Source organism: Cebidichthys violaceus, unplaced genomic scaffold (assembly GCF_023349555.1).
Source record: "Cebidichthys violaceus isolate CVI_PGR_0920_01 unplaced genomic scaffold, fCebVio1.0.p SCAF_45, whole genome shotgun sequence".
Taxonomy (NCBI): domain Eukaryota; kingdom Metazoa; phylum Chordata; class Actinopteri; order Perciformes; family Stichaeidae; genus Cebidichthys; species Cebidichthys violaceus.
Window position 1 is genome coordinate 659,564 of NW_027176650.1, and position 63,938 is coordinate 723,501.

The window sequence follows — 63,938 nt, forward strand, 5'->3', positions numbered from 1 at the left end:
TGAAATATCTGATCACAAGGAAAATAAGAGACAAGTAAAATGTAAGTGCATTTCTTTTTTTGACACTGAATTATTGTGTATATTTTAAAAAGATACTGAAGTTTTGATAAATAGCTCTAGATTTTTATAAAAACGTTTTCAGCTTGACGTTATTCAAACTATATGTTGATAATGGAAAATTATGCCAAACCTGAATACGTTTTTTTAAATTCTTGCTTTCAACAGTATGATTATAGTTAGGGAAAGATAATTTAATAAACTATGGTTAAGTTATGGTTACGGTTATGACACTAAAACACCTAGTTAAGGTTAGGGAAAGGTTGTGGTCTGTGACAGGATATGAACTCCTGTCTCTTGTGTCTGATGCGCTTCTCACTATTATTAAAAAACACTTTGAATGACTCATGAATAAAGATACAAATGTAAACAGATCATATGTACTGGATTCTCAACAATGTTTAAATTAATTTCTTCGCACAGACAGAGATTTTAAAATGAATCACAGCTCTCACATGTTTTGGCTCCCCTAAACACAACTGCTTATGTTCTGTCCATGCTGAGTTCTGCAGGAAGATAATTACTTACACAGTCAGAACATTGTGAAACCAACATGGTCTGAATGTTTCGTGTAAATCATGTTTAAACCTTATGTAAAGCTGTCTAAATGCAGCTTTACGTCGACACTCCGCCCACCGACACACGACCTCTGAACAGATGGTAAAGATGAGTTCTCACTGAAACGACTGGTGGAAACTTCCCCTTCTCACAAAGTGGAAGCATCATGTGGAAGAAATAGTCTCAGTGTCTGAAACCCTAGAAAACTTTTGTCATGTTTGTCAAGAAGTGAACTGAAAAGAAGGAATCTTGAATGGAAACCAATGAAAAAGGTCCAGAACTGGTTATTTTGCTTCAGTGTGAACTATGAGAACATCACCCGAACAATCCGAAAGATCAAAGAATCAGGGTTGTCACAATAAAAACATAAGTTTAGAAGTCGAAACTCTGACATATCAATCTAACAGACATTTCCTAATTAGCATGTTTTTAGTTCTGAAGGTGTTTTAAACATCACAACCTTTTTCTAATCTTAAACTTAACCAACTGTGAGTCTCCAGTGTTCAAGTCCTGAACTTTGTAACCCCGACCGGGCAAAAGACAAGCATAGTGCGTCCTTTACTTTACCATTGGACATAATGCACGCAGTAATTCGTTTTTTATTCAAAACATAACGACTAGGAGACATTTGTTAAGACTCTGTTGGTGCTAAATAATTGCAAAACATCCATCATGAGATATTTCCGTCTGACTTTCTGCTTTCAGTAGAATAAAAGTCAGAAGAACAACAAAGTCATTAGGGGTAAATCCTCTGGAGACCATGAATATCTGAAACAAATGTAATCTAATCGGTTTTACAACGGTTGATGAAAGAGTTCAGTCTGGACCAAAGTGGTGGATCAACCAACCAACGACGGAGATGGTCTCGCTTCAGAAACCAACCGTCGCGATCGTGTTTTAGTCTGAACCTCCTGAACGTTCACCTGAAGCGGTTGTGAATCGGTGAAGTTCCAGAATAAAATGTAGAAACCAGTGACTCACTGTGGGTGAGGAAGAGGAGCATCATCAGGACCAGACTGTGAGTCCGTTGGCTCCCCTCCCCCACCCCCACAAACTCTGGACTCTGAGGTCCCAGACTCAAAGCTCTTCGTCCGGCTGCATGAAGGTCTGTAACCAGCCTGTAAATCCCCCCCCCCCCCCCCTTCATCACTGAGATGAACTGACAACATAAACCCTCACTGGACAGGGAAATAATGAATGGACGGACAGATGCGCGCTCGTCACTCATTACTTTGACGTATGCCGGGCGGTGGGACTAACCCTCCGGTGGCCTCTCGGTAGAGGGTTAAGGTCTACGTGTGTTGCAGCAGATGTTGGCGTTAACAGAGATTTGTTGGACGGTGTTTAAAGAAGCTGATCGAGAAACTGAAGCTGATGTTTGTTTGGAGGGAAATCCTCCAACCGAGACAACACGGAGGAAACGAGATCCGTTTACCTCTCAAAGGGAAACGATGGGAATGTCATCAGGTTCAGGTTTCAAGTGTTGGACTACTTAAGATTGTGACCAGATGAAAAGTCATTAAGGTCAGAAGGATTCATCCTCAAGGGACCAGGAATATCTGTACCATTGAGATGTTTCATGCAATGATTATCAACTAGAAAACATTAAAGGAAGCACAATTGTCTAAATTTGTGTTATTTGAATAACTTGACCTGGAGCTGAAACCGTTTCATCGAGTCCAGTTTTGTAAAGTCAAGAATGAACTTCGGGTGTCAACCTTCATGAAAACTGTTTTTAGTAGGAGGACAGTTCATTTGCTCAAAGTTAATACATGTTTGTTTCTTTCATTATTGTTTTTTAGGAGACTCGGGACCGGAAGCCTCTAAAGGTCCTGCTGCCAGAGACTGCTGAGGACCAGAGACATCCTTGATTGATTGATTGATTGATGTGTTGATTTGAGTGTCCTGCACCAAATGGGCTTACAAGACACAAGTCCGACATGAACCAGTTTAAGTCAAATATCCGCTGGGACATCTGGAGTCTTCTGGACTCATCAGGACCTGCTTGTGGACGCTACAGTGCGTCTAACTGGGACTGAGGTGTTGTTTAATGGTAAATGTCAGTTAGTTTCGTGTGATTTGAATTTTCTCTTAAATGGGTGCTGATAAAATGAGTGTCACCATCTGTTTTAATTCCTGAATTAAGATTTGTCTTCGTCTGGGGGACCTTTATGGATTTTTAGGATGCTACAGACCATCTACATTTCGGGATGGAAGGCTTCTAGCTGTCCCGTGTGTTGAAGCACTGACACTGAATAGAACAGACCCTTCTTCTCTCTTTGACTGACTCTAAATGACATTTGTTCTGTGCACACAAAAAAATGGCAAACTAATCCCTCTTCCTTCCTGAAACGACCAAATCCCTCCCGGACCAAAAAGACTCTCGCCTCCCACGTCAGGCCGCCGTCATCGCCTCTGCTCATTGGCTCTGGTGCCGTCCGGCTGGATGATCCAACCCAGAGTCTTTGGAGGACTCGTGCCACAGAGGCCAAATCCTCTTACATTAAAAAAAACAGCACACAGCCAGCTGAGCAACCCACCAATGGCTGCGACCCATCCATAATATGAATTGCACAATTATCCACCCCCCTCTCCATATTCCATGTTTGTGGATTATATGGTGCCCGGCGCAGAGTATTAGGAGCGTGTATTATGTGTTTGTCTTTGCCCTGTGCTGGTTTTTTTGTCCATGGGGGGAGGGGTTATGTAAGCTTCAGGTTGTCAACAGGCTAGGATTTCGTCGTGTTCAGGACTGACCCGGCGGCTCATCTGATGCCTACATGGGGCTCAGGGACCCGGCTCGCCAACGCGGCACGCAACGCCAAAAAAGACCTGGACGAGCAAAACCCGTCTGTTGGTCCGTCTGTGACGTCAGATGTAATCTGACAGACGTCAGGGACTCCATCACAGCGCTGTTTAAAATGAACGAGTGGCTTCAATAAAAACACGTTTTCTGTCCACTTAAACACAATGTGAACCACTGTTGTGCATAAAAGATGTAAAATATGAATGTGTTGTGGTGGTGAACTATAAATGAGACTAAAACAAACTTGTTTTATCTTCAAACTTTACTTTGAAAAGCAGATTACAGCTTTAGAGTTTGGATGTTTTGTTTTCTCACATTAAGGTTCATTAAAATTCACGAGGCAATAATTTCAAAACAACCGTTTCAGTGATGTAACATTAGTTTTGTGCAGAAAACTAATGTTTGCCTTTTCATCAGCTGTGTCTGAGACCTTTCTCTTTCTTCTTATATATATATATATATATATATATATATATATATATATATATATTTATTATATAACTTTATGTATTTATTATATAAAGAACGTCTGCTATGCCTGGTGTTTTCTCCCGGCTTGTTTTTGATGTATTATAATAATAATAATAACTTTATTCATAGCACCTTTGACAGACAAAGCAGACAAATCAAGACAATAATAAAAGAACAGGAAGCTCAGCAGTGAATGAACAAACCACGACACCAAAATAAAATAAAACATTAGAGGAAACGGAAAAAAGTCAATATGATAAAAATAAAATAAATAAATAAAATAATTTAGTAAAATCAACAAATAAAAATAAAACAGTAACAACCACAAGTCCATGTTGACTTATTATAATCTATGTCCCGAACTTAAATATTGTTAAACATTTAGTTTAACCAAACAAACCGCCATATTCTACCAAACTTAACCAAGTTTTGCTTTTGCTTGTCGTCTTGAGGAGAGAACTAACAAAACATGAATTCAGACTTTAAACAAATCTGCATCATCATGTCGTTATTTCTGTTAAATCATGTTATTGAGTCTTCATACAGCTGTAGTGAACCAGTGAACACTCCTGAGACGTCCACATCAATACTAAACACAAGTACTGGTTATTTCTTTCATTGGTTGATGGAGGAAATAAATGGCTTAGTTGATAACGGTTTCCATGGAGATAAGCCACTCCTCCTCTCCAGCGCATCGAGAGCGGCTGAAGCGAACGATCCCGTCTGTTTACTGCAGACGTACTGATTCATTATTAACAGTTGTAAATGTGGTGATTTCATCTCACACAGAGAAATGGAAGCTGGTTCTTTTCTTACAACAGTAAAAAGTTTCGGAGCTGAAATATTGTTGAATAATATAGTTTTCTTTCAACAGGGATGTGATCAGAACGTCTAAAAGGTGCATTAAGATTTAATGTAACTGATGAGAAATCTATGAAGAAAAGATGGAAGCTGATTTAGTTCTTGACATGATGAGAAGAAGAAGAAGTTTTATCGGATATAAACTGTCCTAAAACAAAAGGTGAATGGCTTGTGTTGTTTTCTTCTTAAATGTGAACCTGTGAGGGAATAAAACACTCAGAACAAGAAGAACCTCTGAAGAGAAACGCGACTCAAAGGACTTCTCTGTGTTTCATGAACTCAGGTTTTAAAGCGACACTAACAAAGTGCTCCGCTGTCACCGTGTGACGCTCTGAACCGGTGGGATTAGCAGAATATCCTAATCTGCTCTCTTTCACTTTGAGAAAATGGTATTACATAATGACAATTCCAACTTAGTGGAGCGCTAAAGAGGCTAAAATATGAGACAGAATGAACCAAAAAGAGCCGTTCGTGTTTCATCTGTCAGAGAACAAGCTGTTGGATTCTTTCACCTCATGAGTTTATTAATCGTCTCTCATCTTTAGAGGACATTTTATTAAACAAAGAAGAGAAAACATCACAGATTCTCAGAAAAAGGTCGAGTTGTAAAGGAAAAGAAGGATTATTATCAGGGATTTTAATAATCAGCAGCTCTTAGTGAAACAAGTAGAAGCTTCATATATTATTGTTCAATTCTGTAGAGGAGAAATAATCTGTAAAGGAACACTGTCAGTGTTCTTTTATTATTCATTCATTAACAAACTATTTTATTTTGGTTTCCAAGAATCAAAATAAAATAAATCAGTTTGATTCTTAAATTATACTCCATCGTTTGGAGGGGTTGTAGTTTTTTCAATGTTGTTTGTTGTTTCAATCAACCGTATTAAAAAGTTTTTACGTTCTGAAAATGAACAGTTTTAGCTTTTCTGCTGTTCTGTTGCTTAAAACATTAAAACTACTCGTCTACTGAACTTCATATTAACTTTACATGAATGCTTTAAATTACTTTGTTTTAACGACACACAGGTGTGTTTTAGCGACAGACAGGTGTGTTTTAACGACACACAGGTGTGTTTTAGTGACAGACAGGTGTGTTTTAGTGACACAGGTGTGTTTTAGCGACACACAGGTGTGTTTTAATGACACACAGGTGTGTTTTAACGACACACAGGTGTGTTTTAGTGACACAGGTGTGTTTTAGTGACACAGGTGTGTTTTAGCGACACACAGGTGTGTTTTAGCGACACACAGGTGTGTTTTAGTCACACGGGTGTGTTTTAACGACACACAGGTGTGTTTTAGTGACACAGGTGTGTTTTAGCGACACACAGGTGTGTTTTAACGACACACAGGTGTGTTTTAGCGACAGACAAGTGTGTTTTAACGACACACAGGTGTGATTTAGTGACAGACAGGTGTGTTTTAGTGACAGACAGGTGTGTTTTAGTGACAGGTGTGCAGAGTGAAACCCAATAAGGGGAGAGATGAAGAACCTCTGGTGGAGAGACAGGAGACCAACGAAGACTCATTTTTCTATAAATTGAAAACGTTATTTTTTTGCAGACATTTACTTGATTCTGATTTTACTGCCTCATGTTTGAGGATTGTTGATAATAAAAGATTATTGAGGCTGAGACGTGAAGTTTCAATAAGTTGATCAAACAATGAGGGTAACTTCATATTAGATGTTTCATTAATACATCTGACAATCTGAAAATAATATAAACTTACTTTCTGTTGTGAAAAATAATTTTACTCAAGTAATGTACTACAGTTTTGAGGTACTTGTACTTTACATTTGTTTTGTAAACACAGATTTAAGTCTTCAAGCAGAGTTTGTAAGATTTGATGCTTTTCAGATCTTAAAGTCTCTTTATGTTTGTTTTAAAAAAAGAATCTCAACTTTTTTAAATTATAATAATTGTGTTTTAAGTGTTTTTTCATTGTATTTATTCATAATTATTTTCATAATTTTAAACAACTTGATTTAAGTTAAAAACTAAAATATTGTGTCTGCAACAACAGATGTTTTCATACAGTTCTTTTGATACTTAAAGTACATTTATCTGATGATATTTCCACAGTTGTACTTCATTAGTTGTATTACAGTGTGGTACTGAAGTACATCTGAATAATAATCATTAAACAGGAAATGGAAGTTTTTCATTTGATCCGTGATTTCTTCTTCTGTTCTGATAAATGTGAGAATAATAACTGACTGTGATTCAGTGTGTAGGGAGGTGCTGCCCTCTGCTGGTGTTTTATATTAAACAACCAGACTGACCATCATCATCCTCATGCTGGGAATCATGAGGAAGCAACGGGACCACATGTTCTGTGATGTTTCCACTGTGTTTAATATCATTCATATAAAAGGGTCTTTATGTTGGTGCATGATGGGAGAAATGATCATGAGCCTTTACTAAAACATCTAAATCCATGTTTTATTACATTTTGTTTAACATGCAGTTAAACAAAATGTTTGAGTGATTGAATTACAAATACAAAGTGAAATGTTTTGTCTCTATTCGTCTTTACTTTAATGTAAAAGTCATGTAACTCTGAATTATAATTAAACTGATGAAAGATGATTACAAACAAATCAAAATGATTTCGCATCAATATAAGTGGTTCATTTATTGTTTTAATTAAAACCTCTTGCACCCGAGATCACCCACCGGGGGGGCGGACGCGTTCATCCAAACATTCATCCACTCATAACGTGCACTCATCTGTAAGGAATATAATGACGTCATAGCTGCTCAAACTGCAGCTCCTCCTACAAAGTCATCTCAGCTGTTTGTACAAACTCCAAACACAACATGTGACAAAGCTACGTCTAATACCAAGAACCACGATCCACACAGCGCCCCCTAGGCAGACCCACTCGACACATTTATGACAATAACTCTTTGAAAATTCATTCCATGCTAACAGCCGTTAGCTCAAAAGATCGGTAGCAACCAGACGGTCGCAGCCATATTCATCACATCCTGTGACGACACAGCCTCGCAGAGTTACGTACAAAACAAAGCCATCATCATAATCCGCATTATCGATCACATCATAAAGCAGCTCCTTACTTTGAGATGTTCTGCAGCAGAAGATGAATGAATCCGTTCATGTTTACTGTCTATGTTCGCAGTAGGCGGTCCTCTGTTTGAGTGACAGGTCCCGGGTCATCGTGAGCTGCTAGCGGAAGGGGCGGGGTTAAACGTCTCAGCAAATCAGATTTTAGAAGTTTGACGGTCGGGTAGTTTTTTTATTCTGATTGGCTAACGATTCTGTCAATCAAAGTCAGTTAGGTTGTCTCACCAGAGCAGGATGTGACGTGTCTATGGAAGGTTCATTGGGTCAAATCGGCCCTTCACTCAGTCTGTAAGGCAAGGCAAGGCAAGTTTATTTGTAGAGCACATTTCAACAACAAGGCAATTCAAAGTGCTTCACATAAAACCATTAAAAGCATCAAAACATAATGCAAAAGAAAAGGAGATTTAAAAACAATTAAAACAGTCATTAAAACACTAAAAAGCTAAAAACAGAATAATAGTTGCAGTGCAGATTAAAAAATAAAGTACAGTAGTAAAATGCAGAAATTGATTAATATCCTTGAATGTGATTCAATCAAAGGCAGCAAACAGAGAAGTCTTCAGTCTGGATCTAAAGGAGCTGAGGGTCTCTGCAGACCTCCAGCTTTCTGGGACTTTGTTCCAGATATGTGGAGCAGAAGAACTGAACGCTGCTTCTCCATGTTTAGTTCTGACTCTGAGAACAGGAAGTAGACCGGTCCCAGACCACCTAACGGGTCGGGATGGTTCATAAGGTAGCAGCAGATCAGAGATGTATTTTGGCCCTAAACCATTCAGTGCTTTATAAACCAACAGCAGGATTTTAAAGTCAATTCTTTGTTGGACAGGAAGCCAGTGAAGACCTCAGAACTGGAGTGATGTGATCCACTTTCTTGGTCTTCGTGAGGACTCGAGCTGCAGCGTTCTGAATCAGCTGCAGCTTTCTGACTGACTTTTTACAGAGAGGCCCTGGAAGAGAAAACATAAACAGTCTCAGAGAGGATCCAGGCTCTCAAAATGATGCCAAACTGCTGCACATGATAGATTGAACACTATTAGTGATAAAAGAAGTGAAATATATAATTATATACTATATAAAATTACAATGGAACAGCTGGAACAAGATTACATTTTGGTTGACCTCGTTTGACCTCTCCGTACTAGATCAAGATGTACTAGATAAAGCTTCACTTTATCAAAGTAAGAATGTGTTTAGAGACCCTCAACATATAGTTCTATGATCTGGGAGAGCTGGAAAGCTCGGATCTACATGATTTCTAATAAAGAAATATCCTGAAATTGCTTTTCTTTTCAGTCGAAAATTTAAATTTTCAATTTGTGCTGTGTGCCATCTTAATGTACTCTTAACCAGTAACATATATACTGATATTTACACATATCAACACAATTCACAACTGTAAGGGCTATTTTAATACCAAAAGTATTAAAATAGCCCTTACAGTTGCAACGCTACACTCATTATCGTATGGGTATGCTATTTTCGAGCTGAGGGCCTAAAAATAGGTCTAGGGTCTAGGTTAAATCATTTTTGTTTTTAAATGTCATTTTAATGCTTTTCTTGTATTAAATAACTTTGAAACTGCATTTTAAACCTGAAACATCCAGACTGAAACAAAAACTGAGACAAAAACTGGATTTGAACCTTAATTTATTTTATTATTTTCATCATGAGAAACATAATCAAGGACCCAAAATAGGAAAACAAAATATCTTTGAACAAACAGAAAAGAGAAATAAAAAATAAAGAGGCTCCAGGGTGAGTATATTCCTCTCTATAGGAAACACCTGCTCAGGTGTGACGGAGGCTTTGAGGTATTATAACTACACAGGGAGGAAAACATTCTGTAATGCCCATTCCTAATATTCCAGACTATATTTATATGTTTAGTATCTATGTAACCCTTCCAAAATACACAGGAAATATCTATGTAGGAAAACAGACAGTACAAAAAAACAATATCTCTGTATAAACATTAAAACCTTCAATATATATATATATATATTTGTATATCAGTATATTCTTTATATATTCTTTTGGTCTGTAGTAAAGAGTAGATGACAACACTCACCCAACACACTGTTTTGGGGGGGGGGTACAAAACATGACAATTAAGTTCATACCAAAGATTTCAGGAATCATCTGTTGCTCACGTTTGATTTCTGGTGAATCAAAAGGAGAATATTTAAATCATTTCTGTGTGGTTTGAGAAATATTTTATATCAACATCTGAGCTTCAAAAATAAAGCATCTTAAAAACAGTTTTAGCACATAGATCGATAGTTTGTTAAAGGAAAGTCACATTTATGAAACTTGACCATCACAAAATACAAGAGGGTCACTTTGTCCTCAACACAAAAGACAAAAGTGTCTTTGAGTCATTAGTTATGAAACGTTGAGACAACAGAAGGCCGAGACGTTCAGGAGATCTGAAAACTGAAAAAGTGGAAACTGAACATTTAACATTTTAAGAAATGAGAGAGACAATCAAAAGAATATCATCTCATACAATTATCAGTTTTTAACAATTGGCATTAAAACAACAACTGAAACTGTTATTATATATTATATATAGATATATATATATACTGTATATCAGTGAGTTTATCATCATCTACATTCATCATTCAGTGTGTTGTTTGTTAAACGCTGCCATTGAAATACAACACTCAGTTTCCCAGAATGCACCTGTGAAAACACCTGTAACCACTCTGCTTTTTGGTGTGAACAACAAACACTGTGTTTAATATACAGATAAATACTCATAACTACATTCATTTTCTGTTACAGTCTGATACTGTTATTTATTATTTACGAGTATTAAGAAAAAACTCATAATTGTGTTCATATTTACAGCATGATACAAATGAAAATGATAATAGTTTTAGTAATTAGCTACAAAGTGTTTGTGTGTAAAGTTGTGATGCAGAAACAATATTTTAGAAGAGTTGATAAAGTTTTGAAAGAAGAGATTTGAGATCTTTCAGAAGTTGTGTTTTAGCAATCACAAAAAAAACTGGATCTTCTGCACAAAAGAAACTAGAAATTATTTCTCACTTACAAACGATATCGTGTGAACAAAATCCTATCCGCATACCAAAGAGATCTTTTCTCACACATTAGATAATGAGATAATATCTTGATTGTGTCAGCTGTTCTTCTGACGTTTGGATCGTATGAAAACTTAATTTCTACCTTATTGAAACGTGTCGAGATTAAAAGACAAAGTTTGTCTCCGACAGAGAGAGACGAATATTAAACATGACGCAACGATCGAACACTGAAACAAACACTGAAAATCAATTATTATTCATTTCACGCTTTCTCTTCCAGCCTCGTACATGTCAACAAATTGTCAGAGGTCCACCAGGGGCCACTAGGGTCCACTAGGGTCCACCAGGGTCCACCAGGGGCCCCAAACACAAACTCAAAGTGTTGACTCCTCTCTGAACTGTTGTTGCAGCACGTTTTGATGATTTTAACAAAAACCTTTTGAGGGAAAATTTGCAAATGTGGTTCAAATAAGAAGTTGTTTTTTTGGGGGGACATTTTGAGAGAGTTTATCTTAAAGTTATGTTTTCTTTGTACTTTCCATAAACATCATAAATATACTACTTACTTCAGCTTAAAACAAAAAACAGAGCAGATGCTGACTGACCAATAGCAGAGCAGCGAGTCATGAGGAGCAGGTATGCACATGTGGACAGGTGCATTGTGGGAACAACACCTGCACAGAGTCTGGGAGGGGGAGTTGGGCAGTGAGCGAGGCGTCAGCGGTTCTAAAGTGCCTTTGTATCGTACACTGGTGGAGGGGCGGGGCCAGAGGTCAAAAGTGGGAGGAGTCACAGCCACAACGTCCGCTGACAAAACCGGGGACATTGTAAAGACGTGAGACGGGTTTTATGGATTAATCCGCCGCTGAAAATAGTCCCCAACAAAGTCATTATTTCCTCCTGTGTGTTTGATAAAACCTACTTGTGTGTTTTTAAAGCTTGACGTCTTCAGATTGTAAAGAGTAAAAGTGAGTTTTTATCTGAGTGGTCGTCCACCAACCGGTCAAAGTCAGAGAGGATGATCTCAACCCTTCAGGACTGTGGAGGAGAAGTGAAGGAGGGTCGCTGGTGGATCAGGAGGAGTGTTGTTGTGTATACATATATATTCATATATTTATATGTGTGTGTCCTCACAGCGGCCCGTGCTGGGCCTCGTACTTGGCCAGGACGTTCTTGGTGCGTCCGAGCTCTTTCCTCAGCTCAGCCACCTCGTGCCTCAGAGCCGAGTTCTCCTTCTCCAGGAAGGAGGCACGGATGGCGATCTGGTTCTCCTTCAGCCGCCGGGCGTCCCGGGACCTCTTGGCCGCCACGTTGTTCTTCCTGCGCCTGGCCCAGTATTTGTCATCCTGCTCAAAGGACACGAAGGGAGGAGAGAGGAGACGTGAAAAAAGAGCAGGATACTTCAGGGTCCCACGTAGTTTTGGCTCTTATGATCAAGTTTTACTAGAATCCAGTAAGACCACAACAAAGAAAACTCAGTTTTATACATCATTTGTAAAATCGGTGCTTTAGATAAGTGGTGCAAAGGTTGGATTAATTTAACTCTTTCTGAGTTATGTGAGAATATTACTATAAATCTCATGTCCGAGCACAGACCTGCAGTCAGGATGGGGTTAACTTAGCTTAGCATAAAGACTGGAAGCAGGGGTAAACCTCTAAAGCTCCCTGATGAACACGCTTCTGAGACTTTTTTCTGTTTTGATTGAAACAATGAGACTTTCTGCCCTCTAGTGGTCAAACATCGCTAACTGCAGCTTTAATATGACTTATATCGAGGAGTTTTGCAGCCACACACACACACACACACACACACACACACACACACACACATGCACTTCTGTATTTGAACAAATTAAAAGCCGAATCCTCTCTCCGCTTTCTCCTTAAGCCTCTTAACCAGGAGGAGAGGACCAATAGGAGAGCAGAACCAAACAAAAGACTCCCAGCATGCCGTGCTGGTTTAATAATCACCACTAATGGGTCAATCTGTCTGCTCCATAGATATAAAGATATATATATATATATATATATATATATACATTTATATATACATTTATATATATATATATATATATATATATATATAGATATATATATATATATACATTTATATATATATATATTTGATTTTCTCACCAGAAGCATCTGAATTGTTTTAATTTTTCAAGTTTGCAACACAGTTCCTGGACTAAGTCAAGATCTGAAGCTCTAAAATAACATTCAGAAGAGGACTCTAAAGATCGGGTCAGAACCAGCTCCAACTTACCTTCAGGTCCTCCGGGATGAAGATCTTGCGAGCCTTCTTGATCATCGGCTGCGGTTTCAGCTCCTCGGCGGAGAACTTGCGTTTGCGCGGGTCGAACATCTCCTGGCCCGGAACGCTGGACAGAGCCAGGTCGGCCGGGTCGGGCTCGTACCCGACGGGAACCTGGATGGAGTCTGGGTCGATGGGGCTGGGAGTGTTTCTGGAGTTCGGGAGGCCTGGAGGGAGAGAAATCAGGGTCTTTAAAGGGTCTATTAATATGTCTTTAAAAAGGCACTAAACAAAGTGATCACCCTGCAATGATCAGAACCGACAAGCTTCGGTTTGTTCTTAATAATAAAAATACAAATAAATAATCAGAGAACTGCCTCTGAGGCTGCAATGACAAGCTGCAGCCAGCAGGAGGCGATAAAGCAAAAGTTAAACAGTTTTATCTCAATCTTCTGACTTTAAACTTTCTCTTCTGACCACGTCTGATCATTCTGATGAAACATTTTTATTTCTGTTTACTAATTTGATTTGATCCATGTTTTCTGTGGGTCTTCCACACATTTGGCCCCCAAGAGGATTCAGATTTAAAAAAGTATAAACAATAAATATTTTTACAAAGTCAACATTTTTTGTTTTTCCTCTCCAGCTGGTCTTGCAGAGGTCAGGTGCAGGTGTGTGTGTGTATGTGTGTACGTGTCTGTACGTCTATCTTTGTGGGGACTAATAGTTATTCACCTTCTAGTGAGGACATTTTAGTTGGTCCTCAATTTGAACATTAAAGCTGCAGGAAAAAAAGAAAGCGACGGTCGGCGAGGACAAACACAAATTAGCACATCCTACGTTTCTACACATTTATTTATGACTATTATTATTATTATTATTATTATTATTATTATGCGCTTTAGACAGAACCATGCTAGAAGTTTCCCCCTGCTTTCAGTTTTTATGCTAAGCTAGGCTAATTACCTCACGGTGCAATTTATTTTTCTCTGATCCTTGCTTGTTCTTTTGTGAAAGTTTTACCTCTTTAGGCCTCAACAATCTATTTCCTTAGATGTAGGTAAATAAAAGTAAAAGTACAACATTTAGTATTTTTGATGGTTTCCTGACTTCAGATTGTTGAAATGATTTTTAGGACGGTGGCAAAAATAAATATTGTGGATCCTTGTAGACCAGCTGCTCTAATCAAACAACAAAGGGATCTGTATCTGTTAATATGGGTCATCAGTGATCAATAATTAGTATTGGTGAACTAAAAGTTAAATTTGCTGCATTTTTTATTTTGTGCTGATCCGATCCATGACTTTTATGATCCGTTGCATCTTCATTGGAAATAGACCAGAAACGTCACTTCAGAGGCCTGAACGTTTCACCATCACGCTCCTTACAGGTCGGACGTGACCCTTAAATTAAAGTGTGGACATGAGGAGGTTCTCCAGAGGACGTTTGTGCTCTTTGTTCTTCATCATGTGGTGAACTCTGGGTCACCCTGGTGGCTCCTGCCCCCTTATCTGCTGGACGGTCACAGGGCCATGTGGGAATACAAAAATGCCAGATTATGGCCATAGATTACGCTGCTATATTTAGACACGAGAGCAGCAGATTACTGCTTCACTGTGAGGCTGTGCAGAGAGCCGAGGCCGGTGATGGAGGACCTTTAATGAATCTCAGTCAGTGGAAGAGACAAAATGGGCTGAAATATCCGGAGTGCGTTAATGTGAGTTTAAGGTCTTTGTAGAGATTGTTAAATATGTCAACGAGGAGATTTTTAGTCTGGAGTCTTTTTAAATCTCTTCAGACATTTTAAGATGAAGTTTAACTGTTTCAAAGAAAGTGTCGCTTTTAAAAAGTTTCATTTTCATAAATTCTGGAGAAAGAGCAAACAAATATGTATCAGTCATCAGTATGTTTAAATATTTCTGGATGGATCTTTAACAAAAACCCAGTTTTACCTTTAAAAACACATCAATTGAACTCCTGCATGTGTGTGTGTGTGTGTGTGTGTGTGTGTGTGTGTGTGGGGGGGGGGGGGGGGGGGGGGGGGGTTATTAGTTGATGTGAATGTAAACAGAGAGAGTTGGAAACTTGTTGTGTGTGTTGATGGGAGGGACGGTTGCCGCCCACTGGCCCACTTCTGCAGAGAACACTGTGTTCATAAAACATTGATCTCGTGCAGGGACACACACACACACACCTACACACACACACACACACACACACAGCAGCAGGTCACATGTCCTCGCACGCTGTGAGAGGACGGCTTGTTTTCTTCCTCTATGAACACGAGGAACTTGAGGCGAGTAAAAGAGTTTTCATTGTCACACACACACAGACACACACACACACACACACACACACACACACACACACCTGAGGTGTTGAATGTGACACCTCTCATTCGTGGCGTCGGCATGTTTCCAGCGTTGTGACTCACAGAGTGAGAGATCAGATCTGAAGTAAACTAAACACACCTGAGCTTGTCTCCGCTCTAAGGTGAAGGGCTTTAACTATTTTGGTGATGATGGCGTGCAAAGAGTTCCACGAGGAGCAAAGCTTTTACTGATCTGGACTGTAGACCTCCTGAGGTCATCGGTCCACGTCCCACTACACCACTACCTACTGTTTGGTTTGTCCATTCTGGGCTACTGTAGAAACATGGTGGCCGGCTCCGTATGCAGATCATACACTCATACACACCATCTTGTTATTTATCAACCAGCGAACAGGAAGTGACCATATGTGGACTGAGGAGGAGTGACGTAGAGACGCCGTATACGTCTCTGGTAGAGACCTGTCAATCACCGTGTAGCCCCGCCCCTAAAGCATCCCCTGTTTTATGGTGTGTTTGACTCTAAATGGAGCATAATGTACTAAATGAACATCATGCTGTATTGAAGAAGACTGGAAACTAGAGATTGAGACCATAAACTCATGTTTACAATGTTTACTGAGGGACTAAATCAAGAGAGAAGTAGAGTCATTTTAGACTAGACTTCTATACAACCAGAGGAGTCGCCCCCTGGTGGACACTAGAGAGAATGCAGCTTTAACACGTGAAGCATTGACGTCACTAGATAGTTCCATACATCCCCTTAAATGCTACACATCTTCCTTCAAATGTTGGCTTCACACAAGCAGCCGTACAACATCTTTGTCTGCGTTAAACGGGAAAGTTGTATCATTTCAATCAGGAACTATCTGATCAGACAGGAAGTGAAAAGTCAACAAACTAGCCCAGACATTTAATGTCAGCTTTCAGTACTTGAAAGTTTCCGTACACATATTGTGTTCAGTATCGGAAAAAAAAGCATATTGTGTAACTTGAATCAATCAATATTTGGTCTACTGGAGTCAGGCTTTAACATACACAAGATGTTTAAGTTCTAGATTGTAGACTTGACCTCAGTAGCTTGAGAGATGTTTAGCCTCAGCTGAAAGCATCTTGTACCTGACGGGCAGATTAAAGCTGAACTCAGGTGAACTCGTTCCTTCTCCTCGGCTGTAAAATCAAACAGTTCACTGTGTGAGATATTTTCACACTCAGCCGATTGATTCTTCCTCTGCAGCCTGTTCTCTGCTCATCCATCACTGTTAGAACAGACTTCCTTCCTCCTCCTGCTGCTACAACTCATCACCAGAGAGATGGACCGCTTCTCCTTTGGTCGCAAAGAGGAGAACTAGTTGTTCACAGAAGCTCTCTGAAGCTTCTTCTACTGACGAGTGAGAAACGAAGGCTTGACTTCAGTTTGACTGAATTGCTTTTCAAGAGGTGATGCTTGAAGGGAAACAATGTTTTAGTTCTAGACATCTATTGGCTTCCATTCATATTTGTATGGTGTGAAAGTCTTGTGAAAGTCAATTAATCAATGCATTGATTGGACAGGTAAACACTGGAAAAGCTCTTAAACTCTTAAATCTTTGGGTTTAAGACTCTTTCACTGTTTCTTGATATGTTATAGAGCAGTGTAATCCATCACAGTGAACATTACATCTGCATAAAAGTATAGGTAATCCTCAATAGCTGGAATCCCATGTGAGGTTCCTCAAGGATCCATCCTAGGTCCTGTTGTTTTCTCCCTACACATGGTTCATCTTCACTGCTGTGATGACGCAGTAATTAAAACACTTCAAACATGTTTAGATGAACTCCCTACACGATATAGTTGGTATTTATGTTTCAGCCTGAGTCTGGTGTTGTGCTCTTTTATGATAATTCTGTGCAATTTATCATTTTGTATTTCTTGCACGGTTCCTCGAGGATCCATCCTTGGTCCTGTTTTGTTCTCGTTCTACGCTGATGACGCTTTGCTTTATCTAAACCACCAGGCTGATTTAAAGACTCTAAAGGACTCTCTGAATAACAGGTGGTAACTTTGACAGAACCAACCAATAGTTTGTAACATACAGAAATGAAACACCCTGTGTAAAATAGGGCAGCATGGTTTAGAAAACAAGGTAAAACTTGCAAAAAGATCACCTTCAACTGAGGTTAAACATGAAAATCAATAAAATAAAATTTCAACATGAGGTATAATTTGTGTATTTCGGTGTTACCTGCTCTCGCCGGGCTGCCGTGCAGGCAGTTCAGAGAGACGACGCTGGTGTGTATGGAGGTGGAGGCGTGGTTACTGAGGTCCATCACCGTGGATGTCGGCGTGGGCGGGGCTTGGGACATGACGGGCGGCTGCCGCGGAGCAGCGTGCGGTTGGTGCTGGCCGTGTTGGTGGTGGGGGTGGTGCTGCGAGGCGCTGGAGGAGATGCCGTTCTCGGACAGGAACTCCTCCAGGTCCATGTACTCCAGCTGGAAGGAGTCTCCATCGTAGGGCAGCGTCTTGTCCCACAGCGTCGGGCCCAGGAAGGCCGACTGGGGGACGCTGTGATCCTCCTCCAGGTTCTTCTCCTTCTCCTGATCCTTGCTGAAAGCTGCACAGGACGACAGAGGGAAGGAATCAGAAACTTCTGTTCTATATTTGATTTTTCTTACAGGCACCCTGTTGAGTTGCGGACCACTTGTGGCTCTATGGATGTATTGATTATTTGAGTATTGTTGAGCATTGTATGCTCATTCATCACAGCTATCATTAAGGTTTGTTTAGCGCTACACGTTCACACAACGCGGTGTTTAGAGTTTATACAAATATTAGGTTCAGTAAACCAATGAACCACCAATGAATGTTGGTGGTTCGAGCCGGCCCGAGCCGTTTAGCCTTCAGTTCACCAGGCAAGAACACGTTCTCATTGACAAACAATATATGAACAAACATATGTACAAAAAACTAAGTTTAAATGCAGTTTGTCTTGAAGGACGAGTTCGTCCTAAACCACCGATCGACAGCTGGCGGCTGCAATACGTCTCAAGCAAACTATCTTTAAGGGTTAGTAGCTTCAACAACAGTTACCATGAGATTCATACCTATGCGTCTCATGAAAATTATGAAATTTGGGCCACAGTTGATTCTTCTATGGCAGTGAAAACCCCAAACAGGAGGGATTATGGGTAAAAAGAGAGATGTTACAAAGGCAATGTGTTAACCGTAGAACGTATTAAACCAGAGGGTTCTGAAGAGCTGTTGTGAAGCTCAGAGTGGGCATCTCTGGTTGTTCTCCAACTTGTCTGGGACGACTGTTTGACTCTAGATGGACCATAATGTACTAAATGAACATCATGATGTATTGAAGAAGACTGTAAACTAGAGATTGAGACCATAAACTCATGTTTACAATGTTTACTGAGGGAATAAATCAAGAGAGAAGTAGAGTCATTTTAGACTAGACTTCTATACAACCACAGGAGTCGCCCCCTGGTGGACACTAGAGAGAATGCAGCTTTAACACTTTAAGAACCGGAGGTTGTCTCCTGGTGATGACAGTCTAACTCTAGAAATGGTCAAATTGGACTCACTTCTTGGAGCCGGCCTCCGGTGGTCATTTGAGGAACTGCAGGAACTGCTTGGCGTTAATCAATATGTTTAACTGACAAACATCTTTGTTTAGATTATTATTATTGTCAGACGGAGAACGTGACCTCAGCTTCACATTCACAGAGACAACAGCAGAGCCTTCTATGCCTCCTCAGATCCTCCGTGGTTCCTTATTGACAACGTGTCCTCGAACACAACGCTGACTTCTGTCCTCAGCGACAGACGGATCTTTCCCACAGGAATCAATGAGGTCCAGGCCGACTGTCTCCACAGACCAGGAGAGTTGGTGACACTTTTACATACAGACTTCTGCTTACGAACAAACGACCAAAGAAACCCACAGTCTTGAGTTCATAAGCTACGTTTGCTCTGAGCTCTTCATGTACTAAGATATCTGAATCATAAAACGTCCTGAATTTGGATATTAGATCAATTGAAAACATGCAGTTTTGTTTGTGATTAGTCATCAATTTGATGACGTTTGCATATTTCTGAGATCTGATCTGCAGCTCTGACTGACCCTCTAGACATCAAACATCACTGATCATCTGAATACATAGTGAATTATCTTTAGAATTATTACTTTATGACATTTTACAAGCAGCGTGTTTCTGTTGTGTCTCACAGAACCTTGATATTAAAAAGTTTCAGCTGTCTGCAGCCTCAAACACCTTTTCACATCAATGTTTCAGTGAAGACCTGAAGCTGCAGATCAACGCGGACACACACACACACACATACATACATACACACACACACACACACACACACACACACACACACACACACACACATTGATGTCTCCTCCGGACTTCACCTTCATGATGCAGCGGCAGCTTCATCGGGTTCTCCAGCAGAGACTTCAGGACTCCGTGCGTCGCTGCGGACACGAAACCGGGATTGAGCGGGACGGGGTGTCGGGACATCTCCATCACGCGTCCTCGTGTCCACCCAAAAAAACACACACACACACACACACACACACACACACACACACACACACACACACACACACGCACACACACCGGGCAATAAAGCAGAATGTATGTGGAATAAAAAGAGAGAGAGTGGATGAGCTGCTGTCCTCTCAGACTACATGAGACAGAATGAAATCAAGAGAGCGGGAAAAAACATGAATCAGCGCGCGACTTGTTGCGGTGCATGCGGCGGTGCGTGGCCGGGTTCAGCGGACAGACACCGATCACTGATCACCGAGCCATGTGTGAGACCGGAGGACTGCTGACGTCAAACCGCGAGCCAGACAAGCTCCTCCTCCTTTCTCTCTCTCTGTCTCTCTCTGTCTCTCTCTCGCTCTCTCTCTCTGTGTGTCTCTCTCTCTCTCTCGCTCTCTCTCTCTCTCTCTCTCTCTCTCTCTCTCTGTCTCTCTCTCTCTCTCTCTCTCTGTAAACTGTTCATCTCATTAGCAGTAAACACAATTAAGACTATTAAATAATCTGTCATTTAAGAGAAAATAAAAACAAGAAAAGATAGAATAAAATCAATTTTAATAAAAGTCTTTAGCCTTGATTTAAAAGAAGTGAGAGCTGCAGATGACCTGCAGTTTAGAGTTTAGACTCTGGGGACAGAAAAGTAGACCTGATCCAGACCTGAACCAGACCTGATCCAGACCTGATCCAGACCACCTGAGAGGTCTGGATGGTTCTTGATGTAGCAGAAGATCACAAATGTATTTTGAACCCTTCCTGCAGGATCCTCTATTATTATATTTAAACTAAACTCTATTATGAGAACCATTAAGAGGACGGACAGAAGACAGAAGACATGTCCTCAGTGTCCTCCATCAACACTGGACAAATATGCAAACTTTTAGTTTCATGCCATGTTTGTGTCTTTGTTTGTGTCTTTGTTTGTTTGTGTCTTTGTTTGTTTGTGTCTTTGTTTGTGTCTTTGTTTGTTTGTTTGTGTCTTTGTTTGTTTGTGTCTTTCTAGAAACCTGTGTTGAAGTGAAGGACCGGTTGTGATTGTTGTGATGAACAGAGAGTCAAACTGTCTCTATAATAATAATATATTATTATTAATATGATATTATATTATGATATATTATATATTATGATATATAATATATAATATAATATATATTATTATATTATATTATGATATATAATATATTATATATTATTATGATCCTCCACATCATACCGGACACTTTTCAGGTTTTTGTGATTCTGGGATGAAATATGACTTTAAAGTATTTTAATTAAAATATAACGAGTCAGAAAACATGAGAAGCGTTTATGTCTGTTGATTTATTAAATGTGTCTCTTGTTTAAATTATTACTGTTTGAACATGAAACCTTTGGCCTGCGATCATGTGACTCTCATCCTCATGAATTATTCATTATTGTCGTTTCTCATTAAAATCTCTGGAAGCTCAACGTTGGTTTTCTGTCTTTAAATGTTTTGTGATATTTTAACGTTGGTCCCTTTAATTTAGACCACACACACACACACACACACACACACACACACACACACACACACACACACACGCACACACGCACACACACACACACACGCACACACACACACGCGCACACAGCCTGCAGAGAGGCATGCTGGGTCACATGAGTGGGCCGGCTTGACCTACTTTCATCCAATGAGGAGCCACCGTCTCCTGCCCCCCCCCTCCAGCCTGGACACTCTGAGAGGAGGAAACAAGGGAAGGAGAGGGGAGGAGGAAACAAGTGGCAAGGACAGGAGAGGAGAAAAGAAGGGAAGAGGAGGAAAGAAGGGATGAGAGGAGAGGAGGCAAGAGAAGAGGATTAAACAAAGGAGGAGAGGAGGAAACAGGAGAGGAAAGGAAATTAAAGGAGGAAACAAGAAAGACGACAAGAGAGAAGAGAAGAGGAGGATACAAGAGAGGGGAGGAAGAAACAAGGAGACTAGGAAACAGAAAAGGAAATTATGACATAAGGAAAGGAAAAACAAAACGTTGTAATATTCCTTTATCATCTTCAGGTCTCTGATGACATGTTGATGAAACACCATATGTGACTCTTTAAACTAATCCCGTCAGCCTCTCATTAAACTTCCTGAGCAACAGGTTGCCAAAGCTCAGTGATGTTGTGATGACCTCGGTGAGAAAGGAAAGTAGGACGGAGCTTAGACTCGGTCCAAACACAAAGACGTGACTCATCCTGTTAATGCGGACAGTCGGAGTTCATGGAACAGTCAGGTTTAGACTACAAAACCAACAGTCGGGTTTAGACTACAAAACCAACAGTCGGGTTTAGACTACAAAACCAAGAGTCAGGTTTAGACTACAAAACCAACAGTCGGGTTTAGACTACAAAACCAACAGTCGGGTTTAGACTACAAAACCAAGAGTCAGGTTTAGACTACAAAACCAACAGTCGGGTTTAGACTACAAAACCAACAGTCGGGTTTAGACTACAAAACCAACAGTCGGGTTTAGACTACAAAACCAACAGTCGGGTTTAGACTACAAAACCAACAGTCGGGTTTAGACTACAAAACCAACAGTCGGGTTTAGACTACAAAACCAACAGTCGGGTTTAGACTACAAAACCAACAGTCGGGTTTAGACAACATAACCAACAGTCAGGTTTAGACTACAAAACCAACAGTCAGGTTTAGACAACAAAACCAACAGTTAGGTTTAGACAACAAAACCAAGAGTCAGGTTTAGACTACAAAACCAACAGTTAGGTTTAGACTACAAAACCAACAGTTAGGTTTAGACAACTAAACCAATAGTTAGGTTTAGACTACAAAACCAACAGTCAGGTTTAGACTACAAAACCAAGAGTCAGGTTTAGACTACAAAACCAACAGTTAGGTTTAAACAACTAAACCAACAGTTAGGTTTAGGCAGTTGAATCATCTGGGCCACAAAGAATCTACTAAAAAACTCCCAGAAGAGTAAATTGGATTTTCCTCCTGAAACGAAGGGATTTGTCTCCAGTCTAATTCATGCTGAGGAAGTAATTTACCTCAGGAGCTCAGTTACACAGAAGCCCTTGTTTTTGTGGGGCAGTTTTTGGTTTAGTTTCACATCACACTGTAAACAACAATGTGGTCATGTAATCCCAGTGGGAGCCTTGTGCCTGCACTGGGCTTGAAATTGTGATTTACATAACCAAAGCTGGCCTGAATGAGCTCAGTCAGAGCGTCGACCTCCTGGTACGTCTTAAGACTCGACACCGTCGAGCCAAGACCTCTTTTCAGCTGCAGAAAACAAGACGGTTATTTAGACGTCTCGTCACAAAGAGACACTACTGGACTCCTCTGTGGTTTTCTGTTAAACTCATCATCAGTGGATGTTGTTAAGCAGGACAATCACTGACCGACTCCTGTTTGAGTTGAGTTTCTTAATCCAATCCTGACAGAGTCGTCGATGCCGTGACCTTTAATGTTCTCCAGGTTGAATCATGGGAAAGAGGCTTTTTGCAGGTTTTGGTTGTGAAGTGTAAAGTGTGTAAAGACACAAGCAATAACAGGAACAGATGATCTATTATATGCAGCACAGCTAATGCAGCTTCTTTGATCATCTTATTAGCTTATTATTATGTCTCTTTTGCTCTCAAATCAAATCCACATGATCTTACTCATAACAACTTAGCTTTATGGTTCTGCAGCGTTTTGTGGCGACAGATGCACATCATTGTAAACACAACATAGAGCCAGGCTTAATATTATTCACCATGGTTCTGATCAAAGGGACGTTGTTATCTGAATTTTCTAATTATCTTCTTTGTGAGAGCTGATATAGCTCACCTGAACTTTATGTATATTGGTTATGTGAAAGTGAATGCATGTTCTCTGAATGTTTGATTGAATGATTGACATAGTTCCTCTGAACTCTACGTCTCTTTTCTTTGTGAGAGCTGATGTAACTCACCTGATCTCCATGTTAAAGATGTTTCCTGTGTGAGAGCTCATACAGCTCGATGGAAATCCACTTCTTATCATTTTCTATGTGAGAACTAATTTAGTTCATTTGCATTCAAAATCTTGTTTCTGTGTGAGAGCGTATCGAGCTAATCTGAACTCCAAACTGTATCTATTGTTTTTTTACGTGAGAGCTGATGTAGCTCAGAAACATTCTGATAGATGAACTGGTTGAAAAGCAGATGTAGAAGTGGAGAAGTTGTGGAATCGAATCCTTCTGGTCCCACAGACTCTTCATTAGAACTTATTCAGATCTTTTCTGTGAACGAGTCGCTTCACTACAAACGCTTCACGTCAGGAACGTCTCAAACAGTGAAAACGAAAAAACACGTCAGTAAACGTGGTCATGCATTCAGCTTTGTGTTTAGGTGTTTATGAGTGTGTGTGTGTGTGTGTGTGTGTGAGTGTGTGTGTGTGTCATGTCATTAGTTTTTCCAGGAGCGGCAGATATTTATAGCTGTACTTGCTAGTGTGAAGGGAAATCAATACTGGGAGCCTGAGGCAGGAAGAATATTGGCTTGGCCCCTCTACTTCCAGCCCTCACACACACACACACACACACACACACACACACACACACACACACACACACACACACACACACACAGTAAAAATACTACCATTCACACATTTAATAAATGATTCCCCCAATGACTTCCTCGCCCTCATTATTACAGGCTTTTATTTTGTTACTGTCGAGTGAAGACGTCAGCACAAGAATGAAACAGAGAAGAATCAGTTTACAATCCCTCAACGAATGGAAAGACCTTTTCTATATTGATCTGCCTGTGTGACATAACACATATGGTCCAATAATAACTCGGTACAGTAAGATTTCTGAGGACGCAATCATCCTGAGCTTCTCGAGCTTCATTTACCGATTAAAATGTGACAAAATGAATTGAAGGAAAGAAATAAAAACATGAGATATTTGAGGGAAATTTGTTGGATAAATGTCTTTTTTTAGAGACATGTTGCAGGTGAACCAGAACTCTTTAAGTGAAACTTTTGTACTACTAGATAACTAGATTTAGGAAAGACTGTGTAGCGTACTGTTTGGGGTTTTTACTGTATTTGTAATGATCATAAGAAAGGGTTGATTATTGATTGGTTGGAAGATCAAACTGGAGATCTTATTTTAGATTTGGGGCTTTTACACTAACAAGCTTTCAGTTTGTTCCATTAAAAATGAAATAATGAATGTATGCTTTGGTTTTATACCACTTTATGAATGTCATTTCTTCTATTTGTTCTATCATAAAAATACAAAGAACCTTCGTCATGCTTTTCTTATCGTCTCTGTCAGATGTGAAAGCTGCTCTTTTACTCTCAATCCTTTTTAACACGTCTTGTTAGTTTGGACGAGCTTGTGGCAGCAAACTTCAGGCTTCTTTGTGGCCCTGAAGAACAATTCAGAACCAGGAATGTGGACCTTCTCAGAATAGCTACACGCACTGAGAAAGCCTTCCTGTCGCTGGGAACAGAAACATTGCGACTGTTGGTTGTAAAGGGAACGGAGGAGAGACAAAGAGTTCAGAGTGTCCTCAAGACATCGTCTCCTTCAGGTTTGTATTGTATGAAATGGTGTTTATGTGATTATGGTGTTTTTTAACGCTGAATACATGACTAACTTACAAAAATGACCCATGCATCTGTGGACACAGTGCAGGACACCTGCAGATACGACTCAGTGCTGACGAGGGGTTTGAGTCTTCATCATCTTCAACAAGCCGTTCTTCTCATGTAAAGCAGTTGTGTCTTGTTGGTGGGAATTACTTTTATTTTTGATATCTGTTACAGTTATTGAGATATGAATATTGTACTGTAATAATGTTTTGAATCACCGTCTATGGGAGTTCACATTCATTCATCAAAATCTTAAACACTGTACTGTTTACATCTGCAGTTTAATTGTTTTAAAAGGTGCAGTTTGTTTTTTCCGGTGATGGTTTTCATCCTGCATTAAACCTATAAAATATAAAGTTTACTACTTTTCTCCTTACTGAACACAACAGCTGTCCTTACTGTAAAAAGCATAAAGCTTCATCTTAGAATGAAAACCACTCAACCACGCTCTACATCTGTCATCTAAAGATACAAGGTTAAATTCTCGTTGCTCTCATATTAACATGAGTCTTCACTAACTGACAGTCTTAACTATAACGCCAGTTCAAGTGTCAAAGACAAACACTGTCCTCTTGCTGGGGACATTTTGTCCACTGGAAACTTTTCTTAAACAATTTTTATTATAAAATAACAAACATTTCAAACTGTAGGAACCCTGAACAAACAGGAAACAACGGACTATAAAACGGAAGAACATCTCCTATGACGTTAAACTGAAACGTACTAAATAAACAGATTAATATAAAATAAAACTTGTGCATCAGAAGTGTTTCAATGTAAATGCTGATTACGTCTGTGAGCTAGTGGTCTTTGAACAATTCAGAGGTCTGAAACCATCCAGCGGGAAACATCTGGAGTCTGAGTCACTGATGAGTTACAGCAGAGCTTTAATGTCACGTTTACACCAAAGAGAGTGAAGCTCTACAACCACATTAAATACTTGGAACCGATGGAAACCACTGCTCCACTTTATCTCGCTAAACTTCCCCTGAAATCTACTCTAATAAAACAAAGACACAATATATTATATCATCATTTTAAGTCTGACACATCTGTTGTTTTTAAAAGATTTGGCATGTCCTTTATAATTATATAGAAAAGTCTGATCAAAGACTGATACCACTCTGATGTCTAGCAGCTGGTTAGCTTAGCATAAAGACTGGAAACAAATTTAACGATATCCATCTACCATCTCTAACTGTCACTGACTAACACGTTATTTAACATGTTAATCCACGATAACGTGTTAACTAGTGAGTTTTACAGGTGCTGGTTTCTAGTCTTTATGCTAAGCTAAGCTAACCAGCTGCTGGCTGTATACCCAATGTGTAACACCCAAAACACGTCGCTGTTTATCTGTCGTACTGCATCTTCACTGGACTTTTACTGCATAGAATGATGAACTACACCTTTGAAATAAAGTTCTGTGGGTTTGAGTGAAGCTGGACAAAGCAGGTGACTACAGGTGAGCTTAAACTAAACTATTAAAGGTGAGAGTCAGGGTTCACATCTCTGTCTCAATGGACCTTCGGTCCGTCGTCTCTCCGTTCCGCTCGGCCTTCATCTCCGAGATCTCCGGAGGATGAGGAGGATGAGGAGGAGCCGGGCTGCTGCTGCTCACAGGGAGGCTCCATGACGTGGTCTGGGTCATGTGACTGTAACGGGGTCAAAAAACCAAACATGACAAGACGCTCGCTGAATGTTCCTGATCACCAAACAGACAGCTTTACGGCCTCATCAGGTGTTCCTCTTTCTTCTCCAGAACTGTTCATGTTGTCATGAGTTCATCTGAAGAAGGACCCTGTAGTTCCACGACCTTCCTCTCCTATGTATTTATCTCATGCACAACATTGAACGTGAGTATTTTAGTGTCTCTCAGCTCAAACTCTCATCAACCAACAGCGTTTCCAGCAGCAGCTGTTTTCATCTAACGAGGTTCAGAAGATGATCAAGGTTGGAGTAAAGTATGCGGAGGATTGGAATGATCTGTACTTAAGTGGCACAAAGTACTAATATGATGGAAAGATTAATCACCACACTTGGCGTCCTGTAAAACGTTTGGTTTGTGTTCAGCAATGTGTTGGTATTGTGCACATGTCTGGAAACAGGTTCCGATGAATACACTCTGTAGAATTGTCAATGTTGTGTGTTTGCTTTTAACTGAACTGCATGTTCATGTATTTAATGCAGCATAAACATGCCCTTCAGGAGGAGAGATAGGACTTGTTTTTGGGGTTATGAAATGTCTGATTCCTCTTACTTGATGAAGTATTTCATTCCGTCTGCAGTGTACGCCTCCTCCCAGCCGTACGGAAGACCTGCAGGAGGGAAAATAAAGCGTCATGTTTGTCAGCTTCACTTTTCCGCGACATTCAGACATAATCAGGAGATCAGATCAACAAACACTCACAAATATCAGGTTTCCATTCAGCTCCAGTATTACATATGAACCAATGAGAGTCTTTACTGTGCTTTCTCCACCGTCTCTCTGCTTACTGCTGGATGAAAAGTCTCTTAACCTCATTTCAGAGAACAAAAGGGGGCAAAGTTTCAAACGCTGCCCCGCGGACATCTGCCCGTAAAATAAAGGCAAACACTTCACACGTTCAGAGAAAAGAGGGATTGTGTTGAAGGCTGTATCGATGACCGGACTCCCACTTCCATGACACATGACAGATGATATGACATGTTTCATGGATCCAGCTAACCTGTGAGATCCAGAGTTATATGTATGAACACTGAACATGATTTAAGTATTGGACACGTCTAAATGTTGACCAAAGGATCTCCGACAAACAAGAAACATCCTCTAAAACCTAAAACTGTTGTTTTTACATTTGGAACAAGTAAGATCCAATGTGGTAACCATAGATACTGAAGTATCTTAACAGCTGCATTCTCTCTAGTGTCCACCAGGGGGCGACTCCTCTGGTTGTATAGAAGTCTAGTCTAAAATGACTCTACTTCTCTCTTGATTTATTCCCTCAGTAAACATTGTAAACATGAGTTTATGGTCTCAATCTCTAGTTTACAGTCTTCTTCAATACAGCATGATGTTCATTTAGTACATTATGGAACATTTAGAGTCAAACACACCATAAGGCAGGGGATGATTTAGGGGCGGGGCTACACGCTGATTGACAGGTCTCTACCAGAGACGTATACGGCGTCTCTACGTCACTCCTCCTCAGTCCAGATATGGTCACTTCCTGTTCACTGGTTGCAAAAAACAAGATGGTGTCGGCGAAATCGCTCAACTGGAGGCTTCCAAACGTCCACAAACCAAAGAGAGACGTCATGACGACTACGTCCACTTCTTATAAACAGTCTATGATCTCTACTCCAGCTTTACAAACTATTGGCTAGTTGGTTTGTATTCAACACACAGAGCTGGTCATAAACAGGAAAGAGGCCAAACACTGCAATAAAAAACTAAGTGAGAGACACACATTCCTAATGAGCTGTAGTCATGTCCAAAGACTGCTCCTACAACCTGAATACTATCATCAGGGTCTGTAGACCCTCTCCTTTAGACCCTGTCCTCTGAGCCGTCTCTTGACCCTCGTCACAGTAATCATGTATGTACACGGGGACGACAATGTGGTTCTCACCGCTGGAACAAAGACACCTGATCTGAGGCGGGAAGCTGCTTTGTGTGGCCGTGAATGACAAAACTGTGAAGCTGAAAGATTCATTTCACGGACCAGGTTTCATCCTGTCGGTCTGAGCGACTGACAGGAGGACAAGAGGGACAAGAGGAAGGTGTCAGGTGGTGAAAACATGTCCGTCAAAGAGTGTTGACCAGTTTACTCGTAAAGATCCTGGAAAACCTGAAGCTCTACACGGTTTGTACCACAGCTACAGGATGACTGACTTGATAGAGATTCAACTTATCTTCATACAACGGTCCGTATGATATGTTGATGACAGTGAGAAAAGAGAAAACTACTTAGTTAGGTTGAGACAACAAAACTACTTAGGTTTTGTAAGGGTTAATAAAAGATGCTGAATTCGGGATTGCATACCAAAAACTTTCGTGGGATGTCTTTGAATTTGATTCATATTATTTTCCGTAGGTTTTGCTACGAATGCTGGATGAGAGCAGCCCATGAGACTACATGTTCGTGGTTTCTTTTGTTCGGTAGATTGTCTTCTTCAAGTTTGATTATTGAGTCATTTGAACAGTTTTGGGACACAATATGAATGCTATAATCTCTACAGTCTTTCTGAGCTCTCGAAGAGCTCAAACGGTTGGTGAGATGATGAAACCATCAGATGGAATCCTTCTGGATCAATGAATGTACTCATGTAAATTTAACAAATGTCCTTCTAGATGCATCCTGCAGACACGAGGACGAGGACAGAGTGGAATGATGACGCTTCAGTGTCTGTGGGTGGGAATGTGCGTTTCCCTGGAGATGCTTCCTTTGTGCTGCAGCACTTACATATTAAACCATGTGGTCGCTCCGTGACACTCTGATCTGACAACATCACCATCAGCTCTGTGTGACCTGCTGTCGTTCTGTAGAACCAACATGCAAAATATTACGTGATCAACCGAATCACTGAGAAATCAGCCGGCTGAGTGAACGCTAAATTGACTATTTATTTATGTAGCTCCTTTCTAGACCACTTAGAGCCCTTTACACTTAAATGTTAACATTAAGAATCTCTACCTCCTGTGACAAAAATAAAGCGTCCTGGGGTCAGAAAAATCCAACAATTCACTGATATTAAAACTAGCTTAAAACAACTAAACTAAAACTAGATATTCAAGATAAACTAGTATTTCAATCCCACATGAAGTCTTCTGCCTCTAGTTAGGTGACTTGTGTGAGTTGTCTGTAAATGTTGTTTGTATTTATTGTTGTATTATTGGTTAAATAAAGCTACTGCACTAATGTGTACTGGAGCATGTTTACACTGTGGTCCTGATTGTATTACTATCACTATTATTACACACTCTGCTGCACAAATACACACTCTGACTCACTCATTAACATCACAAACACACACACACGCACGCACGCACGCACGCACGCACGCACACACACACACACACACACACACACACACACACACACATACACACACACACACACACACACACACACACACACTGGCTCCCTGCTTGAATTTCCGTTCCCGTCTTCCAGCCTGATTTAGCTTCATCATTTCATTAAATTGATAATAAACCTAACTAAGTAGTTTAGTTGTCTCAACTTAACTAAGTAGTTTAGTTGTCTCAACCTAACTAAGTAGTTTAGTTGTCTCAACTTAACTAAGTAGTTTAGTTGTCTCAATCTAACTAAGTAGTTTAGTTGTCTCAACTTAACAAAGTAGTTTAGTTGTCTCAACCTAACTAAGTAGTTTAGTTGTCTCAACTTAACGAAGTAGTTTAGTTATTTAAACTTAACTGAGTTGTTTCCTGTTCAACTATAATTAAACAAAGACTGTATTCTTGTAACAAGCAGAAATTGAAACGTGTTGCTGACTTTTGCAGGAAAAAGCAGAAAAAATGAAGTAAGTTGTCGTAAGAAATCACACAAACGTTGTTTGAGGACACGTTGATGACTGAGTGAAACAAACACAGGACTTGAACCCAGGAGACCACTGTCAGTGTGAAACTAAAAGTCAATATTGACTTTTTTTAATCTGCGTCGGTATCCTCAATAACATAACAAATATACTTAGTTCAAGCAAAACAATGATTTTCACTAAACCAAACAAACTTTTGTTACGTTTCTGTTTCATTTAGTTTCAATCTACAGCGTTAACAACGTGTTTAAAAACCCGACCGTTATCCTGGAGAAAATATGTTTCCCTCGAAACACATTTGAGAATGCAGCTCAGTGTTGTGTGAAGGTAGTTTAGTGGAAGAACTGAAGAGCAGTAAAAATAATGAAGAGAATCTAAAGGAAGCAAAGAATCAATAACGTTCAGATTAAACACCACCAGGCTGCTAGAAATCTGTCCTATGTTTTGATGCAGATCTGCGTCTTCATGATTCAAATGTTTCGGGTCCAGCATCACCGCCTTTAATTAATTCTGTTGTAGTTGTCATGGTAACAGAAACAGAAAGATACTCGCTGTGGTAACAATGACAAACAAACCTGTCTGTGAACTCTGACGGTCTTCATTTGACGGCCCTCGTTTTAAAAGACTAAACTGATTGAACTCCCATCTGCTGAGGAAGATAATGTGCTGTAATCAAAAGCTCCAGAACGGCACTAAATGGACCTGTTGCTGAGATTATGAATCATTCATTTGAACTGGGATTGGCCCCCTCCTGTTGCACAAGACTCTCTTCACATGGACTCGTTTCTTCTTTATTTAAGTTTGAGTACGACCTTCTGGTGACACGGAAACAGAACTCCTTCATCCACATTCTTCGTCTTCACCAAACTAAAAGAATAAGACTTTCTGAAAGCAGGACTTCAGAGAGAAAGTTAATAAAAGGAATATTTTGTGCATATAAACGTGGTCAGTGAGCACGTTTAGTGTCCTGTTTCTGGCCATGTGTGTTGTTCTCGTCTCTGTAGACGTCATTCTAACAGTCTTCAGGTTCTGATCATCAGTGTGTCTGAATTCTTGGTCACGATGTTGTGTTGAACAAAGAATGACAAGAAACCCAATCAGGTGGTTCCTACCGGACTACTCAAGGTTTCTGAAAACCAGGATATGACTTCTGTGGACAACAAGTCCTTGTGCTCAAACAACATCAGCTTTAAATTGTCTGGTGAAGGGTTAAGGAAACATCATGGTGGGTTTATGGTTCATTTAAACTGCAAAAAGTGGGAAAATAAACAATTAACAATAAAACATTACATTTTATTTGAAAAGCCCAATATCACAAACTAACCTCAGTGAGCTTTACGATCTCTACATAATGACACGAAACTGATTGAAAAATATAGAAAATAGAACCTGGATATATAGAAGAAGATTTAATAAAACATTGCATCGGTTACACGCTCCTGCAGATTCCTGCTCTACAACATCAGGAGGACTCTCCTCTTCCTCACTGAGGAGACGGTTCAGGTTCTCATCCAGGCTCTCATCATCTCTCGTCTGGACTACCGACACTCTCTACTCACCGGAGCCCCGGCGTCGGCCATCAGACCTCTGGAGCTTGTCCAGAAAGCCGCAGCTCGTCTGGTGTTCAATCGCCCCAAGTTCTCCCACACAACTTCCTTTCTCCGTTCTCTACACTGGCTCCCTGTAAGAGCTCATCCAGTCTAAGACTCTGGTGCTAGAATACAGGGCAGTGAAAGGAAAAGCTCCTTCCTATCTCCAGGCCACGGTCAAGCCCTACACCCCCGCCCGACCACTTCGCTCTGCTGCCTCAGGGCGATCGGTCGCCCCGTCGCTCAGATGTCCTGGCGGCCGATCGACTCGGTCACGGCTGTTCTCTGTCCTGGTTCCTCAGTGGTGGAATGAACTTCCCACTGACGTCAGGACAGCAGAGTCGCTGCCCATCTTTCATCAGGATGAAGACTCACCTCTTCATGAAGTGCTACCCTGAGCCTTCCACTCAGCACTTATTGTATTCATAGTTTGTTTCTGTACTTTGGCTCTGAGTTATGCTCTTAGCTGCTTGTTTAAAAAAAGAGATGCACTTAAAACTTCTGGTGACTAGTAGTTCTCTTGAATACCTATGTTGAATACACTTATTGTAAGTCGCTTTGGATAAAAGTATCTGCTAAATGACTGTAATGTAAATAATGTGCTTCAAATATATGAGAATTAAAAGCTCATTTTAGATTATGGTAAAAAAAATCACATCATCATGGTTACAATAATAACTTGACGGTCAGAGTTTTTAAATCCTCTAATATTGAATATTAGGTTTGAAGTTCTCTGTGCAGCTTGAAGCTTTAAGTAACGAGGTGGCTCCATCAGCTGTTCTCTGGACTCACCTGATATCAATCAGCTGTTCTCTGGACTTTAGAACCTTTTAAAGCTCACGATCAGCAGGTTCTACTCGAGTAAAGACTTTAGAACCTTTTAAAGCTCACGATCAGCAGGTTCTACTCGAGTAAAGACTTTAGAACCTTTTAAAGTTCACGATCAGCAGGTTCTACTCGAGTAAAGACTGAAGAACCTTTAAAGCTCACGATCAGCAGGTTCTACTCGAGTAAAGACTGAAGAACCTTTAAAGCTCACGATCAGCAGGTTCTACTCGAGTAAAGACTGAAGAACCTTTAAAGCTCACGATCAGCAGGTTCTACTCGAGTAAAGACTGAAGAACCTTTAAAGCTCACGATCAGCAGGTTCTACTTGAGTAAAGACTGAAGAACCTTTAAAGCTCACGATCAGCAGGTTCTACTCGAGTAAAGACTTTAGAACCTTTTAAAGCTCACGATCAGCAGGTTCTACTCGAGTAAAGACTTTAGAACCTTTTAAAGCTCACGATCAGCAGGTTCTACTCGAGTAAAGACTTTAGAACCTTTTAAAGTTCACGATCAGCAGGTTCTACTCGAGTAAAGACTTTAGAACCTTTTAAAGTTCACGATCAGCAGGTTCTACTCGAGTAAAGACTGAAGAACCTTTAAAGCTCACGATCAGCAGGTTCTACTCGAGTAAAGACTGAAGAACCTTTAAAGCTCACGATCAGCAGGTTCTACTCGAGTAAAGACTTTAGAACCTTTTAAAGGTTCTAAACGATATCATAAAAAGAAGCTTTGACTTCAGAGGGTTCTATTCATTGATCAGGTGGTAAAACGTTTAAAAAAAACCCTGAAATCAGACGAGCAGTCGTCACAAACTGAAAATTATAATATTTGGAAAAAGTAGGAGACACGGTCGTCATGGTAACGGTGTCTGAACGCCGAGAGAACGAGCTCAGTCTGTGTGTGTGTGTGTGTGTGTGTGTGTGTGTGTGTGTGTGTGTGTGTGTGTGTGTGTGTGTGTGTGAGTGTACGTGTGTGTGTGTGTGTGTAGGTGACAGTGAATGAAGGCCACTAAAGGTTTCTGCAGTTACAAGCTTGACAGGTTAAAGGCAGAGCACGTATCCAGGCAACAAGGGCTGTGATGAAAACGACTTATAGGTGATTGTAATAAACACACACACACACACACACACACACACATGCTGTGAGACCTGGATCAGACTGACCTACTTTCAGTGACTCGGCTTTGTTCCTCCCTTCTTCATTAGCTCTAACGGGACATTGAGAACGATGGACGACGTCTCCGCTCGCCGTCTGTGAATCACGGCTGTTAATTATGTAACTGCTCCACGTCCTCCCACTGATGGGGGGGTGGTAATAGGTGACTGTGTCAGAAAACCAACCCACATCCTGTCTGCTGAAGACAACATAGGAGTTTAAAATATATATACAATCCCATAACAAATGAATAGAAATATTAGAGTTGTCAGTGACTCTGTTCCTTCAGGAGCTGCTGAGGTTTGAAGGATTGTATTTGCAGTGAACTCACTCTCTCTCCCAGCCCTCATGAACCAACTCTGTGCTGACTCTGTGTACTTGCTGCTGAGGCTCCAGACTCCTTGTGGTTCTGAAATACCTATCGGCTCTGTTTATTTGCCGAGGAAAACCTCAAAGTCCAAGGCCAACCCGATTTATCTACCAGCTCAGAGTGTTTTTTGGGGGGAATGCTTTAATCTCCCAGGCCCTCACCTCTGGCTCTACGTATTTGGGAGACTGTATAGAACTACTCTACTCTCATGAACCTCAATGCTTTTCTTGGCAACACCCGCCCTGTATAGCATTGAAGCACAGATGGGCTGTAGAGGTACAGGTAACCTGATCAGTTCAGGTTCTGTGTCCTGAACATAGAAGGATATAAGACGTAGTCATCGTGACGTCCCCCATCGGTCTGTGGACTGCAGGTATGAAGCCTCAAGTTCGACGGTTTTGCCTTAGCCATCTTGGAATATGGCCGCCACCATTCGCAACCAGTGAAGAGGAAGTGACCACATCTGGACTGAGGAGGAGTGACGTAGAGACACCGTATACGCCTCTGGTATACCTGTCAATCAGCGTGTAGCCCCGCCCCTAAATAATCCCCTGCTTTATGGTCTGTTTGACTCTAAATGGAGCATAATGTACTAAATGAACATCATGCTGTATTGAAGAAGACTGTAAACTAGAGATTGAGACCATAAACTCATGTTTACAATGTTTACTGAGGGAATAAATCAAGAGAGAAGTAGAGTCATTTTAGACTAGACTTCTATACAACCAGTGGAGTCGCCCCCTGCTGGACACTAGAGAGACTGCAGTTTTAACACATGAAGCTTTGGCTTCACTCTTCAGAACCGGAGGTTCATTGAAAACATTGTGACTGTAACACATTGTGTAATAGTGATACCCGTTACCCAGAGAGGTTAAGGGGTGGAACTAATGCTAACAGAGTATGTTGCTAATGCTAACCAAGCATTGATTATCATTGCTATGCTACACTAGTCACTGGAGGTACACTGAATGTCTTTAATGATGTTAACAGTGTGGAGAAGAAGTTGTGGACTAAATTAAGCTCTAAACTGTTTTTATTTCAGTCACAACCAGAATGATCTATTAGGACTCAATAATCTGAAATAATGTTTCAGCTTCAAACTGCTGCTCCACTTTCCAAAGAAGAACTCATGAAAAGTTTGTTTCAGAATATTTACTCAGAAAAAGGAATAAAGGACAAACAGCGAATAACTCCAAACATGACGAAAGCGTCTAAAGCGTCCAATCAGGCTTGAGCTGTCCTTTAATCACCGCCGGTGTCAGACCACGACGGCTGCATTCCAATATGAACGCCGCGGTTCATTTATCGTCTGCCTTCATCCCTGCTGACCTCGTGTTTTTTGTTGTTTCCGTGAGTTGTTCAGGACTTCTCTTCTCTCATTGCTTGATGATGCTACCAGTCTTTGTTCTGTTGGCTAATCTAACACACAAACACAAGCATTCAGCCACTCAAACACCAAGCTAATAGACAAACGACAGAGACTAGTGACTCAGGTTTCATATATGAACTGTACCTTAGCTACAGTAAAGAGCAACCACATGATGCTGTGATGTTTCATGTTGCTGACTGAAGGTATTAGTTGAAGGTCGGGTGAATCTAAAGGACTACACCAACGTTTGGGAGTTTCGTCCATCGCTCACTTTACCCACAAATCTGACGTCACGTCTCTGTGTTTCTGATGAATGCTAACGCCTTTAGCCTTAAGTAGCTCATCCGACAATTAGAGATGCGCCGATTGATTGGCCGCCAATCAAAAACCGTTTCCAGCTGATGGTTCATGACGGTTGAGCAGCTGATCAGTCTCATTTTTCAGATTTGTATGTACCGCGTGATGGTTGTACGGTATGTTGGCACAGCAACGTCACAAACAATCACAACATGTCGGTGTGAAGAAGACGTAAAGCTCACAATTTGTCACAACTGCAAGACAAATTATGACTTCATCATGATGTGAATTTGATCTTGTTATATGTCGTTTTTGGTGAGAAGCTTCAATAAATAAAGGACGGCGGAGAAAAGAGTTAATCTGGAGCCTCGCTGTCGAGTTTATCAAAAGTTCTTGGAGAGAAAATCAGAATCGTCTCGTACATTTGTACATCAGAAACATTTAGTGTTTCATAAATGAGACCTCAGGTCACAGCGCTAACACCACAGAAGATTTAATCTACACGTCTGGTTCTATCGGTTAGCTAGCTAGCTCGTTAGCTCTGTTGCATGTGGGACAATAAGTCCACACAGTTTATTTAGAAGATGGACTCAAAACATCGACTTCTGTCCCAAGACTGTCCTCAAACCACAACAGCCCACGATAGCGTCCTCTACTTTGGACTCTCTGGAGATGGTTTTTAAATAAAGTGACCAACGGGCAAAAAGTTTGAAACATTCATGTAGTCCGTCAACTTAACAACGGTCTCCTTCCAGTGTGGTAACCTGTAGACGTCCACAGATGAACTGACTGTTGACTTGAACAATGATTGCACCACATTTCTTTTGCACATCATTCAGGTTAAAACACCGGAATGAAACGTCTGCTTGGTGGGTTTTGACTATTGAGAAAATGTGCGGTGATAACTGTGCTTCGTTAAGACAAGGGTCCATTGCTAGCAGGTACTGAGGAGACGAGGAGGTGTCAGGGAGGAGAGAGTTTGGGTTGATGGTTGGCCGCTGAGGTCCTGCAGACGTCTCAGGGTTGGATCCTCTAGAAGGTCAGAACTGCAACGGGGAGGACAGTTAACGCACGGCAGCAGGTTGGCAGGATCACTTTGGTTTCAGCTCGGTCCGGCGGGGAGTCGCATGCAGGGCAGCGCAGAAACATGGAGGAGGAGGAGGAGGTGCAGACCTGCATGCGTGGAGGCGAGCAGAGATCACTTACAGTCGACCTCCAGGATGGCTCTGACGGTCCTCGTGAGTTCCTTGGCCTCCTGGACGAGCGTGGACGCCGTCCAGGGACTCTTCTTGTAGCGGGAGGGAGGGAGGCCTTGTGACGACGACCCGACTTTAACGTCTCCGGAGCTGCAAAACAAAGAGAAGGATGAGTCAACAGGGACGGACCGCCATGAACGCAAACAGCTACAGAACGAGTCCTCGTGGAGGTCCAAGGGAGAGTTGAAGGACCTCCACGAGGACCATGTTCAAGGATGTGGTCTTGAGACCTTCACAGTCACAGTCCTGTGCTGAAGAATGTATAAACGTTCTTCAAACTTTACAGAATCCCTGAACAACAGCGCTCATTAGCTCACTAGCATCGCACACTACTGTTTCACAATAAAGGCCTTCCAGCGCCTTCGTCAGCATCGTGATCGGCTGATTGACGTCTTAGCGTCCAAACACAGAGACCGAACCGCCGTTCACTAGGTCCTCTCGGGTCGGTTTAGTGGTTTAGATGAGACCCAGAAGCTGCTCGCTGACGTCGGTTTGTCACATCCTGATGATTAAACTCACACCTCCAGCTGCTCACTTCCTAAAGCTGCTGAAGTGACCAAACATCTTCTCACAGCTCCTGAACTGACTATCTCCACAGTTAAACTCTCTGAGGGATTAAACACAAATACACCAAGTTTACAACACCTGGTGTAGCACATGAGTACACACCAGGGGACCGATGAAGGGTTTAACAGCTAACCTTTGTTTGGTGGTCTAAAGCTCATTTAAACTCATTTATTTATTAGATCAGAGTGTTTTTACCATGAACCTCATTCTTTAGTAGCATGTTGATAAGACTCCTCAAACTGAACCAGTGGAACACCTACATCTACTGTTACGAGTGGCCTAGAAACGGATGTAGAGCAGGAGATAAAGAAGGTGACCGAGGGTCCTGTGGTTATGAAAGGAGGCGCCCCACTGACCTGGACTGACGTACAGAGGGAAGCAGGAGGTGTCACGGCCGGGTGACTTAATAACACGACCACCAACTGACTGTGACTTACACAAGCGAGCAGAAGGCGCCGGTAAATTCATGTTATGGTTCACTAAGAGCCGGGTCTGAACTCGATACAATGGAGGCGAGATTACAGGAGAGAAACACATCACAGCCGAAAACATGCTCAACATGAAACCAGAGGAGAAGACCACCAACGTGTTCTCCTATCCTCAGGTGATCAGAGCCCAAGGAGGCAGAAGAAGGAAAGGAACAACAGGGAAGGAAGGAAGGACGAGAGGAGAGGCTGTTAGGAAAGAAAAGAAAGGGAGGATGTAAGGAAGGAAGGAAGGAAGGAAGGAAGGAGGAAAAGATTAAGTAAGGAAGCAAAATGAGAGAGAAAGGAAAGGTGTGAGGAATGAAAGGGGAAAGTAATTTAATTATATAAGGAAAGGAGGGAGGAAAGGAAGAGAGTTAAAGAAGGGAGCAAAAAAGAAAGAAAGGAAAGAGATGAAAAAGAAGAAAAGAAGGAAAGAAATGTAGGAGGAAGGAAACAAAGACTAAAAGGACAAAATTAACAGAATAAGGAAAGAAGGAAGGAAGGAAGGAAGGTATCAAGGACAGAAAATAAGCAATAAAGCAATGAAGGATGCTCAAAAAAAGGAGGAAAGAAAACGTGACTAAAAGGAAACTTGAGAGAATGAGGAAGGAAGGAAGCGTTGGAATGAAGAAAAGACTTAAGGAATCAAGGAAGGACATCATCCTCTTCCTCTTCCTCTTCTTCCTCTTCAGTGGTGTCTGCAGTGACCTCACACACACACACACACACCTCAGGTCGAGACGTTTCATAACTCCGCTGCGGGGGGGCCATTAACTGCTGTCCCACCTGGACTGAAGTGGGCCAAGCTGGACCACTGAGCGTGTGTGTGTGTGTGTGTGTGTGTGTGTGTGTGTGTGTGTGTGTGTGTAAACTGGCTAATGGGCTCTGCTCTCTGCAGGATCTCTCATTATGTGACTCCAGCGGTGGTGTCGGGGTCAGACAATCAAACACAAACACACACACACACACACACACACACACACTACCTGTAGCTCTTTGTTGGTCCGTGACTCTCAAGTAGAAACTCTTGAACGTTCTGCAGACAAACAGAAGGAACAATAAACATGAGTCTCCTCGAGGCTCCTAAAGTGAGTCGTTAATAAGAAGAGGACGTCGTCGTCATGACGTCACTCGTTAGTTTGTGGATGTTTTGAAGCCTCCAGTTTATCGTTTCGGCCGTCGCCATCTTGTTTTTCTATAACCAGTGAACAGGAAGTGTCCACATCTGGACTGAGGAGGAGTGACGTAGAGACCTGTCAATCATTGTGTAGCCCCGCCCCTAAATCATCCCCTGCTTTATGGTCTGTTTGACTCTAAATGGAGCATAATGTACTACATGAACATCATGCTGTATTGAAGAAGACTGTAAACTAGAGATTGAGACCATAAACTCATGTTTACAATGTTTACTGAGGGAATAAATCAAGAGAGAAGTAGAGTCATTTTAGACTAGACTTCTATACAACCAGAGGAGTCGCCTCCTGGTGGACACTAGAGAGAATGCAGCTTTAACACATGAAGAACTGAAGAACTTTAAAGAACCGGAGGTTGACGTCTGGTCCTCCATAGACCTCCATGTTAGAACATTTAGATCTCTATAGATAATATCATCCATTTAAATTATATATTAAATAGTGACTTTGTTGGGGACTATTTTCAGCGGCGGATTAATCCACACTTGGTGCTCTAATGAGTCTTTGTACTGATTGACTCAGAGTAAGCTACAGTGTGATGATGATGATGATGATGATGATGGTGATGAAGGTTTGAGTGGATGTCTAAGTGACAGTTTGACTCTTTACCTCCACAAAGCTCAGCAGCTTTCCCGTCGACATCTCAAAACCCTTTTTGGTCGCTTCGGTCTTCCGTAGTTGACACTCCAGGACGGCGACTCTCTTCTTCAGCTCGTCCGTCTCGTCCTGAGACGAAGACGACGGACACGTTTAGATTCATTGATAATAATAAACGGAGCAGAAGAGAAACATCTTGAGTTCTTCTGTTATTATTGCGGTGATAGTATTTTCACACTTTGTTTCTTCTCCATGTCATAACACTGAGAGCTTCTTCCTCTCCAGCGGAGCTGCTGAGCTGCAGGTTGCTGGAGAGATTTCTATAAAAAGAAGCTGCGACATCAGAGAGGAGGACGAAGACTCTCTGAGGATGAAGAGGATGAAACATCAACAGACCACTAGAAGACGTTATGAAAGCTACGGCTGTGGAGCGGTGAGCTGTATTCATGCTGGAGGTATGGTTTATTGTTCTCTGAAGGTTTATAATCATCTATAAACTCATGTCTCATATTCATGACCTACTATCACCTTCATACAAACCCTGTACAGAAACAACGGTTTAATATCTACTATTAAACTGTTTAATAATGTAGATTATTAACACCTTAAGTATTCAAACTAGTTGACAGTTTGTATGATCTCTAGAGGTCAAGAGGTGCTTAAACGAGACGATGACCTGGACGTTAGTCCACAGTGAGCTTCTCCTGCTGCCCCGTCTGGTTCTAGATCAGGAGAAACTTAAACTTAAGCTTCACCTAAGTCACCTTGTCGGTCGGCGCCGGAGGCTCCGCCCTCTGCAGCTCCGCCCTCGGCGGCTCCGCCCTCTGCGTCTTCAGCTCGGCGATCTCGGCCTCCAGCAGGTGGATCACCTCCTCGTAGTCCATCTCCATCCCTCTCGCCTGCTTCTGGGCCGCCTCAGCCAGCTGGATACGAGTCCTCAGACCACGACTCTCCTCCGATCCTAGCTTCACCTCCTGCAGAGAGGAGGAGGAGGTGAAGGTGTAGGTGGTGGAGGTGGAGGAGGAGGAAGAAGAAGAAGAGGAAGAAGTGGAGGAGGAAGAGGAGGAGGAGGAGGAGGAGGAAGAGGAGGAGGAATTAACTGATAATATCCATATTTTTTTCACATCCTTTTATATTTGACTATTAAAAATGTCTGATTATTGTTCCATCATTCCATATTGTTTCAGTTCGTCAGAGAAACAGAAACAGACACACAGTGGACCACAGTGGACCACTGGAGACCACTGGAGACCACAGTGGACCACTGGAGACCACTGGAGACCAGGACGAGGAGCAACCAGAGCTCCTCACGCGGTACCAGGTATGAAGGTACATTTGTGTCTTTATAGGGCAATCAAAAAAAATGTTTTGAAAGCAAATTTCTCACACTGCAATCAAAAATTAAGTTTGTAAGTGAAAACATATAAACAGAATAAATTAAGTTTGTAAGTTTTGCAAATCAAAAACCTTTGCTTAGTATTTTTTTTTTAAAGTGTAATTTTTTTTAAAGTGTAATAATAATAATATAATATAATATATATGATATTATATAATAAATATAATATTAGAATGGCAATGACATTAGAAAAATAATATTAATATTCTATAATATTTAAGGAAATATCAAATCAAATATGTACATTTAAATCTGTTTTATATTAAAAAACAACTAAATATCGTTGGGTTTTGGACAAAAAATCATTGTTTACTTGGCCTTTATACACACACACACACACACACACACACACACACACACACACACACACACACACACACACACACACACAGGGAGTGAGAACGCTCCATCTGCCAGCTTCACTGTTCTCAGCAGGACTACAAGCAATTTAAAAATTCTGCAAATTGTTCACTGTTCCAAGAAAAAAGACAGAGTGTGTGTGTAGGTGTGTGTGTAGGTGTGTGTGTAGGTGTGTGTGTGTGTGTGTGTGTGTGTGTGTGTGTGTGTGTGTGTGTCGGCTGGTTGGGTAACTAATGGATCCCAGCATGACCTCCAGCTGTGGCCCCTGTGAGCGGGGGGAGGGGTGTGGGGGGGGGGGCACTATGGTCTATGGAGGCCCCCTGACCTCCAGCAGGAAGGACCCCTCACTGAGCATCCTGAACCCAACAGTCCTGGTCCTGGTCTTGGTCCTGGTCTCACTGAGTTATAACACTGATAACGGTCCCACATCTGTTCTGTATTCAAACACTTTAAATACAAAACGTTTTACAGTTCTGATCATTAATGTCATCAATAATCTGTTCCCTGTTAATAACTGTAATAACTGTAACATCTGTATTTAAATATCAGTTCTTTATCACAACGTGTGTTTCTGGTTCTGTTCAATTCTTTAATAGATTCAAACGTTTTTCCACTGATGGAAAAACCAAAGGCCAAGAATCAGTGAACCGTGGAGTGAATAGTGTTGAGTTAGAGGCTGTAGAGACGGAGGACAGATGGAGGACAGACGGTGGACGGAGGACAGACGGAGGACAGACGGAGGACGAAGGACAGATGGAGGACAGACAATGGACGGTGGACAGAGGACAGACAGTGGACGGAGGACAGAGGACAGACGGTGGACAAACAGTGGACGGAGGACAGAGGACAGATGGAGGACAGATGACAGATGGAGGACAGACGGAGGACATAGGACAGATGGAGGACAGGTGGAGGACGGAGGAGAGACGGAGGACAGACCGTGGACGGAGAACAGACGGAGGACGGAGGACAAGCGGAGGACGGAGGACAGAAGACTCAGAGGAAGTGAAGCACAGAGAACATCTCTGATGTTTGTTCATCGTGAGTCTAAATGGAGATATTGATCGTTTTATGCAACACAAGAAAAGACGAGAAAAGGCACACAGCTGTGAGTCACTCACTCACTCACTCACTCACTCACTCACTCACTCACACAGAACATTTTAACTTCAGATGAAATGTTTTTTGGACTACATTACTGTGATTTGTCTTCGACTCACTTATTGATGAGATCTTCCAAAAAACTAAATATTTTGTTAAATCGTCTCAGGCTTCATTATGTTTCTTTGTTGTTTTTATTTGTTGAAGTTGAATCCAACATGAAGTGCATCTTTTTATGATCACATGAATATTATATAATATGAATATATAATATATATATTTAGAGTCCTGTAATGAGTCCTGACACCAGAAGTGGGTCAGCATTATTGGACTTCCTGTTTCAGAGTCTAGAAGTCAATGCGTCCATAATCAGGTCTGTGTTGAACACCAGCGTTTAGTTCTCTGATATTAAACAGGTCAGTGAACGCCCCTCGTCCCTGCAGCTCTGCAAGCATCGACACGCCTATGTCTCCATCGACGCGCCTATGTCTCCATCGACGCGCCTATGTCTCCATCGACGCGCCTATGTCTCCATCGACGCGCCGATGTCTCCATCGACGCGCCTATGTCTCCATCGACGCGTCGATGGATTGTGTCAATTCTGAACTACTGCATTATATATATTATATAATATATATAATAGATATTATATAATATATAATATCTATTATATATATTATATGTATATTATATAATAATATATATAATATGTATATTATATATATGGCTGTATTATTATTCATGATGTATTTTAATGTTGTAACAAGTGGATCTTAAAAATAAAGCAGCATGAAATGGAAATACTTAAACTAAAGTACCTTGAAGTTCTGTATTCAAAGGTAACAGCTGGACTACCTGCAGCAGGTGAGACTCACCTGTCTGACCTGGCTGAGCTCCTCCTCCATCTGATGGTGAACTCTCTGAGACTCCACCAGCTGCTCCTGAAAAAGAGGAGGAGGGTCAGGGGATGGACAGGAAGTCAACAGGAAGTAAACAAACACGTCAACAGGAAGTAAACAAACACGTCAACAGGAAGTAAACAAACAAGTCAACAGGAAGTAAACAAACAAGTCAACAGGAAGTAAACAAACACGTCAACAGGAAGTAAACAAACAAGTCAACAGGAAGTAAACAAACACGTCAACAGGAAGTAAACAAACAAATCAAGAGGAAGTAAACAAACACGTCAACAGGAAGTAAACAAACAAATCAAAAGGAAGTGAACAAACACGTCAACAGGAAGTAAAAAAACATGTGGTCCCTGTTGGAGAGACGTGGAGTCACGAGGGAGTAATGAACTTTCAAAACAAAACCAAGACTCATGTTGGCTGTTCATGAAGGATGCATGTGAGATTCCTCAGGTGCGTTGTTATTGTTGTTGTTGTTGTTGTTGTTGTTTACCTGCAGCCTCTTGATCTCCTTCAGAGCCTCGATGTGCTCCTTCCTCAGCCTCTCCATCTCCTCCAGGTCCTCAGAGTCCGACGCCGACGGCTGCACACAGAGAACAGATCGATGACCTCGTGTTTTCACATGTCAATTACTGAATTATTTTTTTTTTTCAGAATAAAAGCCTGTACGGCTGTGATTGATTGCCATTGATTATTGCTGTGTGGCAGAGGACGAGATCTTTACAGCCAGCTGATTGGGAGCTTTGGGCGACAGCAGGTTCGATGTCGGATCGTCCGCGTAGATCAGCTCATATCAGCTGATCACCAAAACACCACACTCATGATGTCACTTCCTGCCGTGTGCTGCATGTAGATACACTCTCATCTATTTCACCTGCTTCTTACTGAATCCACAATCTAACTGCTGATTATCGAGCTGATTCATTGGCACATTTAATGTTGACACTTTACAATGAATTATACAGACATGTCCTCTTTGACGTTCTTCATACAATGATGCATGAATAACGATGAAGACGCGTACACATGTTCCTCTGTGCTCTGTGTTTGTAGGACTACTTAGTTCAGTTTAAATGGTCTCTGTGGTGCAGGGACTTCCTACCCGCGGGTCGGTGGGTGACTCCAACAAGCCGGACAGGTCGCTGGACGTGAACCTCGGCTGGGTGACGGACAGCTCCTCCAGCTGAGGCTTGAACAGGTCCCTGATGTGGCTCTCGAAGTCTGCCAACAGCAGAGAACACACAGCACACACACATTCAAACACACACTCCTCTGGTATTCTCCTTCAGGGTGTTCACTTATGTATTCAGAGAGGAACCCTTGAACCTGTATTTGTCATTAACATCTTCTGTAACGGGTCCAGAAACGCTGCAGACGACACTAAACTGATAATGTTCATCCACTTAAAGAGCTTCTTGTTTCCACTGACTGACTTTTAGAAGAGTTGGACAACATCATGCAAAGAACAGAGAAATAAACTTAACTTAACTTAAAGAGGGTAGAAGAGAGGATGTACATCCAGTGTCCCTGTTAGACATGAAAACATGATATCATACAATAAACAATAAAGGATTCAGAGAGTCTCACCCGTGAAGGCCACCGTCCCTGCTGGATCAGCTCGTAGTCTGGACCGGAGCGCCTGTCGCTGAGCCTCCGACGGCTTCAGACCGAGCAGATCCAGAGCCTGCACACACACACACACACACACACACACACACACACACACACACACACACACACACACACACACACATCAATACATAGAGTGGTGACGCCCCTTTCACAAACATTGATCATGCCTGCTGTCACTAATAACCCACGTTTGAGAGGCTGTGAAATAAACAATCCATGTTGAAGAACATCTTCAGATCATAAAGGAGAAAGTTGATCTTCAAAGTTGACTCACAAAGACTCACACAGACTGACACAGACTCACACAGACTGACACAGACTCACACAGACTCAGGCTTCTCTGGTCTAGTTCATCCAGGATCACCTCCTACCTCCTCTGTCCTCAGACAGCCATCACCTCACTTCTTCTCATAATGAATCTATAACTTCTCCTCTCTGACTCAACTACATCACAGCATTATATACATCTGCATATGTATTTATGTGGACTACAGCTAACAGATCGCTGTGTTATTTGTTCCATATATCGGTGAAGTCTATAAAAATGACAGGAAGTAGTGAAAATGCACATTACTGGTTCCCAGATCTTAAACGTTTTGTTTGATCAGACAAACGATCAAAAAAGAAAAAATATTTAACTTAATTTTAAAAAGCAAATCCTCTCATTTGAGAAGCAGGAACCAGAAAGGGGCTTTGATCATAAATGACCTAAACTATGAATCAAATATTTATATACATGGTTAAATATATATGAATTAAACATGTTAAATATGTTTTAATATATATATATATATATATATATATTTAATATATATATTTTTATATATTTGTGTGTGTGTGTGTGTGTGTGTGTGTGTGTGTGTGTGTGTGTATATACATACATATACATACATATATATGTATATATATATATATACATATATATATATATATATATATATACACACACATATATATATATATACGTATATATATATATATATATATATATATATATACGTATATATATATATATATATATATATATATACGTATATATATATATATATATATATACGTATGTATATATATATATATATGTGTGTATATATATATATATACGTATATATATGTATATATATATATATATATATATATATATATATATATATGTATATACACACGTATATATATATACGTATATATATATATATATATATATATATATATATATATATATATATATATATATATAACATGTTTTGTTCAGAAAGCCTAATGAGATAAAAGGACTGACAGCTGTAGTGTAACAGAATCTAACCTGGTAGTCAGACAGGACTCTGGATATTTATAATAAATAAACAGATAATATGAATTTGAATATCTCTCACACACACACACACACACACACACACACACACACACACACACACACACACACAGTCACCTGCTCCAGTCTCTCCAGTTTGAGGCGACAGCTGGTGCTGAGGGAACATCTCCTGAGAGGAGGCTGCTGACTGATGGAGGATTCTACAGACAGAAATACAGACACGTGACGTTTAAAAGGGAAATGAATTAACAGAGTTTGAGCATTAGCTTGAATGTTTAAACGTTAGCTTGAATGTTTAAACGTTAGTTTGAATGTTTAATATAGTTAGTTTGAACGTTAGTTTGAATGTTTAAACGTTAGCTTGAATGTTTAAACATTAGTTTGAACGTTATCTTGATAGTTATCTTGAACGTTAGCTTGAACGTTAGCTTGAATGTTAGTTTGAACTTTAGTTTGAATGTTAGTTTGAATGTTAGTTTGAATGTTTAAACGTTAGTTTGAACGTTAGTTTGATAGTTATCTTGATGTTAGTTTGAATGTTAGTTTGAATGTTTAAACGTTAGTTTGAACGTTAGTTTGATAGTTATCTTGATGTTAGTTTGAATGTTAGTTTGAATGTTTAAACGTTAGCTTGAACATTAGCTTGAACGTTAGCTTGAACGTTAGTTTGAATGTTAGTTTGAATGTTTAAACGTTAGTTTGAACGTTAGTTTGAATGTTTGAACGTTAGTTTGAACGTTAGTTTGAATGTTAGTTTGAATGTTTAAACGTTAGTTTGAACGTTAGTTTAAACATTAGTTTGAATGTTTAAACGTTAGTTTGAACGTTAGTTTGAACGTTAGTTTGAATGTTAGTTTGAATGTTTAAACGTTAGTTTGAACGTTAGTTTGAATGTTTAAACGTTAGTTTGAACGTTAGTTTGAACGTTAGTTTGAACGTTAGTTTGAATGTTTAAACGTTAGTTTGAACGTTAGTTTGAACGTTAGTTTGAATGTTTAAACGTTAGTTTGAACGTTAGTTTGAACGTTAGTTTGAATGTTAGTTTGAATGTTTAAACGTTAGTTTGAACGTTAGTTTAAACATTAGTTTGAATGTTTAAACGTTAGTTTAAACGTTAGTTTGAACGTTAGTTTGAACGTTAGTTTGATAGTTATCTTGAACGTTAGCTTCAACGTTAACTTGAATGTTAGTTGGATCGTGTACTTCACGTAAATAATAATGAGGTCACATCAATACAAAGGGAAAAAAACACAAAGAGACGCAGAACAACCACAGAGACAGAAAACAACCACACATTCAGAGAGACACTAAACCATGCTTGTGCTTCTTGGTAGGAGGGGTTGGGAACTTTAACATGGTCTCATGAGGCTGCTCTTTGACTGACCCGGTCCAGAGCGAGTCTCATGGAAACACTGAAGTTTATTGATGGACAAAGCAGCTCATCTGAAGCGAATGTGGGAGGTTTTCCCTTTTGTTCTGACAGCGATGCACATATGGAGACAGACCTCAGGATCCCTCTCACACACAGAGACGAAACGATGCTGCACACCTCCTCCACCAATCGTAGGCCAGACCTCCCGCCTGCCTCCCTTCCTCCTCCACCACCCGCCATCTGTCTCTCTGCTTGTCCCCTCGTCTGTCTCCATCAGAGCTCCACTGACACCTCGCAGGCAGCTTAAAGCTCGCCATCTTATCAGGAACGTGTCTGAACACGCATTATTATCATAATGTACGATGTCCTGAGTTTTTCATTTGAATATGAGCATTCTAAATGTCCGCATGAGACAACCTGAGAAACTGGAAAATCAGTCAAATTATGTGTAAAATGTTTTTTTCTATCTGAGCTATAAAAGTGAGGATAAGAAGCAAACAGAAATCTGGTTTTATATCATTTGAGCTTCAACTGGAGCTCTTTAAAACTCCTCTTCTGCTTCTGCAGTGGGTCAGTGGAACCAACCATCCTATTAAATTGACGTTGACACAACAGGAGTGTTATTATTTCATGTTGTTATTATAATGTTTTCTGTTATTGACTAGAGAACGACGGATACGTACCGGGGTTTGTATCGCCGATGATGCTGTCGCTCTCTGGAGGGGAGGAAACACGTGTCGGCTCTGTTCTGGTTGGAGACACTCGCACCTGCAGACATAACGTAACACATTCATAATGGTTCGATAAGAGTGTGTGTGTGTGTGTGTGTGTGTGTGTGTGTGTGTGTGTGTGTGTGTGTGTGTGTCATGACCTCAGTGACACAGATGACTGACATTACATAAGGTGGTTATGAAACATCAAGAAGACTGAAATACAATCTCAAGTCCTGAGGAATACATATTCTCCTAAAATGCTCCTTGTGTATCTGGGAACTTAACGTCTCAAAATCAATCAACAGTTTTACTTGTTGTTTGTGAATTTAAATTTAACTTTAATGTTTTAGTGCAATATATTTTTGAGATAAGGATTTAACTCCGGTTTAAAGTTAATCCCAGTTGACCCGCTTTAAGTGTGATTCAAGTCCTGGTTAGTAGTTCAGGACTTGAACCAGTAGAGCTTCTGTCCCGGTGCACTGGAGCTCACACCTGGCTGACGTTGACCGCTGGCAGAGTCTCACAGGCCGGGTTTCTGTTGGAGGTGATCTTGGTGACCACGACCGGCTGCAGAGGCACGGGGGCCCTCGTCGGGGGCCCACCTCCACCTCCGGACCCCTGCAGGGAGATGGGGCTGTGAGGCCCGCTGCTGGAGCTGGAGGACGACCTCCGCCTGATGAAGGCGATCTCCACCGTGGGGTCCGGTCTACAGGACAGGTGGGGAGCATTTTTAAACATTTAGAACGTCCACATTGACAGTAATGTCTTCTTACAAAAAACACATGGTGGCTTGTGATTCCCTTGAATTAAGACTACATTTCCCATCAACCCTTTCTGTCACAAATACGTCACAGACACAACAATGGAAATAAAAGAAAACAAAAATGTTTAAATGTATTCATATCTTCAAAAGAAAGTTCAACTTGTAGTGTTCAGACTAAACTTTATAGCCAACATGTTTATGTTTGGGTAAACTAGATTAAGTGACCCGGTGAAGTCTGATTGTGTTTCGTGGACTTGACTTCACACACAAACTTAATGGTTGATTTATAAATAGCTCTTGTCACATTTGTTCTCGTTTCTTTTGCATCTTGAATATTCGATGCCTGTGAAAGAGTCTCCGGGTGTGTTGGACCTGAGTTTGGTGCGGGTCAGGATGCTCCGGGCCTCCTCGTACGTCACTCCGATCAGAGACTCTTTGTTGATGGACACCAGCTGGTCTCCGACCTGCAGCCGGCCGTCCTGAAGCAGCACCAACACACAGAGACATTCACATCAATGGGGGGCGACTAGCTCACTAGGCTAAGAGGGTTATCTGGGAACCGAAGGGTCGGCAGTTCGATCCAGGGGGGACGTTAGCTGGGACGTTAGCTGAGTCGAAATGTCCTTGAGCAAGACACTGCTCCCCGGGCGCCTGTCATGGGCAGCCCACTGCTCTCTGGTACAGGGATGGGTCAAATGCAGAGAAGAAGTTTAGAATCTGCAGTTTGGATTCTTCTTTGACCCAAAGTACACTGAATTACAATAATGAATAAGCTTGATGATATAAAAGCAGATGAAGGCTGGACGAACTTTGGAAAACCAAATAAATATAATTTGGATTTTTTATTTAAGCTGGAAAACGACTTTCAGTATTTCACATCTGAGAAACAAATAATAACCAATAAAACATATCAAATAATGCAAGTCCACTACTTTGTGGAGGTTTAACATATAGCTGTTAGTCATCTGCATAACGGTAGTGGTGAATTTCATGTTTGTGAGTGAAAAACATGTAAACCGAAACAATAAGGGGTCCCAGAACGGAGCCGAGGGGAACTCCACACTTTATAGAGGCCACTGAGGAGGAAGCATCACCAGTTACTACACAAAGTTCTGCTGAGCCAGAAACCAAACCAGGAAGTGTCTCTGAAGGAAACACAATTTCAAAGCAATCAAAAACTAATTTCACTTTATCAGCTAAATGCAGAGAATGTATACTCTTCAGTCTGGTAGATACGTTGTTCTTATAAATGATCCTTACATTTTGGTTTGTGTACATTTTGAACTTGCATCCCATCGTAACTTTATATACACGTTATATTTCTTTTATCGTGTACATTTGATAGGATTGATTGAGAGGAATGATATTTTATTGTTTACGTTTTGCACTCTTTCCCACTTTGTGTTCCCTTGAATGAAATAATATGTTTATCTCATCTTTTGTATTATCATACATTTCCTTGTTATGCTGCAAGAACCGTTTTTTTATTGTTGGTTTTTAAGCCCTAATAAGGACCTTAGGTTAATTAAAACAAAACTACTTGGTTATGTTTAGGAAGAAAACGTCATGGATTTAGGTAATACAAGTCACTTAACTTATAATAACATGTTATTTGACATGAACGGCGGTCTCCTGTGTGTTTGACTTGTCCAATCACTGTATGACACGTTGATTACAACGTCAAAAACAAAACAAAACAATACCTCAGTTTAATTGTTTTGTCTCGCTGACCTTCTGGGAGTCTCCTCCAGCCATTAGTTCCTGAATGAACACCATTGGTCCTTCTGCACGGTTGGCTCCGCCCTTGATGACGAGCCCCAGGCCCGTTCCCTTGGCAACGCAAATCAACTGAATGCCACTGTCACTGTGGAGAGTACAACAAAGTACCGTTATATTAATGTGTTTATTTAATTTTGTGATTTTATTCCAATTATTAATCAATTAAAGACAGCATAACAAAAATAAATGATTATTGTTTTTCACATTTGTATTATTTATCTTATTTTACTAAATTTAAATACAGGGGGTTGACAGAGAAGAAGAAGAAGTTATTTCTGTGACTGGTTCCTACCTGTAGGCGTGCGTGGGCGTGTGCACGCCGTGGGGGGGGTTATTGTGGGAGTAGGCTGTGACCCCCTCTTTAGGACTCAGGAGCTGAGGGCTCTCAGACCGGGAGGAGGAGGAGGAGGCCGTGTCAGTCAGCTTCACTGAGCACAGAGGAGAGAAGGAGAAGAAAGGGGGAGAGGGAGATAGAAAGATAGTGGGAGGGAGTGGAGAGAGGTGGATGATGGGAGGAGGAGGTGGAGAGTGGAGAGATCAGGATCAGGTTCAGGTCTCAGTGGCTCCATAAAGTATGACGTCACTGAGCGTCCTCACAAGTGTAGAAGAGTAACCGTGTGTTGTACCTGAGGAGAGCTGAGTTGGAGAGATTCTTCCTGAAGATGAGAAGTTGTTGGTGCCGTACTTCTCCATCAGCTCAGCAAACTCCCTCCTGACACACACACACACACACACACACACACACACACACACACACACACACAGACACACACACACAGATCTGTGAGTGTTTGTCTCCCTCACATGGACGCAGAGGAAACCTGTCGTCACCATCAGACCTGTTCATGTCGTTTAATGTCGATTCATGTTGTTTCGGCGTGACCCTCTGACCCTCTGACCCTCTGACCTGCTCAGCTGAACACATGATCCTCCTAGTTTTAAAAGTGTGAAACAAACAACAATGGAGCTCGAGATTTTTGGCGAAAACCCGGCGTGTCAGCACTAAGCTGCTTTCACTCACACACACACACACACACACACACACACACACACACACACACACACACACACACACACACTGCTGCTTTGGTTTCGTAATAACTCGACCTTTCCTTTAACAATAACACACTTTGATCCGTCAGACATCAGATCACCTTCTGCTCCTTCACTCCTTCTCTTCTGCTCACTTCCTACATCCTCCTCCTGTCCTCTGGTCTCTGGACATTCCCACCATCATCCTCATCGTGTCTCCTCACCACTATGTCCCTCCTCTCTGGCTACAAACATATCAATGAGCGCTTGGTCGCCCGTTACAGTTCAGGCATTCATATTTTAGATTAAGTCGAGATCTATTCTTCTAACCTTCAAGGAACTGAAACATAGTTGAAGCTGGTCTCATCCAGCGTTCGTGAACCTAACTGTTTCCTGTGAAGACGGAAGTTTATTTTGGAAAGACTGTTTTCATGGAACGAGCGGATGTTGTGTTGCTGGATGTCCGAACGATGCCATTCTACGTAGATTGTGAGACGAGGAATCGAAACAATACGTGCCCCATTCTTAAGGCTACAGGGCAGAGACAGGAAGGTGTTCTAGAACAGTAAGATGCTGACGGCTGTGGGATCAGACACAGAAACCTAAACGGAAGCGATGACCTCAAATAACATCAAAAACGTCCCGTAAAAAGTGCAGCCTGGAAAGCGACTCTGCTCGCTGTTGTTTCCGCTGATCAGCCGGAGCAGAATCCCTCGCCGGACGGACGGCGAAGCGTCCCGATTGTGTCACTGTGAGTTTGTCTCAGGCTGACGTGGAAAAGCACCGCGGACAGCAGAGTGCCAGGTCCGTTTACCTTCAGCGCTGTCAGCCGCTAAACATTCAAGAGTTTACACCAAGGACAGATTTAAACCACCGACGCGGTTTAATGTTTCTCTTCTGGACCTTCTGTCTTTCCAACACACTTTGGGATTCTTCTAGAAACACGTCTGTATTAGAAGAAGCCTACAGGCTCATTTTAAAATGTAATGTTCTAATTCAATTAGAACATTAGACAGTTTTACACCCTAAGCTGTTTGTGTTTCACATGTTGGACTCAGATTCAGAACCTGTGGAGAGGAAAACATCCCAGCGAGTCTGTACTTGTGTCTCACCTGGATTCATCGTCTCTGGCGATCAACAGGGACATGTGATTAGAGAGCGAGGCGGTCCTCAGGATCTCCACCGCCCTATCAGGAGACAGAGAGGTGACGTCATGCTGTGCTAACACACTCTGCTAACGTTTATCCCCTTCAACCTCTTTGAGTAACGAGTCTCACTGTTACACAACGTTTAACATGACGAGATCCAGATCCAGTGAACCAGAAACCAGAGATGAGAGTCTGTGGAGTAGAACCATGCTACGCTGTGATTGGTTAGTCTGTGTTTGAGGGGCGGGACTTAGCGACGGGTCAATTGAAACCAGGAGACAAACTTCGGTTCTTTAAAGTTCTTCAAAGCTTCACTTGTTAAAGCTGCATTCTCTCTAGTGTCCACCAGGGGGCGACTCCTCTGGTTGTATAGAAGTCTAGTCTAAAATGACTCTACTTCTCTCTTGATTTATTCCCTCAGTAAACATTGTAAACATGAGTTTATGGTCTCAATCTCTAGTTTACAGTCTTCTTCAATACAGCATGATGTTCATTTAGTACATTATGCTCCATTTAGAGTCAAACAGACCATAAAGCAGGGGATGCTTTAGGGGCGGGGCTACACGCTGATTGACAGGTCTGTACCAGAGACGTATACGGCGTTTCTACGTCACTCCTCCTCAGTCCAGATATGGTCACTTCCTGTTTACGGGTTGCAAAAAAACAAGATGAAGGCCGTAATCTAAGATGGTGACGAACTCAAGGCTTTTAACCGCCATCATGGCTACGTCCACTTCTTATAAACAGTCTGTGGTCGACACCAGACGGGAACGTAGAGCGCCATAGTTTGAAGTGAAGGGCTGCTGACCAAGCTTTTATATTTGTGGGGTTGGTGGTGAGAATGTCTCATAGTGTAGTTGTTTCCGACATACTCATCCTGGGAGACACAAAGGCTAAAAATTAAAAATACCTCTTCCCCTAAAATACCCCGGCAAACACAAACTCACCTCTCATTGGTCGCCCCCATCAGACCGATGTTATTGACATCCAAAATCAGGTCACCTGACTTAAGTCGACCTGCAACAGAGAGTGATAGACAATGTTATGATAATAACAATAATAATAATAATAACAATAACTTTGCCCAGTACAAGACAAAAATACCAAAAAGCGACCTACCGTCCAGAGCTGCCAACCCACCAGCGATCACCCGCTTGATGTAGATGCCAAACTCTTCTCCCGTCGTCTCTCGGTAACCTCCGATTATCTTCACACCTGTCCACAGACGAGCTCCGGTTAGTGAGGAAAACTTAAACAATCTGTTGACTATCTGTTACTGTTTGCCACGAAAACATGTAAACACTCTTGAGCTGCAGCTTAGAGACAACTGACAATGACTGAGGGGTCAGAGATGTCAGAGGAAGAAGCTCACCGAGTCCCTTCTTGCAGTCGCAGAACTCCAGCCTCTGTACGGCTCGGTTGATGCCGTGCGGGCCCATGATCGTCCTGGCAACAAGCAAAAAAAAAAACAAAGAACACAACGGATTCATCGACATGCCGCCTCGTCCAAAGCCGCTCCCTCTCCTCACATGCTCAAAACAATCAAATCATCGCAGGATTTTGTCATTTTCTCACCCCCACTCTCCCTCCCTCCTTCCACCACCCGGCCACATAAAAAACAATAAAATCCATCCCCCGTTAAAAGGAGTGCGGTGACCCGAATGTCAGGAAGACATAAGCGGTGATCAAAAATAATCATTACAAAGGAACATTACAAAGCAGGTTATTATATCCTCGGTGGTCCCTGTGTGCTGACAGATTTGTGGAAGGTTCAGGTCACAGCTGAAGAGATTCCGCTGATGTGTTTAACGTGGTGCTGCTGTCTGCTGGTCCTGTCCTGAAGGCTCAGCTCTCCGCCAGAGCGGAGATTGTTTCAGATGCTTACGCATGTGTGTGTCACAGGGTTTGTGTAGAGACAGCATCTATTGCCGTGGACAGATATGATGTCACAGGTTTTTGGGCCCTGAGGAGAATTTGATTCCCCTCCATCCCCCAACAACAAACACAACCCCAAACTTTAGGTTTCACTACAAAGAGATGCTAAAAGTAAAAAAAGGCAAGGTGCAGAATTTTGACAAACCTTGTTTAAACAACTTAAAATGATGTACCTATATCTATTGTAAAAGCATTTAACAACGTTTGGTTTCACGAGTAGACGTTTTAGGATCTTTTCTGCTGAGACTTCGGCTTCCACTTCAACACAGTACACTATGTGGTCCCTCCAGCATGTTCTGGGTCCATCTCAGGGGCCAGTTAGACGTGCCAAGGAAACCTCTACATGGAGGCATCCAGGAGGATCCTGATCAGATGTTGAACAAGCAGCGTCTCTACTCTGAGCTCCCTCTGATGTCTGAGCCCCTCACCCCTATTCTTAAAGCTGAGCCCAGTCTCCCTATGAAGAGAGCTCATTTCGGCCACCACAATCACATTCATTCAGGCGCTACCCAAAGCTCATGACTACAGGTGAGAGCCCTAACGTAGATACTGCCTGTCCATCTCACGATACAATTTTACCCTCACTAAAAGGGGTCAGATCAGTGATTCAATGACCCTATAAAAAACCCAGAAAAGAGTTTTAGCGCCTCAACCAAAAGAAGGGAAACCTAAGCCCCATTCTGGAGCCAGACCTGGGCAAGGAGCTAGTCGTAGTGGTTCGGCCTTGACACATGGGGCTCAGCCGTGCACAACCCGAAAAATCGACATGGGGGCGCCTTTACCAAACAAAGTTTCCTGTTGGGTTCTACATTGGAATGGTCTGGTCCCGATCATGTAAATGACGATTTAATGATGACGGACCTGAAAGATTTGCATCATGACTTGCTAAGCGTTTCAGAAGACTTGGACTTTGAGAAGACTCTCTATTGACGTAAGGACTTCTGCTCAACAGAAATGTGTCTTTGCCAAACAGTTTCAGTTATCTGGGGTAGTTGTATCATCTGTTTTAATGTGCACCGGTCAAGTGCAGGTTTGAGCTTTGTTTAAGAAAACTAAATAGCAGGGCCGCCTTTCAATCAGAGGGTCGGCGGTTCGATCCCCGGCTCCTGCTCTACTAGTCTCATGTCAATGTGTCCTTGAGCAAGACACTTAACCCCAAAATTGCTTCCGTAGCTGCGTCAACGGTGTATAGATAAATTGTAAGTCGCTTTTAAATGACTGTAATGTAATGTAATGTAACTACCATACGGTACCGGATCAGTATAACCAGGTTCGGAGCCAAAAGCACGACCAGGTAAAAACTCAGTCGTGCTTATGGTCTGAAACGGGAAGAGGTAAAATACTATTAAGAGAAAGAGAACTCCTAAATCAATTAGGGATCAGACTAAGAGGCAGAAGTCCAAAAGGCAGGCAGGGATCAGACAGGCGATCTGGCAGAGAATGAATGGGAACGTACCGGTATATATACTGGCCAATGGAGGAGTCGGAGGTAAGATGATGACAGGCAAACCAAAACATTAGTCACATGAGAATGTGTTGGCTTACAAAATCATACTCAACGATATCAGACCCGAGGTGTACTGTTTACCGGCTCATTCCCGTTCTCTATTTTCCAGATTGTCTGTTGTTCTTCCGATAACTTTCCAGCCATCCGTCCTGCCCGACCATCAGGACTTCCGCCCCTCGTTCTGACCCTTTTTAGATAAGTTTGCCCGTTCTCATTGTCTGCGTTCAAACCTGTTTCTCTGCTCAGCCGTTACAGATTTAATGTCAGAGCATGCGTTCATTTCCTCCGTCAGAGTCCTTGTTGCTGCTCACATTCTCAAAGATCCTTTTGTGCTAAATGTAAATGTATAACTGCTTGCTATAAATCCATCAATTCCTTGAACTAGGCATCTCTGACTGACCCATCTTTATGTGCTGATCCTGGATCCTGAATCTCCGAAGCATCCTGTAGTCAGCAGATACAAACATGGATTCAGGATTTAGTGCTCTGATGTGATCTTGGTTTGTGAGGTGGTGCTGCTCCCATCAGGACCCGGTTACATATACGATGCGTTATGTAAGGGGTAATGCACGGAGAAGTGGATGAATAAAGATCCCAGGGGGAAGCAGAGGTCACTCTGATCCCTGTGGAGGGGCTTAGTGTGAAATAATAACATCATCCGTCCAAGCACACAAGCCAAATATATTATTTGAATGTATATGTCACTAGATAAGCATTCAAGAAGGTATTGAGGCTTCTGAAATAAGATGCCTGATTTAGGTTGCATCGATCACCTCATTTAATTAAAGGTCATCAGTACTCTCAAATGCTCTACTTCTTTGAGATGTTACAAAAGTGTCTCCTGTCTGGATAGCGTGAGATTCAACATGACGCCACGTACGCGCGTCTCTGATGGCCGGATCATAAATCGGATCTAGAAACCCACTTGAACCTGAAACCAAGGAGACCCAGTCCAAACGGGAGCTGATCCCTGTAAGACTCGGTCTGAAATAGACCAGAGGATAATGAGATCGGGTTTATGACACTTTGGTATCTGAGTGGATACAATGTCCTGGGTTCTTAGGACCTATGATGTACATCACACCCTTCTCTCCCCCCATTGTTAAAGCCTCCTCTGTCAAATAAAGGCAAAATGACAAATTCATAATAATCAGAACCACAGACCTGAGACTAAGACAAAAGGGACCCTACCAGACCTGATTACATTTAGACCCGACTGACTCCCACAGACTGGATACCAGGAACTGAGACTTCTTTACTTTACCGGCCTGGATTCCTTCAGCCCTGATCAGCTCATCAGTGTTCCTGGTTGTTATTTTCTTGTTCTATCAAACAAATGCTGTTTTTTTTCACATGAACAACCTGAAAGCAGCAGCAGCTCTCTGAGCCCCACAAACTGATGACAACAGCCGGCCAACGTGCGACCGCTTCCTGTTGGGACACGAGGGGGCAATTAAACTGAGCACTTAATACCTGCTAATCTGCATCACCTGCTGCAAGTGATCAACGTCACACACAGTAACACAGAGACACTGCTGCAGAGACACCGGGCCGGACTCTGTCCTGAGATCTACGCTGCAGAAGAAGAATTATTAAAAAAAGGGATAAATCAAACCTTGAGCTGCAACAATAACCTAACAAATACATATATTTATAGAGATATTATTAACAGAAATTATTATATCATATTATATTTCTCAATATTTGTATTATTATTTAGATAAAGGACAATTTTGTGCATTCAGCAAATTTAAAAAAATGTAATTAAAAAGTTTCTCTAGTTATTTGTAAAAGAAGAGAAAGAGTCTGTCGCTGCCAAACTGGAAACTTTTTAAATTTGTCAAAAATCCACAAAACGCTCTTCAATGTGGAGATAAAATTGTAAAGTAAAATAAAGCATCAGCATGTAAATACAAGTTATTAACTCTCACTGGAGCAGGTTTGTCTTTGTTGTTTCATGATGATAATGAAACAGATGAAATCATCAACGGTGCATTCAGGTACCTGATTGTACCGCTATTCTACTTCATGATCTTATCACGTTATGTTTGCAGCGATACTGGAGGCAGAATATTAGTTTATATTCAAAAAATCTCTTGAGATAAATTAATTTTCAGTTCCTGATAAGTTCACAGTTTGGAGATAAAAGATTTGTACCCGACAACAGAAACATTAAAGCTTAAATGTGAATCACTATACGAATAATGAAGACAGGGAAAAAGAACAAAATGTCCCAGTGAAGGTCTCAGCGAGGGAACAGGTTGTTGTTGTTAAAAACTGTTGGTATCTCCCTTTAAAGCAGCTCTGACACGCGTGACCCAGAACCACAAGCATGTGGACTTAAACTCTGAGGCATCTGCCGGTAAACAGCCAGTAAACCTGTTTCACCTCTGAAGTCTGTGACCCACATGAACTACTGCTGCAGCAGCAACGCTGTAAACCCTTAAAGGAGACAAGTCTTCTTCTCTTTTTATAAAAGGAAAGAAGGAGGGAAGAAAGGAAGGAGGGAAGTAAGGAAGGAAGGAAGGAAGGAAGGGGGAATCAGCTTACCAGTAGAGGAGAGACAACCCATCGAATCGCTCGGCGTCCTTTGGAAGGAATGGCATCGCACGATGAGCCGAGAGAGAAAAAACAACAACAACAACAACCGCACACACAAACAAACACACACACACACACACACACACACACACACAAGTGTTAGGGCGCCATGAGGCAGGGGTGGGGGAGCGGGGGGGGGCGGGGGGAGGGGGGACGAGACACGACGAGATGAGGCGGCAGCGGCAGTTCAAGAGAGGTCGGCGATTGTGAACGGAGTGAAGAAGGAGAGGGATGGAAATCCGCCTCGACAGAGAGAGACGCTTACCTTTACTCACTAATCCATGCTGATACCACACACATACACACACACACACATGCACACACACACACACACACACACACACAAGCACATGCACGCACACACACACACACACACACACACACACACACACATACACACACACACACACACACACACACACACACAACGTCACAGAGGATGAAACTTTAAACATTTTCTGAAGACGCGTGCTGAGAGATTAGAGCATTATAGACTGTTACTGTCTTAAAAGAGCTTCCTCTCTAGAATCACCTGCACACGTTATGCAGACGGATCATGAAAGTATGGAGCAAGCAGCATGAATTGAAATTAAAATGTTGGTATTTGGCTGAGGACACAATCCAGGGTGTGAATCTGTGCTCAGATGGGAGGGAGAGGAGAAGGTGAGAGCTGTGCCAGCTTTAGTGGTCAGAGACGTCTGGATTCCATCGGATCGGTATCAGCCAATGAAACCTGATCCTGGTCTTTACTGAACTCCATCGTTGGTGCGGCTCAACCTGCCGGTGTCGCAGCACTTCTTTACTTTACGGCAGCTGATGATGATGAGAGCAGAAATGATGACTTGTTAAAAAGAATACATTTACGTTTACTGCTGGACCAGGTTCAGAATATCAATTAAACACTGTTGTACTCTCTCTGTCTCTGTAGTTTTCTTGACTAGCTATCATACAGGAGAACATTTTTATATTTGTTTAATGTGTTTTACTTTGTCAACAAAATGACTTCAAACTACACTTGTTCTACTGGTGGATTGATGATGTTCTACTCCAGCACGTCTGACTTCAATCACCGCCATCGCTTCAATTTATATTTGTTTCATCAAATATTGTGACAGTGTAGCGTTATAATATTTATGGTTTGTTCTATTCGCAAAAAATATTTCATTTGTCACCTTTTTTTGTTTTGTTTTACATCCTCACGGGTTCATTTTCAGTTCAGTTACAAACCCTTGAGACGTAAACAAACTTTAAGAGGTTTAAACGTTTTTAAATGAAAGAATATTTGTTTGGTTAGAAGATTAAACTGAAAGAAAATAAGATGAACAGCAGTTTTACATTTTATAAGAGCATTAGAGCAACTTTTTAAAAGTAGTAGTACCACCGATCAGCAATACTCTGTTACAAGTACAAATACTGTGTACAAATAAGTAAAAGTACACATAGTTTTACTTATTATACTATGTCATCTGACCTTTTACATGATTCCACGAGTCACACCATCAGGATCTCCTCCTGTGTGTGTGTGTGTGTTTAGCCTTTTATTTCTGCATTTACACCAAGAATGTTGAAAACCAGGAGATTTTAGTGTTTTACAGATTGTCGGGACAAACCGGGACAATACCAGCCAACCCGATTCCTCCAGGGTTTGAGGTAAAGTATGATGTTCCAGTGTTCCTTAAGTTACTCAATGTTGTTGTTGTTTTAAAGCTCTAAATCTTCTTACGGTTGAACTTTCTTTAATTCACAATCATTTGGTTCTAAAGGGCCTTGTGTTTCAACACTGTTGTTAGCTGTTGTTAGCACTGTTAGCTGTTGTTAGCACTGTTAGCTCTGTTAGCTGTTGTTAGCGCTGTTAGCTGTTGTTAGCTGTTGTTAGCACTGTTAGCTGTTGTTAGCTCTGTTAGCTGTTGTTAGCGCTGTTAGCTGTTGTTAGCTCTGTTAGCTGTTGTTAACACTGTTAACTGTTGTTAATGTTGTTAGCTGTTGTTAGCTGTTGTTAGTGATGTTAGCTGTTGTTAGCACTGTTAGCTGTTGTTAGTGCTGTTAGCTCTGTTAATTCTTTTTAGCTCTATTTGCATAATTAGCGATGTTAGCACTGGTTAACTGAATTATCATAAACATATCAAATATATTCCCTCCTGTGTGTATATATATATATATATATATATATATATATATATATATATATATATATATATATATATGTGTGTATATGTATATATATATACTATATATATATATATAATAGATTTTTTTCATTTTTTCATTTCAAAAGAAATGCAGAATTCAGACTATATCTATTGCATCCACATGGTGACAGCTGAGGAGATGGATACTTTATTACAAAACATCCTTTACATTGACGACAGTTGTTAAATTACATATAGTAATAATCTGAATCTCCTCTAATGGACGTACTCTGTAAGATGCTGATGCGTCACATATTACGGTAACAACAGTAATCCTGTGATTTCAAAACTTCCTCGATTTGTTCATTTGTTCATTTGTACGTTTGTACGTTTGTACCCAGAGAGGAAACTCTGTGATGTCGATGAGCGTTGGACGCATCGGAGACAGGAAGTGTGACCCGCCATGGACCCAGAAACACTTTATTTTGTGTATCACGTGTTATTTGGTACCTGAGTGTCTAGAAGTCTGGATTAATCATATTAAATATTAAAATCATTATCCTTCATGTCTACATGATGGTTTAAGTCAGACAGAAGAGTAACTGAGGACATTTAATGAAGCTTGTTACTCAAGAAGAAGCGCCGGTTAAACAACAGTAGCTTCCTCTTCCTCTTCCTCTTCCTCACCCCTTCAGGTCCTCAGGGTTCCTCCCACATTCTCAAATACCCATTTATTTGCACTTTGGGCTCATTGGAAACACTATTACTGCCAAAAATATATTGTTTTAAACTACATAACAAATTAAATTAACAATCAATCAAATAAAAATCCATATTGCTGCCTCCAAATATAAGATATACAGAATAAAAAACCATAAACAAAAATTTCTCTCGTTTAAATATTGATTTTCAAGTTGTGATTCGAACATCAATAAAGTTCCATTTGTATATATATATATATATATATATATATATATATATATACTGTATATATAAATTAATAATATTCAATATATACATATTTTATATTTTCATACGTTTTATATATTATAATAAATAACTGAAGTTGCTTCATTATTAAACACAAAGTGACTAAGTTAACAGAATTGATCATTTATGGATTTGTTGATTTTCTGTTTGAACTCTGGTGTTTTATATTCAGAACATTATTGTGAAATGTTCAGAGAAAACGTTCCTGATGTCACACGTCACCTCACTGTGTGTACTTATACTGCTGTGTACTTGTACTACTTGTGTGGTAACATGATGACGACGTCGTGATGAAGACGACCACACAGGAACATCCTCCTTCAGAGACATAAATACACCGACAGCAGTTTATCAACTCTTTATGAAGGCTGAGGGGTGAGTTCTGGATATTAGAATAAGTCACTTTTATTA

The 63,938-nt window shown here is 41.2% G+C and overlaps 3 protein-coding genes and 1 long non-coding RNA gene across 7 annotated transcripts in view; 2 read left to right on the top strand and 2 right to left on the bottom strand.

Annotated features, from left to right (window-relative positions):
• Positions 1–9,477: 9,477 nt before the first annotated feature.
• LOC137886706 (hepatic leukemia factor-like) lies at positions 9,478–20,272 on the bottom strand. 2 transcript variants are annotated; one of them, XM_068729278.1, is made up of 4 exons: positions 19,886–20,272; positions 17,702–18,070; positions 13,160–13,374; positions 9,478–12,239 (listed from the first exon to the last, which is right to left on the bottom strand). In XM_068729278.1, the coding sequence occupies exons 1-4, from the start codon at positions 19,998–20,000 to the stop codon at positions 12,024–12,026; spliced, it is 915 nt and encodes a 304-aa protein (XP_068585379.1). In that variant the 5' UTR covers positions 20,001–20,272; the 3' UTR covers positions 9,478–12,023. The 2 variants fall into 2 exon arrangements, with proteins under 2 accessions (XP_068585379.1, XP_068585377.1); XM_068729276.1 differs by having other exon boundaries at positions 9,478–12,242.
• Positions 20,273–26,552: 6,280 nt separating this feature from the next.
• Positions 26,553–60,440, bottom strand: stxbp4 (syntaxin binding protein 4). Of its 3 annotated transcripts, XM_068729354.1 has the most exons (22): positions 60,358–60,440; positions 55,738–55,811; positions 55,485–55,580; positions 55,313–55,382; positions 54,330–54,404; positions 52,812–52,897; positions 52,478–52,613; positions 52,138–52,270; positions 50,779–50,885; positions 50,136–50,349; positions 49,614–49,698; positions 47,676–47,758; positions 46,205–46,301; positions 45,720–45,838; positions 45,111–45,200; positions 44,585–44,650; positions 41,617–41,826; positions 40,865–40,981; positions 40,049–40,098; positions 37,979–38,118; positions 27,887–27,944; positions 26,553–27,281 (listed from the first exon to the last, which is right to left on the bottom strand). In XM_068729354.1, the coding sequence occupies exons 1-22, from the start codon at positions 60,411–60,413 to the stop codon at positions 27,131–27,133; spliced, it is 2,313 nt and encodes a 770-aa protein (XP_068585455.1). In that variant the 5' UTR covers positions 60,414–60,440; the 3' UTR covers positions 26,553–27,130. The 3 variants fall into 3 exon arrangements, with proteins under 3 accessions (XP_068585455.1, XP_068585456.1, XP_068585458.1); XM_068729355.1 differs by lacking the exons at positions 26,553–27,281; positions 27,887–27,944 and adding an exon at positions 36,257–37,818; XM_068729357.1 differs by lacking the exons at positions 26,553–27,281; positions 27,887–27,944 and adding an exon at positions 37,801–37,818 and having other exon boundaries at positions 37,946–38,118.
• On the top strand, positions 40,944–44,383 carry LOC137886751 (uncharacterized). Its single transcript, XR_011104998.1, has 3 exons — positions 40,944–41,307; positions 42,040–42,173; positions 43,205–44,383. It is a non-coding gene; the product is annotated as an uncharacterized lncRNA (long non-coding RNA).
• A 3,328-nt stretch (positions 60,441–63,768) lies between the features above and the next one.
• hcar1-3 (hydroxycarboxylic acid receptor 1-3) overlaps positions 63,769–63,938 on the top strand; it is a 3,113-nt gene continuing 2,943 nt past the window's right edge. Inside the window, exon 1 of the mRNA XM_068729267.1 lies at positions 63,769–63,902. The gene's annotated coding sequence lies outside the window, so the exon portion shown is untranslated. The remainder of the gene's footprint in view (positions 63,903–63,938) is intronic.

Excerpts from the sequence above, each read along its gene's own strand:
- stxbp4 (XM_068729354.1), bottom strand. The coding sequence starts at position 60,413 with ATGCCATTCCTTCCAAAGGACGCCGAGCGATTCGATGGGTTGTCTCTC. Across the intron at positions 40,982-41,616 it reads CTCCGGCGCCGACCGACAAG|GACGAGACGGACGAGCTGAA; the intron begins GTGACTTAGGTG and ends TCTTCGTCTCAG. Across the intron at positions 27,945-37,978 it reads AGCCATCCTGGAGGTCGACT|GTCTTCCGTACGGCTGGGAG; the intron begins GTAAGTGATCTC and ends TCCCTCCTGCAG.
- LOC137886706 (XM_068729276.1), bottom strand. The coding sequence starts at position 20,000 with ATGGAGATGTCCCGACACCCCGTCCCGCTCAATCCCGGTTTCGTGTCC. Across the intron at positions 18,071-19,885 it reads GCTGCCGCTGCATCATGAAG|CTTTCAGCAAGGATCAGGAG; the intron begins GTGAAGTCCGGA and ends CGTCCTGTGCAG. Across the intron at positions 13,375-17,701 it reads CGGCAGCCCGGCGAGAGCAG|GCCTCCCGAACTCCAGAAAC; the intron begins GTAACACCGAAA and ends CTCTCCCTCCAG.